The 72,089-nt window shown below is 42.9% G+C and overlaps 1 protein-coding gene across 1 annotated transcript; it reads left to right on the forward strand.

Moving 5' to 3' along the window:
• The first annotated feature begins 7,825 nt into the window (after positions 1–7,825).
• tmtopsb (teleost multiple tissue opsin b) lies at positions 7,826–49,835 on the forward strand. The gene is made up of 4 exons (XM_076291140.1): positions 7,826–8,195; positions 12,194–12,522; positions 41,788–42,021; positions 49,539–49,835. Exons 1-4 carry the CDS (start codon positions 7,826–7,828, stop codon positions 49,833–49,835), a joined length of 1,230 nt encoding a protein of 409 aa, XP_076147255.1.
• The last annotated feature ends 22,254 nt before the right edge of the window (positions 49,836–72,089 follow it).

The following is a 72,089-nucleotide window of genomic DNA, read 5'->3' on the forward strand; positions in this document are numbered from 1 at the left end:
TAATTTCGTGCAGTTTTAACCTTGTCAGCCAGAGATATTGTGATGAAAACACCTAATGTTTTGCTTTTTAATTTTTAACTAGGTGGCGCTATACATGAAATAAGTGGTAATGGGATGGGTTGACATGCCCCCTTAAGACCAACATACATAAAAAAGATGGACCTCCTAGGCCCTACGGTTCTCGAGATATTCACAGAAAACTGTCTCCGGCCACCTACAGGCCAGTTGGTGTATAGTAACATAAATTAATTTATTGTGTGGCCCCCCATGAACGGAATTCCACAAAATTTGGCGTGCATACAGAAGGTGTCATAATGATCCTACATTTCCAATTTCGTGCAGTTTTGACTATGTTAGGTCACAGATACCTTCAATTACAACACCTCATTTTTACTTTTTTGTGTTTAACTAGGTGACGCTATACATGAAATGAGTGGTTATGGAATGGGTTGACATGGCCCCTTGAGATCAACATACAAAAAAAAAATGGTCCTCCTAAACCCCACGGTTTTCGAAATATTCACAGAAAACTGTGTCTGCCCTACCCTCCTTTCGGGGGGTCCAGTCAAGCGGGGGGGTTACAGATCAAAACGAAAAACGATGGTTCCATGCTATCCATGTGGGGTTACATGCCCACCAAGTTTCGTGTACCCCGGTCTTTCAGTGTCCCGGGACTCATTGACGGAAATTTGGGCATGCGAAAAAGAAAAAAAAAAAAAAAAAATCTGACTAAACCTATATGACCGCCGCTTCGCTGCGCGGCGGTCATAATGATAACCATCCTTTGTTCCAAGTCTCACACAACTCTATTTAAAGAGTGTTGTAAAAAATATCATTAAAAACATCCAACCAATAGACATAAGGACTTTGTAATACACAAATAAATGAGTCTACTTAAGAGGAGTGAGAATAGAATATAGTTTGTTTTTCCGTTTGCAGCTATATATAGTTAAATACAGTAGTTAATATAGTCAATATATCAGGGTGTCTCCCTTATAATACAATTTGATATGTATCTAGATGCATACACTATGATACGATTAAGAAACAATATGTTTTATTACAGAACGATTCGGTGCGATTCGATACGATGGGATATGATATATGTAATAGGGCCCCAAAATGCAATACAGTTCTTAACACTTGTTTAACTTCAAATTTTATTTTCCATTCTATAGTATCTAATTATATAAATAATTATCAAATGGGTAGACTGGGGTAAAAGACTGGGGAGTTATTTATATGGCATGATTATTATGACCGCCGCGCAGCGAAGCGGCGGTCATATAGGTTTAGTCAGAATTTTTTTTTCTTTTTTTTTCGCATGCCCAAATTTCCGTCAATGATTCCCGGGACACTGAAAGACCGGGGTACACGAAACTTGGTGGGCATGTAACCCCACATGGATAGCATGGATCGTTTTGATCTGTAGCCCCCCGCTGGACTGGACCCCCCGAAAGGAGGGTAGGGCAGACACAGTTTTCTGTGAATATCTCGAAAACCGTAGGGTTTAGGAGGACCATTTTTTTGTATGTTGATCTCAAGGGGCCATGTCAACCCATTCCATAACCACTCATTTCATGTATAGCGCCACCTAGTTAAACACAAAAAAGTAAAAATGAGGTGTTGTAATTGAAGGTATCTGTGACCTAACATAGTCAAAACTGCACGGAATTGGAAGTGTAGAATCATTATGACACCCTCTGTATGCACGCCAAGTTTTGTGGAATTCCGTCCATGGGGGGCCACACAATAAATTAATTTATGTTACTATACACCAACTGGCCTGTAGGTGGCCGGAGACAGTTTTCTGTGAATATCTCGAGAACCGTAGGGCCTAGGAGGTCCACCTTTTTTATGTATGTTGGTCTTAAGGGGGCATGTCAACCCATCCCATTACCAATTATTTCATGTATAGCGCCACCTAGTTAAAAATTAAAAAGCAAAAAATTAGGTGTTTTCATCACAATATCTCTGGCTGACAAGGTCAAAACTGCACGAAATTAAAAGTGTAGGATCATTATGACACCCTCCGAATGCATGCCAAGTTTTGTGTACTTTCGTTCATGGGGGGCCTTACAATAAAATAATTTATGTGTACATTTAGTGACGTACACCAACAAGGATTCCCGGAACACTGAAAGACCAGGGTACACAAAACTTGGTGGGCATGTACCCCTACATGGATAGCATGGAACCGTCATTTTTCGTTTTGATCTGTAGCCCCCCCGCTGGACTGGACCCCCCGAAAGGAGAGTAGGGCAGACACAGTTCTCTGTGAATATCTTGAGAACTGTAGGGCCTAGGATGACCATTTTTTTCCGTATGTTTGCCACCAGGGGTCATGTTAACCCATTTCATGTGCACACATGTGCACAAACAGATACACACACACACACACATACATTCACAGTAATCAAACGTATGACACATACTCACACAGTAGACATATGTACGCTTGCATGTATAGGCACATACGCAGGCACACACACACACACACACACACACTCACACACACACACACCCACACACATAACATAACACAAACAATCAAGAATTTCTCAGAATTATGAACAGGCAAGATGGAGGTGGGGTTGTATAAAATGAATTTTACATGTGAAATCTATGAACTAATCATGTTTTGGTACTTGTTGTCTAGCAGATACCAGTGAGAATTGAGTGTGGATAATGCAATTTAGTGAGACAGTTAGAATCATATAGGCCTTTCAGCGTGATTTCTTTTTGTGGAAAAAATGTGCTGGACTGGGCGGCGGTCATATTTTGTACCGCTCTGCGGTACATCTAGTTGTTGGTTATTATGGTTATTTCACTGCATGTCATTGGGTTTATAATTTCTCCAAAAGACACAAGAAGGATTTGATTTTGAAAGTGACATAATTTGTAACATTGGGTCTTCCACTGCAGCTTTAGACCAAAGTGTCATTTTAGAACCAGGCTATAAACCCGTTCATAGTACATTTAAACCGATCCAGGAGTTCGCCTTCCTATGCACGCATGCTTCATTCCAAAGGCAGGAGATCAGTCAGTACACATCACTGCCCAGATGGATCACGTCCTCCCTCCCCCTGTTACCCAACCCTGTCATCAGAGAGACAGAGACAGAAAACAACTTCCATTCCACAATATGACAAACAAGCTGAATTAAGAAGGGGAGTGGGGGACATAAAAAACTAAATGAAAATATCCTGTTTAAAATAGCCAGTTTACAGTGTTTTTCTAAATTGGCCTCCATCAATGAACAGATCTGTCTGAATCCACTGATCTCTTACTTACCCAACACACTCCCTGAAAATGAAAAACTGACATTGCTATATGACATTGCTTAAATGATAAATCAAAGTGGTGCGGTGTGGAGTAGTACTGGTACTGTGTGTGTGTGTGTGTGTGTGTGTGTGTGTGTGTGTGCGTGTACGTGTGTGTGTTTAAGTGAGAGTAAGTGTGTGTGTTTGAATGTCCAGCAATATAAGAAAGCTAATTAGGATGGTATAAGACAAACCCTCCCAGTGATCCCAACACCTCTCCCTCTCACTTCCGCTACCTTGGCTAATCACACTTCATTATGGTGACCTTGAGCCAAATTGCTGCTCACAGGAAATTTAATGTGTCACCACCTCGGCCTCCCTAGTGATAACAAACTCATCAGCGGGGCACCGCTAGTTTTCACGTCACATCTCATTGCCTTCCGCCAGACTTTGATTTGAGGCACTTTGGTGATCTCAGAGGTGAAACATCTTTCATTTGAGTATCGTTTGGCCAAGGATGAACAAAGCCAAATAGTTGGCTGGAAAGGAAACAGCCTGCTAAATTTAGTTTGATGTTATTTTTAAGACGGTTCTGTTTGTGCTGTTCCTTCCTCTCCCGGCCTATCTGGGGATGTTTAGGTGTAGTTAATAACCTTGTTATGAAGGGCCAAGGGAACAGTGGACTGGGGACATCTCAGGGAGACAGGAAACGACTATGATGTTGATGGAAATGTGTTGCGACAGTCGCAATTCACGCATAAGCGGCAGCAAGGCGAAAGAGAAATGCTTCTTTTGTACTGCCGCCGCTTTGGCCAGAACCCAGGGGAGGCCGCTGCTGCTGCTGGAGGAGGAGAAGCAGAGAGCAGAGGAGGGGAGCGAGGGAGGAGAGGAGAGGAGAGGAGAGGAGGAGGTGGTGGTTGGTGGTGGTGGCGTCTGCCTTGCCTTCATCATCTCCCACCTGAATTTCAAGGGTCGTCAAGGTCAGCAGAGTTGAGCCAGGCCGACGTGAGAAGGAGGAGAAAAGCCATTTCCTAAGAAATGGGAGGTCAAAAGTTAATGCACACCTTGTTCCCTCGGAGTGCACACAGTTGGCTGAATGAATGGTGTCTCATGTTTGTCTCCTCCTTGAAAGAGCTCTGAGAGCTCCAGGCTTACTGTAATGCCACTGATATTTGTCTTGATGAACCAACCATGAAAAACCATGTACAAAGATCACAAAAAACAAACCCTAACTCTCCTAAATGTTCAAATATCTAACTCTGGGGAATACGGTGAATAGGCAAAAGTCCCAAAAAGTCAGCATGTTCCTTTAAATGTGTATGATATGTCACATTTAAAGGAACATGCTGACTTTTTGGGACTTTTGCCTATTCACCGTATTCCCCAGAGTTAGATAAGTTGATATTGTACCTCCAATAACCTACATTTCTCCAATAGCTTACACCTCCAAATAGTCTATAATAGTGACAAAAGAATTCCAATAATTTCCTATTTACATGCTGTGATTTGTATAGTTAAAATGTGTAAATAACAATGTCAGATGTGACACGGCCATTTTGTAAACGTATACATAACTTGGTAATATGTTCACATTCAGGCGAATGTTCTGTGTGTTCCTTTAAACAAATTAGATTTCCTATTCATTTTCACTGAGTTCCATTTAGGGGTCGAAGCATCTAAAATTTAACCAAGCAAAATATCACTTCAGAGTTGACTTGATAAGCTCTGTGACATATCAATGGGTCTTTTAAACACATGGCCCATTCCATTCTTCAGTTATCCAATATCTGATGGAATAATAAAATCAAACCTCTCCACATCATAGACATCCATTTAACAGAGCAGGACTTTGGAGGTTTGGAGCTTCATGTTGTGACCACTGTTTGACTATTTGAAGGCCATCATCTCTACATGCAAAATGAATGAATATCCACTCTCCTTCTAGTCTGAGGTCAAAGATCATGGAAAGCAATTTTCTTATTTATCTTGTTTCATCCATTATCCGAGCGGTCAGCGTTATGGAGCAGGCACCTCCCTCAGACTCACCTCTCTCCCCCCGGTGACCCTCAATGCGACCGCCCCACTTGTCCCCACACAGAAGACAGTACGGGGCTTTTCAGAAACGCCTGCGGGAGTTCCAAGGAAACTAATCAAGGGCTCTAAAGTGCATACTTGCAATCAGAGAGGTTTGGAGTGGAAGGAAATATTAAGAGAGGAAAGGTGAATGGGAACTAATTTATGAGGTTTTGCCACCATGGCGGACAGGCCTCCAAATTGGGAAATCTTTTATGAATGACACAAGTCCATATGAAGTCACCTGGTTTAACAGGATCGATTTCTAGGTTGTCTCATGACTCACTGTCAGCAGAAAAACAGGATGAATGGATAAGGAAATTGCTTTCCATGATCGTTGACCCCTCAGCTGGGAGGGGAGCTGATAATCATGCCTGAGAGGCAAACTAAGAAAAAATATTTGGTGGCGTTGAGAGCCTTTCGTGCAAAGACCCCATTAAGCCATTTAGCACAAATCACTATACTGTAGGAATAGGAATATGAATACCTCAGTTTGCTTTCGCTTGCAAGCTGCACAAAATCTGCTTTCCACTCAACAGCTGGACTGTGATAGACCTCTGACCTACAGTACAATGAAAATCTATGAAGAAATCGACAAAAAAAAAATGAACAACAATTCCTTTTAACCAGCTAATACCCTCAGTTGATCATCAACACATCCAGTAATGAGAAAAAGATTTAAGATTGCTTAGTCTGGAGTAAGTCATGACAAAAATGAAATGAAATATATTGATACACATCCAAACTGAACCAAGCTGTCAACAACAGTCATGAGCATTCGCCCTCCTAGTATGGGGTATTGATATTGACTCACACTCACATGGTGGTGAGTGCCCATTTACAGTAAAATGCAATGAATTTGCTTCACTAAAAGGGAGAGGATCTCTTTGGCATGTTTATGGCAAGCTTACAAATTACATAAAGATGGAAAACTAAAGTATTTATTCAAAGATGATCTGGAACACACTCCTTTTCAGCCTAAACCAGAGTTCTCTATGTGTAAAAATCCGCAATAAGAAGGGCATGCAAGCCTTGACTCTGAGATGTATTGGTTAAGTGACATTTTTTAATATCCTTAAGTATTACAATGGATTTTATCTGACATCCTGATTGAGTTGTAACTGTCACTACATGAGCATACTGTACACATCCTGTGAGAAGAAAAAAAGAAAAGCAAGTAATTAAAGAAATGGTCTAAATGCTCTGTGGAATGCAGAGTGGGTAACAGGTCTACTAAAATGTGGCCAAGCAGAAGAAATTAGAGGGACTAATGGGTGTAGTTTGACGGTTGAGCATGAATGCAGCCAAAACCCACGATATTGCTCTGCATCAGTCAGCGGCTCCCTGCAGCGATGTGTGTGTGTGTGTGTGTGTGTGTGTGTGTGTGTGTGTGTGTGTTATTGTGCTGAAGTTAGATTGTAAGTCTGTGTGTATCGGAGGGAGAGAGAGAGAGAGAGAGAGAGAGAGAGAGAGAGAGAGAGAGAATGTATCTGACTATACACTTAAAGTGTGTCATCAGTAAGGGGGATGTAGGATGTTTTGGCTTTGCACCACAGAGGTCACTGTGTATGGCTGGGCAAGATTTGTGTCCACACTTTGTCCACCAACAGCAAGAGAAATTAATTGGTGGTAGGCTACTGCATTCCTAAAACCAATTTCTCATCACAAAGCCATTTGGCAGTGTAAAATAGGAACCAAAAATACTACACAAGCATGCAAAATATTATGTCTCATTTTGATTGATCCTAAAGTAAAAGTGTAAAATATGTGATGGATTTTAGTGATGTGGAATATACTAATTGGGGAAATTCTTGAGCAGTAGCCTACTTAATATTACATGTTATTTTTTAGAATACAACTATTTCTCCCATTACAGTTGCACATTCCCTTAAAAGCATATCCATTACGACAAGTCACGTGCTTATTAATATAAGTAAGTTATTTTCGTCGTAATGAGATGTCACATAACTTATCACTGACTTGTGTGCACATCAGAACCACCACCTCATTCGATTTTTTTTTTTTTTTTTTTTTCAAATGGAGACAATCTCCGGGGCTTGTAATGCACACGTCAGGCGCGAGGTGGATGATATAAATTCAAGATTCCTCTCGGTCGCCGCGTGTCCCTATACAAACTGCCACACGGTGGAGCACTGGCTATTCACGGGCCATGTTTGGGGAGAACCATGTTCTTTACTAATTGCCACCGACAGTGTAATAAACTTTTGTCCTTTTCCAGCACTTGATAGCCCGAGAACACTATAATGATTTTTAATTTGGACTTAGTGCGCAGCGAAACAGATTTTCTTCCTGGTTTGAATTCCTTAAAAATGTCTCGGCACTTCATCAAACTTGTTGGGTTTGCCTAGGTGATGATGTCCGCAGCAAAGTAGGCTAAATCTTGTCATTTTTGATAATTAGAGCTAGAAAATTAATTTCCTTTACCCGAAACGCATGGAGAACCTATTCATGGAAGAAAACCCATCACCATGATCGTATCCAACGTGAGCCTAAGTTGCGCGAGGTCTGGTGGCGCGTGGTGTGCCAGCACCGGTGACGGCCACTTGGAAGGGACTTCTTCAGACCACACTCTAAGCGCAACTGGACACCTGGTTGTCGCCGTGTGTCTCGGTTTTATCGGAACATTCGGTTTCCTCAATAACTTACTCGTCCTCATCCTTTTCTATCGCTACAAGATGCTGCGCTCGCCCATTAACTGCCTGCTGGTGAGCATCTCTTTCAGTGATCTGCTGGTGTGTGTCCTGGGAACTCCGTTTAGCTTTGCAGCGAGCACGCAAGGACGCTGGCTTATCGGACCCGCAGGATGTGTGTGGTACGGTTTCGTGAATTCTTGCCTTGGTGAGTTTTTTGCGCATGAAAACTACGATAGCCAAAAGTTTACAGGCTGTGACAATTGTTTTAACTTTCATTGATGCGGTGCAGTTTTTCTGAATGTAGACTTAGTGGAAGGGCTTAGATGTCATCATTTGGGATTCTCTGTCCTTGTTGTGATTAATTTAGGAATAGTAACATATTCCAATATATCATTGGAAGTTCATTTTGCTGTAAACCTGACAAATTATATCCTATCATTCGATCTGAAACGCGGGATAGTGTTATTTGTGTTTACAGTAATTAGTATCATACTGTGATGATAAGACAGAGCCTTCTGTTGATTAGATCAAATGAAATTACAGGCTTTTGAGTCGTCGTCATTTGATCCATGTTAAAATATTTGTAACACTCAAATGTATTTAAACTGAGTCATTGTATGTTATAGGGTATGAAATCAGATGTATCGAACTGTAAAAATTCCCCAAATTGGCAAGTTACGGGTTTTATTATCTAGAATACTTTGTGGTTCAGGCATGTTGCCAGGTAATGTTAGATGCCATGATAAAGGTTATGTTACACCTGAGAACCTCAGTTGACGTATACTTGCATGGAATGTGTAAATGTGCATCTAACTTATGTGTTTCTGTCTCTCTCTGTCTCTCTGTGTTTGTGTGTGTGTGTGTGTGTGTGTGTGTGCGTGCATGCGTGCGTGTGTGCGTTAGTGCGTGCATGTGTGCACACCTGTATGTGTGTGTGTATGTGTGTGTGTGAGTATGTGCATAGTTGCACTTGCGTGTGTGTGGAATTTCTCTGTAATGTAATTTTTCAATTTCAATTTTATTTCACTTAAAGAGCGCCAAAACATTACACATGTCCATTGGCGCTTTACAGAGTGTTAAAGCATTCAAAGAGAGCCCATGAGTAACAGGGGCGAGGAAAAACTACCTAGAATTGGAGATACATATAGGAAGAAACCTTGAGCAGGTCAGTTACAGGGCAGTAAGATCTGTGCGCATGATAAAGGAAAGGTTAGTTAGGTTTAGAGAATAGAACATGGTGTTTTAAAGCCACCTGAGGTATGTTACTGTACAAAGAGGTAGGATGGTTACCGTAGATATCCAGTATGATAATGCATGAATCCTATTTAGTAATGTACTGTACAGCAGGTTGAAAGGAATGCACTCCCATTCAAGTCATAAAGGCTATGGGCATTGCTTAGATGCCATGATAAACCTTGTTTAGTCCATAATAGACAGGTGACATTGGTTCAGATAACCCTGTGCTCCTACAATGACCTAAACTTGACTTCATGTGACTCATGCTGTCTGGCTCTGATCAGCACAGTGCTAATGGATTTTTAGTCATCATGATCTGTCATAGAAATACATTTTGTTAGAGGTCATCTGAAACACATACACTTTTCATATAACCATATAGTAATCCAGTTAACAAAATAACATGAGATATGGCCAAGAGACCATGTCATCACCCAATTTCATATGTGAAAACAATATTGAAGAGACTGTAGTCAGACATGGCATCTGTCCATATTACCCCATAGTGGACTGCTGCATCATTATCAATCTTAATTAGCCTATAGTGCAAATGCAATCAGTCTAAAAGCCAAGGAGGTTCTGCTTTCCTGGGGTTTTTTTCGGCACTGCTTGATGCTCTGTATTGGGCTCATCTGATAGTGATTGATTAGCAAGCTTTACTTGTAGTGGACGTGATAAATGTTGCATTGTGAAAGGAATTGTGTGTGTGTGTGTGTGTGTGTGTGTGTGTGTGTGTGTATGTGTGTGCCATATTCTTTGTCAACTTGTTCAGTTTCTTAGTGCCACTGGCTCTGAAGACACTGTGCCAACAGATGAATGCAAATATAATTCTGCTTGCAATGACATTTTCAGATTGGTCTCAATCAAGGCAACCCTTGGAGACAGTGGCTCTTGTTAAGATGAAGTACGTCACGTCGTTTAGTTATTCGCCTTTCCACTGATTAGCCTGTACCAACACTGTGTACCTGGCTGTATGCAAGCACCATTTAAGCACCTCAGTAATGAAAAGTACCCCAACACACACACACACACACACACACACACACACACACACACAGCACAACATAGTTTATCTCAAGACGCACTTGAGGTGTCCTTGAGTGTGTGGCACTGGTAATGTGCATCAGTGTAATGCTTATTGATTTCCATCTTTAAATGTCCACATGCTATAGTGTTGCGTTCATACAAAGCATAAACAATGTCTGGGCTCAGCTGAGGCTGTGCTCGATTAGGGATGGGGTCTTTCACACAGTGTGGGTAAAATAATGAAGGAGGTGCCATAAGGGGTGGCAGGAGCGCAGTCCGCTGATGTGGTGCTATATGAATCCAGCCGCACATGCAGTTTAGTGCCGGGTTTGGAGACCTCAGCTTTTCAGGAACTTCTCTCAGAGCTCAATTATTAATGTGTTGACTTTGCACTCTGACACAATTCACTATCTCTGTGTGTGTATCTTTGTGTCTTTGTGCCTTTGTTTGTGTGTGTCTGTCAACATATTTCACAGTAAGATCTTTCTGTGCTGTTTTTTTTAAGGCTTTTCTACCTGTGGGTCTTTTTAGAAGAGCATTTTGATGCACATTGTTTGCCTGTGTGTGGTGTTTGTAAAGGATTATGCATTTATGTCTGCACCAAAGACCCCCTACATGTGTGCATGTATGACTTCCCACAGCGTGTGTGCAGTTTATGCATTCAATATAGCCATGTGTGCTGGTTGATATGCCTCTACACTGAACTCAGTGTGGTGATGGGCTTCCAGCAACAAAACAAATAGGGCTTTAAAGACTAATCTGGGGCAACAGCAGGAGCAGGAGCATTCAGCAGGAGCATTCTCTCCTCGTAACCCACTTGATTATCATCGCCAGCAGTGATTTCTCAGCTTCACTCCTCAGCATACCTAAGGCATGATTTACCACAACTCAGGAGGCGCGTTCAAATTTAATTTGCCTCTCTTACACACACACACACACATACACACACACACACACACACACACACACACACACACACACACACATTTATTACACACAGAGGAAGGCACTTTCATCCTATTTGGGATTTATTAGTGTCATTATTAAAGAATACGAGTGCGGACAGTATTCAAGCCTGATTATGAGAGGAAGCCGGCTTGGGCTCGTGGGACCGTGGTGTTCAATCAGAGTCTGTTTCTGCCGTTGTAATTGCACCATTTCTCAAAATCAAAAAAAAAAGAGGTGTTTTCAGCCTTGGCTTAACATTTCACTTAGGAGAAAATACTGCACAAAATAGAAAAACCCACTCAGATGTATTCATTCACTTGTATCTGAGCTGAAGGCATTCGATAATCGCTAAATGAAAACTTTCATTTGTTTGCAGAGTAATTTGTGCCGGTGCTTGTTCATCAGTTCATCCAGTTTGGGTTAGATTACAACAGGAAGGCTGTGATGTTCTCAGTGGGAGCTTAGCTGGGCTCAGGTGCAGATGGTGTGATTCACAGTATAGGTGGTGTGGATAGCACATGCTAACCTCCCCCCACCTACTCCATCACATGTTTCTTGAGATCCTGCATGCCTGGCGGGCCATGTTATGAGTTCATAATCCCGGCCTGCCGCTCTCCAGGAGATCACGCCGTGTTTGTCTTTTCTCTTGCTGTATTGCTGTGGAAAGATCACTGTCAGGTTGTCTCGGTGTCTGCCTCTGTTGCACTCCCTCTCTGCCGCATCTACACATACTTACTTACTCACTCACTTTCTCTAGCACACACTCACACACACACACACACACACACATACATACATACATACATACACACAGGTCATGGATGACATTATTGAATGAATGCAGTTTGAAAGCTCTCATGTTCTTTCCATTCACCCTCTCCTTCCCACAACACACACTCTCAGCACTATGAAGTGGTTTCATATATTTCATTCTGCTCATTCCTCTTCTCCCTTCTCTCTAACCCCCCCCCCCCCCCCCCCCACCCGACACAGGCATCGTGTCCCTCATCTCACTGGCGGTGCTCTCCTACGAGCGCTACTGCACCATGATGGGCGCCACCCAAGCCGACGCCACCAACTACAGGAAGGTGGCAGCGGGCATCGCCTTCGCCTGGGGCTACTCGCTGGCATGGTCGGTGCCACCGCTGTTTGGTTGGAGCCGCTACGGCCCCGAGGGGCCCGGCACCACCTGCTCTGTCAACTGGACAGCCAAGACGGCCAACAACGTGTCCTACATTGTGTGTCTGTTCTTCTTCTGTCTCATCCTCCCGTTTGCGGTCATTGTCTACAGCTATGGTAAGCTCCTGCAGGCCATCACACAGGTAGGTTCCCAAAGACAGACACTACACTACTGTATGTATATGAGTATGAGTACTGTATATGTGTATATTTATATACATGTGTATGTGCGTGTGTGCGTGTGCGTGTGTGTTTGTGCGTGTGTGTGGGCGTGTATGTGTGTGTGTGTGTTTGTGTATGTGTGTGTGTGTGTTCGTGTGTGTGTGTGTGTGTGTGTGTGTGTGTGTGTGTGTGTGTGTGTGTGTGTGAATGAAGTGTTTTACTGTCCCACCAAGTTTTTGTACTGTCCCTTCAAGAGGAGAGCTCTGTGGAAATTCAGGTTGCAAACGTATCCATTATCTTAGAGTAATGAGCAGACATATCATATAAAAATGGAAGGCGTAATGTCACTAACGCTGGAAGTTGTTAGGTTCCTTAATTATTACCCATTGCTTATTCATGCAGTACCTGGAGGTTTGTTTCCAGTCTATTATGTTTTTTATTTACAGTGGATTCTGGCAGTCCACCTGTAACAATAAATAAAACCCTAACCTAGTCCTAGGACCCTACTCAGCACACAGTGAGGTGAAGCACACACTAATCCCGGTGCAGTGAGCTGCCTGCAACAACAGCGGCGCTCGGGGAGCAGTTAGGTGCCTTGCTCAAGGGCACTTCAGCCATTCCTACTGGTCGGGGTTCGAACCGGCAACCCTCCGGTTACAAGTCCGAAGCGCTAACCAGTAGGCCACGGCTGTCCCCATGGGTGTGTTTTGGGTGTAACATCCTTTAAACCAATGAGAGTGACATTTGTCATTCCTTTAACAGCAGGCAGCGCAACTTCAAACAGCACATCAGTATTTTGACAGTCAGTGGTGAATTTGAAGGAATCTGTTTGCACACGAGACAACTGTGTATGAACACAGGGATTCCACTAAACCTTTCTTTGCTAAAACCTGTTTGTGACTAGCAGAGTATAGCCTTCCGTACATGCATCTGCACTCGCCTATTATTTGAACTCATAGGCAAAGTGAAACTAACTAACTGGTCTCATAGTAAACAACAAAACAGTTCTACACAGTTATTCACTTTCACTATTGACTGACAAGGGGTTACCATCGAAAACATAGCCTGAAAAAAACACTTAACACTTACCCCAATAATGTTCAAATGACTGAATAGAAACCCTAAGGATAGCAGAGGAGTTGTTTGGGACTGGTTGCTAAGGGCTGCTTACATCTCGTGAGGGTGCGTCTTCAGCTGTACTTTATATGTGTCTTTTGCTATAGACCAGGTTTTTCTTGGTCAGTGGCATAATGATTTTTAGATGGTATAAGATTGCGATTTTTGGATCATGCGCCAGACCACACATTATGTCTTTAATTGCCACATCCCTGGGCACAAGGTTTAATAAAAGTGGAGCACATATTAAATCAAAAGATTTTAAAAATAATTTATTGAGTGTAAGATAAGACTAAGCCTTGTGTCGCGCTTTCCGCTGGGTGTAAGATAGGGCCCCTAATCCCCCTCCAGCCCACAGACAGAATGGGGTGTGACTGGGACACATTATGACCATGTAGGCTACTGTACTGCAGGATACACATTATTTTAACTGGCATTAGGTGTGCTCTATGCAGTAATTTATAGTCACTTAATGTAATGTAGCATTCAATATAAACTGTTCCTAAGTATACTGCTAAAGAAATCACAGAGCTAAGTGAAAGCTGAGGCGGCATGTGCATGATACCACTGTGTCTGTGTGGGCATTTGTGTGTGTTTATGCATTTATTTATGATGTGCAAGGGATTTTAAAATGACCTGTAGAGTGGTTGTGAGAGTGAATGTGTGTGTGCGTGTGTGTGCGTGCGTGCGTGCGTACGTGCGTGCGTACGTGGTTAAATATGAATGTGGTGTCCTGTATAAAATAATTTACAGAGGTGTGTTTAGAATGTTTAGAAATTGCTCAGAGATATGAATAGTAATGGAACTAAGACCTGATGCGAGGATACACTTCAGCCAAACAGCCCATGTATCATAATCTATGAGGAAGAGTAAACTGGTGGACTTAAGCATTTTCTCAGCCTCAGCCTTTTATAAATGTGCTGCTGTTGTTGTCGCTGCAGTGTACACTGTACTATTATAACAAGGCACCATTGTGTACTCCCAAGGGAATACGTTTAATATGCTGTGTAGTCCCTTTAAGCTTCTCTAAATGACTCCAGTGGTCAGATGATTTATCAACTGCCCTACAAGTCAGCTCCCTGCCCTACACTACCATACTGGATGTGAAAGCAGTTCGACCCCAACTTTTTACAAGTGTCTGTGGGGCAAGAGTGATGGTATCCTCAGCTCAATGATAATGAGACACTGGGGTGCTAAAATGTTTGAATACTAATTATTTATAAACATATTTAGTATGGCAGAGGATTGTGTTCATTAAGAGTGATATCCCTGAGAAGAGAATGTTCTCATTCTAACCACCTCGAGTACTTCAGTTAATAGAGAACAGATAGGCAAACAACACCCGCATCTGTAAGCTGTTTGGTTGTTTGTTTATTTCTTGTGTTTTGCTCCCTATGGAGAGACGTGTATTGAACTCCTCCCCCTCATACAGATTATGAAATCCGTTACTGCCTCTCACCGCAAACTCGCAGACTTGAGTAAGTGTCGTTATTTTTTATTTGAGCAACACCACATGAAAGATAGCTAAAGCTGTGTGACCATTTATAATTGTCATCCTGCGAAATTGACAAAAGAGACAGAGACAAAAAGAGTCTGTTTACTTAGAACGTTTCACATAGAAAAAATATTTTTTGCTAAAAATATTTCAGAATTTTTATGCAAACTGCTATGTATTAGCCTGAGAGTGTTGGCAAAATGAGTTGTGTGTCATGGTAACAAAATGTTCCATGTAAATGAGTTTGCTGTGCACTGAAGTTTTACTATTATGTAATGCTCAAGTCAGACATTTGACCAGCAGTAGTTCTAGAGTAGATGCAAAGTCAGTCATTTTCAATCAAGTGATTCCACCCAAAGAACAAAATGTTTGGGAGATCAATATGGTGTGGGTCATTTTGTTTTCGTATGTAGTGTGAAGTGTAGTGTGTAGAATGTAGTAATTATTATTGTATGTATTATTTTTCAATTATAGAATAGGGTTTCTAATCACAATAGCATGTTTTACTTGAGGAATGTATGCAGCTAGTCTGTTAAACATTACATTTGTTAGAATTTTCTTGATTAATCAAATATCATTGCATTGGCAGAATCTCTAAAATATAAGGTCATCACCAGACTTTCCCATGTACTGTACATTCCACAGCGCATTTCTGCCCTGTGAGCTACTTTCACTCTCACTTATGTGCTCAGCCTTTTGGATGTATGTATGAAAACCTGGGATTCTCCTGTCATCTGTGCATTTGTGCATAGCACTGTGCCATTAAAAACAACCCCCAATCAATTGAAATGATGTATAAACAATGACATTTGCAGTAGTTGTTCAGTCTGTTGAACAGTGTAAAAGCAGCATTCTCCCGCTCTGAACGCTAACAACAAAGATGAACATTAAAGGCGGAAACTCCGATTTTATTTTCTGCCCGCTGTCAGAGAACAAAAGATGACCAGGTCAGACCCAAATGCTATAGGTACGCCTGCAGAAAGGCAGATAGAGCCAGAGGTCCTCTCTGGTGAAGAGCAAACATCTGCTCCAGGCAGATATGCGTTTCCCCCCCCCCCCCCCAAAAAAAAAATGTGAACAAATGTACAGCGTTGACAAATGCATGAACATTACCTTCAGCCGATAACGTCAGCGGCCAGAGTCGGTGAAAGGAACGGTGGGGCATTAAAATGCATTCAAGGTCCTTTTTCTCCAGGAGACTTGAATGGCAACTATTATGCGGCGCACTGGAAGGTGAATCTCATTTTGGCCAGAAGGTCATCTATAGATACATACACAATGAGATCTAGCAGCTGGTGCGCACTGCTAATCGGGTGACCTAGTAACCAGGCCGACTTCATCTCAGGTCCCTTTGAACACGGAAGTGTGAACACAGCAAAATGCTTTGATTTACAGTAATTGTGGTTGTTTGCGGGATTTTTAAATAGATGAAAGTGGCAACCGGGAGGCGTTGTGGCACTGCCACCCAAATGCACCATGGAGAGTGGACTAATTCCCCAGCCTCCTCACTCTCTCTCTCTCCCCTTCTCTCTGAGGAGTCAGCAGTGTTTGAATACACAGAACTTGGCCCAGCGTTGCATACTGTACACTTTGTACCAAACTGACAGGACAGAGAGAGAGAGTGGGAGGGAGAGAGAGAGGGAGGAAGGGAGGGAGGGAAAAGGAGGGATACGATGTGCAAGGAACAAAAAAGAAACTGCTCTGGACCTTGAAAGTGCAAGGATGCAGAAAGCCATTTAAAGAGGCAGTGCATGTTCAGTATCAGTATGCTATGTACGGGACATCAGTTTATACTTTTAAAGCAAGAGCACTTAACCTCGGAGGGGCCCCAGAGAGGGAGCTACCGTTGCATCTGAGGACACCCTGCTGCTTGACCGGCCTCACCCGGCTCACCTGCTTCTGTAGGAGGCAGCTTAGGCGTGACAGGCTGGGGACTCTGGAGGAACGGTGATGGGTGCCTCCAGGGTGACAGGAGAGTGGAATTAACACCCAAAGAGCTGAAGCTGTGCTTCGTTAAAAGGTCACGATGTAAAAAGCGCTACACTCAGGACATGGGGGAAAGGAGACATTGGATGTTTGCAGCCTCCCGTGTCAAGCTGTGAGACTTACCTGGTGAACTGATCAAAGAGACAGGGAGCTGAGGATGGAAATATGCAGTGATGGACTCATGCAGAGGGCAAGCCATACATACACAGACACGCCGTACACAACGTGCACACGGATAGAGGCAGATACGAAGTCTCTTAGTTCCCAGTCTGAAGAATTGGCATTTATGCCAGCATCATAAGTTTCCGCCGACAGTAGAGCACTTTCATTTTGTTGGAGTAGATTGAACTTTTTCAATAGTCTTTGTATTGTATTGTATTTGTATTTGTAAATGTATTTTGTTCTTAAACTGAGAGTGGGCTACAATTTTTGCCCACTCCTGAATAATGAGTTAATGCTCTCAATAACTGAGCCACTGGGTTTCACAGACAGATCTCTTTCTCTGGAGTGCTGTAACAAGTGCCTAAGAGTACCATTCTCTTTTTTAGCAAGCGCTTCAGAGAACCAAATTCCATAAGTGCTCATTTTATGTTCTAAAATAGACAAAAGCCTAAATCACATATGTGACAGCACCATCAAAATCCCCCCTTTCAACCCTCTTCAAGATGTATGAAGAATGGTTCAATTTCATCAACGACTGCAATTGAAGCGTCTACTCTTTCCTCGATGCTTTGACATTCCTTAATTCAAAGGAGTCCAAGGGAGAGACGCACACACTCAACATGTCTTGTCACAAATCTTTCCCAAAGCTGTCAAGCTGTAATTCTGATTATTTGAGTCGAGAACATAATGGTTTTCCCTGCACATATCTTTTGATAATTATCAGCAGGGCGCATGTAATGGAATGCCAACAATCCACCCAGTTAGTGGAGCGGTTAAGCTCATATAATGAGAAGTATTGTGCATTTTATGACTAAAGCATGACATTTTGTTCAGTGTTTCTACACACCTTGAAGTTTATTTTTAGACGGAGCCACTTCAGATCTGACCTCTGGGGCTAGATATTTGCTGTACAATATACACATCTTTGAGGAGTAAAATATTTTTACAAGTCATTCCAGAATTCTACTGTGAAGATCTAGAACTTGCATTAACTGCCATTCAAACTGGTTGATTGAGTTCATTATGACAGTTTCAAATGGAACCTTTAACTGGCAACATTCTAATCACATACAAATGTGATTTCTGTTTTCACCTTTAGGCCTATAGTTTGGCAAACTACATGAAGTGATTTTTCTGATCAATAACTATATAAAAAATACTTTGAATGGCAAATAATAATAAAAAATGAAAAAAAAAATGCATGGTTGCCTATAGTAAGACGTAGTAGTAATAGCACATGAGGCAGTACTATTGCACATTTTATTAATGTATTGAGCACTATTCCTTCATTAATATTGGAAATAATAAAGTTATAACAGATACATCTTGCCTAGTATAGATCTAGGCAAGATGTATAACCAGACAAAAGGGCTCATGCACAGATGAGAGACACACTTCTAACATTCCAAGAGGATATCGGAGATGCTCTCATGAAGGCCTGTGACCACGATCATGACAGTGATGCTATGCATTTGGTGAGAGCAGCACAAGTGGTGCGCAAAGAGATTTTTGATTCTAAGTTTCACTTTGACAGCTCATTCCATCCCAGTAGTCAGAACGATTCTGTCCCACCATCACTTTTTGCATTGATGTCTATGATCTTCGATGGAGCAAACATCAAACACCAAGCTCAACACAGACCACCATGACTACAACCATTTCAGAGAAACACCCAGCAATACTGAAAGAATTCCATGCTGGGAGGTTTGTTGTGCAAAAGACATGCAACAAGTTCTCAGCCATGGCAATAGACCAGTGTCATGAACAGAACCATGCTCTCATCAAAAGATCTGGTGGAGCAGTTGGACTAACAGAGAATCCTGGAGCACTGCGATGCTGGATGGTGGCTGGCCCTGAAATTGTCAGAATAATTACTGAATTTGAAAATGTAATGTTACCACAATCTGAAAACCATCACCATGAGCAGCACAGGAAGCATGTTAGGTCCCTGATAACAGTGAATCGATTGAGGAGATGGGGAACCCATTTCTTGAAGAGCCAAGATCTGCTAGTGCTTGATACCAAAGACATCAAACTGCATGGGAGACATGGAAATCTTTCACAGAAGCTTTCAATGAGCTCATGGAATTGAAGAATGATCAAAGTGAACTATCCATGTCACTGCTGGAGCGCTTTGTAGTACTAATGTATGATAGGACAAGTGACATCATGGAGGTGAATGAGGCCAGAAAACCTGATCACACAGAAATCTAGAGCTTTAGAGAACATCCCACCCACAAAGGCTGCACTTGAGCAACATATGAAGCGGGTCACTTATCAAGCCAGCTTCTGGTACCAAGCTTTAGTGCTTGATCCTGAGCAAAACCCTTCTGATTGGAGCTGGGTTATGGTTATGGTATTTAGCAGACGCTTTTGTCCAAAGCGACATACACATAACAACAATACAAAGTAACAGTAAACAATTTAAGACTACATTAAGGAGAATAGCAATAATAAACAACAATGTCAATTCAATCAATAGCCTAATAAAAATAAATAAATACTATAATATACAAACCATAACGCATAAGAAAGCTTTAATAAATTAAGTGCATGTTGAACAGATATTATCTTTAGATCCCTCTTGAAAGACCCAAAACCATCACAGGAACGGAGAGTACTCATTCCACCAATGAGGAACCACTGAGGAAAAGAGTCTTGAATTTGACCTAGCGTTTATGGCTGGTCGACACAACAGACGCTCATCAGAAGACCACATGCACTGTAAAAAATAATATGCCGATTTACCTTAAAAAGGTGTGTTACCCTGCTGCCTTACGTTTTTGAGTTAATTTGACAATAACATTTATTTTAAATTAACTTCCCTTACTTAGTCAAGTCAACAAAAGTTTACCTAAACTCTTGTCAAAAAAGGTATGAAAGTTAAATTGATTAATTTACATGTTGTTTCAAAATATGATCGTTAGTTGAAATAAATTTGTTGACTTGAACCAATTACCGAAAGTTTGTTCCCAGAATGCCACAGCCCGAGTCTTAAAGAGATCACATATCAATCCTTAAATTTAATCTTAAAATAAAATACATAACTAACCTGTTGAGGAGTGAATTCTTTAAGACAATGCCATTCTCCAGAGAGTGAATTATTTTCCTGGCTCCTTCTAGAATTCTACGCGAACGTTCTATAGTTTCAGTGTTCTTAAAATTGTTTAATGGCAGAAAAGTCCCTGAGGGTATTTGTTGAGTCATGTTATAGAACCTTTTCGAAAACGTTCTAATCACATATTTGTGATCGTACTCCCAGGGGCCCAGTTGCATCTGATCACATATTTGTGACCGTACTGGACCTCAACAGGCTAAGAGACACTGACGCTAAAGGCTATACTGCTGTTGTCATGTTGTCGTGTAATTATTTGTTGGTGCCACAAACCATCAAGTAGATGACCATCCACATCAGCTTAATCCTGTGCATAGGGCATAAAGTACTGATTGTGCTAGAGTCAGGAACAGATGTACATACATTTAATTGTGCAGTGTTGACATCATGAATATAAACTTTCTTTTTACAACTATCAATCCAGTTGCTACAGCTTTCATATCCATTACATGCATAGTAAACAAGGTCCAAGAACCACCACTATATAAGATGAATATCCAATCCATCCCAGGAGGAAGTACACAGACACATAATGCAAGTAAGCATTGAGTGCACAACTTTGTGACACCTCCAAGTGGACAGGTCAAAGCTAATTGAGAAAGTAATCAATTTTGCATTGAACCCGGAAAGGAGATACTGTATGTCTACTCTCAACTCTATTCTATATATTTTAATAATGGTCTTCTTCTTAATGGTAATCCTGACAATACTCTGAAACTCTTATACAGTAATTTTGCTTATTAGTTGTTCTACCTCATACAAATTCAAAAAAGCCACAATAAACAGTAATGAGAAAAAAGAAACATTATAAACAGGAAAGTAGCATTTACCCTCAATCCGTAACTGCTTTGTATCAACTGTGCCACTAGTTTATGGGACAATAACACCGATTGCTAAGTTATTTGAACAATAGTGGTGAATCATACTCAACTTGACAAAAGAACAGAAGTTAAGATAACACCAAGAAAAATACTTTTTTACAGTGCAGTGAGTGGTTAGGGATAGAATATCTTGATCATTGAATTAAGATAGCAGGGAGCAGATCCAGTCAGTGTCCTATAGGCCAAAGTATGGGTGAAGGATGAGACAGGATGGCAGCATTCTATACCACTCTTCTAGAGGCCTCCCAACGCTGTTATGAACTGATCCATTGTGGCTGCAAAAAAGGGTGTACTATGTGTTGCAGGTGCAAACAGGCTGCCCTCAGGTGCACTGATCTTTGCTCTTGCTCAGGAGACTGTTAGCCTGGACATACACAGCCAATAGAGACATGACATTAAAAAAGGAAAACATTGTTGAGACAAATACTATTCTTTTGAAAGGGGTTCCTTATTAAATTGCTCTTTATCATATTATTTACTATCTACCATTCCACTATGTATTTATCTATCTATAGGCATAGCAGTAATAGGCCTAAAAGGCCTCATTGGATCCCAGCACATAGTGAAACAAATTATACCATCCTTAGGTCCCTTTCAATTTTTAGACTGTGTAAAACCTGTTGCAAAGAATCTTGGTGTCTGGTTTGACAGTAATTTAAGCTTTGAACGTCACATCACAAAGCTCATACAGTCTTGTTTCTATCACCTCAGAAATATTTCCAAGATTAGTTCCATCTTAACTTTTAAAGACACTGAGACCATTATACATGCATTTATTTCTTCACGCCTGGATTACTGCAATAGTCTTTTTTCTTGTCTGAACCAAAAATCTATAAAGAGACTTCAAACTGTTCAGAATTCAGCTGCCTGGCTTCTTACTAAGACAAAGTACTGTAATCACATTACTCCTGTTTTAGCCTCACTGCACTGGCTCCCAGTAAGCTTTAGAATTGATTTTAAGATTCTTCTGATTACTTTTAAAGCTCTACATGGCCTGTCTCCCAACTACATATCTGATCTCCTAGTACCTTATACAGTACACCTGTGCGTACTTTAAGATCATCTGGTAGTGGTTTCCTAACTATTCCTAAGGTCAATCTCAAAACTAAAGGGGAGAGAGCATTTAGTGTCAGGGCACCTAGGCTCTGGAATGACCTGCCTGATGAAATCAGGTCAGCCAAGTCAGTATGCTCTTTTAAATGCCTCCTTAAAACTCATCTTCACAAGCAAGCCTTCCTTAGTTTTGTTTAAGTAATATACTTCATTTTTTGTTAAGTTTATTAAGTTTTATTTCAGTGTCAAGTTTTATTTCAGTATCCTAAGTTTTATTTCAGTGTCAAGTTTTATTTCAGTGTCAAGTTTTATTTCAGTAAGTTTTATTTCAGTGTAAGTTTATTTTCCTTTTTCAAATTTATGTTAAGTTCTAATTGAATTAGTATATATTATTTGATTGTTATATTATTATGTCTTATTTGCATTTTCATTTATGTTGATATTGTACAGCACTTTGTAACTTTGTTTTGAAAAGTGCTATATAAATAAAGATTATTATTATATTATTATTATAAAGTTGAAAAAATAAATCACATTTGTATGATAAGAATGTTGCCAGTTAAAGGTTCCATTTGATACTGTCATAATGAACTCAATCAACCAGTTTGAATGGCAGTTAATGTAAGTTCTAGATCTTCACAGTAGAATTCTGGAATGACTTGTAAAAATATTTTACTCCTCAAAGATGTGTATATTATACAGCAAATATCTAGCCCCAGAGGTCAGATCTGAAGTGGCTCCACGTCTGAAATGAAACCTTAGGGGGTGAAGATTATATGGTAAAACTTAAATGCTTTAGTCATAAAATGCACAATTGTTATGCTTATCAGCCTAACTAAGTCTGTTGTTGGGAACAGTCGAGGGACAGGGCCTTTGAGGTGCAAATCTCCTGTCAGTTAGTGGCTAGAGCACATTTCCTGCAGTTCCATTTCCACTGCCCAAGGGACTTACTGGCCACCTCGTGTCTTTTCATCTGTAACTTTGTGAGTTAAGAAAGCAATATTCCCTTTTTACCGGTTTTCCCAGCCTCCCCTTGGAGTTCCGTTATCCCTTAAAAGGCCCTCCGCCTGGGACGTGCGTGTCCTGGAGCTGGTGGATCTGGAAAAGACTCACAGTTGGAGCTTCTGTCAAACTGGGATATAAATGATTTGGTCACGGATCCCCGGAACACCTGCACGCACAAGCATGCATGTGCATGCACATGTGTTATACAAACATACAAAGTCATAAATTACAGCCATATTCACACCGAGCAGAAAAACACACATGCAGAACCAAGACATACACATACGCACAAACGCACGCATACACACACACACACACACACACACACACGCACATCGGATCAGACTGCACAACAGGTCCGTTGTCAAATCCATCTAAAATGGCACACAGCTGGGGTCTGGCCCTTTCCCGGACAGCTATCCTCCTTTTATAAAGACACTACCTGTCCTATTGTGTGATGTCAAACTGAGCTTGAAATAGAGTATCCCAGTGAGACGGGACCGGACAGATGGGTGCAAAAAAACAGAGTCAAGGCTCTTAAGTGACAGTGCTGTCACGGGAGGGAGAGAGAGGTGAGAAGGGCCAGAGAGGAGTGGAGAGAGTCTGTTGGGGCTCGAGCCAGTGTACATAAAGACCAAATGGAGGAATGGCTGATATTTTCACAACTGCTGTCTCTACCTGTCAAGTTCTTGACACATCTCACATTTGGATCCTCACATTTTTTTTTTCCAAAACGTGGAACTTTCACTTTTGTGTTTGATATGGCTGACAACATCAAATGAATGAGCCCATTTTAATGTTGAATTGCTGATGCTGCTCTGAGATTCAGAGAGGAAATTGTAGGTCTTGTTTGCTTCAAACACTGGAGTCAACGGGGATGAACACGTAAGCTTTCAAAGGGGTTGTCCTATCTGGTACCTGGATGTTGTTGTATCAGGGTGTTTTAAGTGAGGCAGTCTAATTAACTTTCTTTTAAAACTGCAATCCCCTGTAATCACTGGCTTTCAGAGAGACAAAGAGTGTCAGCAACAGCCCCAGTAATTTACTGGCAGAGCAGCCATTTCAGGTGACTGGAATTTCTTTCAATGCACGCACACGACTCTTTCAAGGCCTGGGGAACTAGTGAGGGTCCAGTGAATCTTTCACATAGTGGGTAGACAAACATATCCCCACCCTGCTTAATCTTTATAAAAATAAAAATACACACACACACACACACACACAGAGAGAGAGACCCCTCCCATGAGTTGTCATTTCCCATGTGTCAAATACTGAGTGTTATGTGCGAAATCCTTTCATCGTGACAGCATTTCGTTCCCTCAGAGCATTACAGGCGATAGCTAGACAGTGGAGTTTTGGTGGATCACGCACAACAGTGGAGTTTGTATCTTGAATACGGTCATTGATAAGCTGGATGTGGGTGTAGCTCACAGTCCAATTCTCCTGTGTTTCTGCCGTGAGAAGTTGAAGAGCTAATAACGTCGACTGTCAGCTAGAGATGGCTGTCTGAGTCAGGGGCTGTGGGCTCAGCTCCCCTCGTCGGGGCTTAGAGACAGGCCTCACTCAATGTCAACTAGCAGGACTGGACGTTGATCTTCCTGAGCTCTTCCTCGCTTTATCCCTTTTTATAGTAAAGTTGAATTGAACTCAAAGCAGGCTTTGAAGTCCTGCCACCTCAACCTTGATAAATCACAGTACCCACAAAAGGCCCCAAAGAAAACAAAATCACCCGCCAGCGGACTAATGCCCACTGACAGCGAAAGTCACAAACTCCTGGAGCTTCTTGTGGAAGAGAGAAGGGAGCGTTGCTGGACTGCTTCTGCTTCTCCATGGGGGGCTTGGAGGTTATAGGTGATACAGGGAGGGGCATCTCCAGCCTGGAAAATGTTCATTTTGCCTTTTTCTGCCCTTGTTGTGTCACAAAGCTCATAGCCTGTCACGGCAGGGGGCAGCCGGGTAGTGGCAACACACCTGCATGTGGTTCCAGCGGGGTCGCCATGGGACTGGTGATGTAGGCGTAATTAGTGCCTGCAGCAGGTGAACCTTTGTTTTTGCTTTCTGCCGATGGGGAAGGCATGAATGGAGAGATATTATGTTCCTTGACTCTGTGTTGGGTATCAAGGTGTGGAGAAACCTAATCTGCTTTTGTTGTAAACAAAACACACACACACACACACACGTCAATGTTTTAGTGATACGTCCCTACTAAACCAGTTTGGTTACCATTGTGGTGAATAAGTATTTATTTACAGCCAGATACTCAAATCTCAATGTGACCCTTTTGACTGTGAAGTCACACAAAGTGTACCACAGGCTGAAGGTGCAACCTGAGAGTTATTTGTGCAGCCAAGCCATGGCAGCTCATCCTGCCTGTGTGCACACCAACTCCAGTAGATATGGATCCCCTCGCTCTAATGAATGGCCCTCTCATAAATATTCATGTGTGTACTCGTTATTCGTAATTCTGTTTGGATGACAGTGCTGGAGACTCCTATATCTGATTGTGTCCTGCAGGTGTGTGGAGGATACAAATCTCACTCCAGAGATTCTGCCATGAGCCATTCTCACGTTTCCAAGTGTCCTCACGGCTCCGATGTCAAGGCTTAGACTCTGATGAGTCTCTATATCGTTATTTATGCTTGTGGCCCTTAAATCCTGCAGGCGATTTTCAATTATGCGTTTACGATTTTTCTGGGGGCATCAAAACGATTTTGTGTGCATGTAATGAAGCTGTATTTTATGTCCTGGTATTGGCTGCCTGGCTGAGCTGGCTGTCCCATTAGAAACGAAACAAGCCTGTATGCTCTTATGGAGTCCTCAGCAGACTGTGTGCTTTTGGAAGCCGAGAAGCCCCTCTCTTCCTTGACGTTCCACGTTTGTGACCACAGCCTCGCCTGGTGCTTTTCTGCCCGGCTAGAGAGAGCAGCAAGCAGGGCTGTCCCCGATGCTGGCCAGAATCTGCGTGCCCGCGGGATGATGGATGGCTCCATCAGGGAGATGATTCGAGTCCTGAGTGAGGGGATCCATTCTCTCAGGCGCAGCACAGACTCTGTCTTTGTTTTATAATATACCTGTAGTGGAGAGAGAGCCCTGCTCAAGCGTGAAGTGCACGCAGAGCAAGTGGAATCGCAAGAATCACCCAGAAAGTCACTCATTTGTCATGCACTCAATGTACACCTGTCTAACAAGGACGGGTTCAGTGATGAATTGTTTGAGACGGCAAAAGGGGTAAAAAGAAACGTATCTCTTTAGAAATGGCCTTTTCCCTCCTTTTTAGTGAAAATGGCTACAAAGAAAGTGCCAGAGCTGTCCCATCAAAGAAAACATTTGTGTCATCCATAATTCTATTTCTCTAATGGTTTGCTTTTATGGTGTAATAGATCAAACATTTATAATCCACATTAATATGTGCCTTGGAATTTTTTTGATTCCTTCAATTTTATGGCCCTATCATCTGGGTAAGTACACAGTAACAATTGATTGTTATGGGCAACTAGCATTCATAACTGTAAGGATGACAAAGTGAATTTAATGATTGTCTGTAAATGAGATCAGAGACAGAGACGTGGAAAGGGAAATGGGATGTGATCTTTATATGAGATGTTCAGGCAGTGAGATACCCCTACATACCCAACAAACCCTCCTCCACAACAGCCTGCAGACACACACACACACAGACACACACACACACACACACACACAGGCTACCCAATTCTGAGCTCATTTGGAACGGGGAGGAGATGACAGAGCTGTACCAAGCTCATTTGTTGCTGCAGCCCAGCGCGTAATACTTAAAGGTGCGATTTGTAGGATTGTTACCGAACGTTCTGTAGGCCAAAATCAAAACACTGGTGAACGTTCTCAAGACTACCAGACGCGAGCCTCTTCTGGGTTGCCAGATGTAATGAAGACTTAGCAAACGTTAGTTGACCTGCAGCTGCTTTAACGTTTCTCCAACCATGACCCAGCTACACATTACGGAAACAGTGAAAACAAAACATACCTCTCTAACCAACGTAACATATTTAGCTGAAGTTAGCGATGCAGATGAAGTTTAGCCTAGGCTACCTGTTGTGGAGAAATATGGCCAGCTCTGCGCGTCAGATTTGATATTCTTCGTTTGACGAAGATATCACCATCTCAGGAAGCTCCTCCGATGTCCACTTAATTTGTTTCTTGTTTTAATTTTGGAAATTTGCCTGCCTCTCGTAGGCGTTCATGACTACAACTGACAGCTGTTGACAGTTGGCCTTTGCTAATTTGGCAACCCAAATAGGAGGACGCGCTAGCCCATTATTAATATGCTATTCTAGAATTAATCGTTCAAAACATAAACGAAAATTCCAAGAGATTCCGCCCCGTAACTCATTTTTGTTCATGGGTTTTACGGGTTAGAGTAATGTTGTCAAATAAGCCATTACTTCAATTCATCGTGTTTCCTTACTCTCTGACAACATATGGTGATCATTTTTGGAATGGTTACAGTTTATTTTCCATTATTTCCTACATACTGGACCTTTAATGAACCCAAAGACTATGTACCCTTAAAAATGTGTGTGTGTGTGTCAAGCCCCTCCTCCCCACATACACCACCACCACCACAAGTTTGAAACAGGGTGTGTACTTGATACTGTTCTAGGGAGAGAGAGAAAGAGAGAGAGAAATATTGTGTGGCACTTCTCTCTAGATTAGGCGTAGCAGTTGGACTTTGGGGAGGTGTGGGAAATGAAGCAGGCTCTCATGGGATCTCCTTAAGTAGTGGCACTGCCAAGCCTCGGCACCCACCTGTCACGGGGGGCTGCAGAATGACAGATCCCCCCCGACTAGCTCAGCAAAGGGGCGGAGATGCATTGTGTCCTCGCTCAGAATAAATCAAGATTAAGATCGTCAGTGTCCAGGTTCCCTTCGGTTCCTCCCTCTGCTGTTGTAAGTAGGTCGGCCCAGGAGCTGGTAGAGGCCTGGAAATATACTGGGATTCTCTCCTCTCCTTTCATCCAACCCCTCTTCTTCATCCTCGTCCTCTTCTTGCACTCATTGTACTCTCTGTTTTCTTCGCTCTCTCGCTCCTTCGCAGCTGCCTGTATTTGGTTGTAATGGAAGCAGAAACCAGGCACCTCAGGCCATCTGTCTTAGGGTGTGTGTCCATAGTGATTTTTTTTCCAAGCACCAGCATCTATTTTCAGTTTTTCCCGATGAGGAGAAAGCATACGCAGCTGCCTTGACAAAAACAATTGCTCCCAGTACTCTGGGTTTTATTGTACGCCTGCTCTAAGTGATTCTATTTGAAAATCTCTGAACTTTTCTGAAAGGTGCTGGTGTTGTAACCATGGGCCGATCAAAGTCTTTCATAAATTAAACAAGATTGTGGACCAAACCCTTTAAAGGGCCATGTTTGTATTTAATTTGTTTGCTTTTTTTTACTTTTTAAAAAGATACCAAGTACATGCCATCCTGCCAACTATCTAACATTAGTGCATTAGCAAAGTAAAAGTTGGTGATGAGTTGTTTATTTCAATATTAATTGTTGTCATAGCAACAAGACAAATGCTATGTGTACACACTTGCCCTTACCGTGCCTGCCTCTTTCCTGCCTTGTCCAAGCTGCTGTGGCATCCTCACAGTTGCTGGGTCAGTGCCACCTGCCTGGCATCCCCCTTTTAGCATGCCCACTCTCACAGCTGGTATCTATCTCAGGGACCATGCTTTATAGGCCACATTAGTTCCTAGCCCTAATGCGTTTGACAGAATATCAATAACAGCTGATGCTGTCAAATAGTGATGCTGATATTGACATTTAGTTATGTAACGGATTGATGTTTGGATTGCGTCATTTTTGATCATCCAATATTTAAGGTCACCCCTATAAAAAAATGTGTTCCTTTTATAATATGCAATTAATAATTATGTAAAATTAAAACGAGCAAGGCAGTCTGCCAGCACTGCAGCCACAGGCTTGAAATGATCTTCTTCAGTGGATTTCTGTTCCTCTGAAAGGCACCCCAGTGCTCAGAGGCACACAGCACCAGCGATTTTACTGTTTCTTTAAGATCACACTCCTGGGGGAAGGCAGGCCCCTATTGTCTTGCTTACTGTCCAGTGGTGTGACATGCTTGTCAGGAGAGATTACTCTGCAGCTCCTTATGCTGAGCTGAGCACGCTGGACTGCTTATGGGACCTGACAGCTCCACAGAGTCTTATTTATGTGGTGTAGACGTGTTTCTCTCCCTTTTTAAATTCTCTCTCTCTCTTCCTCTCTCTCTCCACTGCCATCACAATGTGTGCACACACGTGTGTGTGGGTAGGTGTGTTTAGTTTGTGTTTGTTGCTGTGTGGTGTGCACTCTTTTGTGTCTCTGTGTTTGTTTTTCTGGCAAGTGCAAGTTGTGTAGCTCGCTCACTCGATCCATCTCTGTCAAACTTCATCAACACTGCATGAGGCCCCAACGGGAGATCTCGCAGCTTAATCAACTTTCCCAAATTACAGCAAGATAAGTGAGCGCTCCTTCAAAGAGTCCCATGTTCCCTACCCCACCCTCCGCTGATGTATGGATCATCGAGCGCCAGTGAGAGCTCTTGCAGCAGGCTCACACGCACACACACACACACACACACACACACACACACACACACGCAGACACTGAAGTGCTTGTTGCAAGATGGACGAGAAAAGAAAAGCAGATGCGGGAGAATCTCAGCGAGCGTCTCTCTCTGTTGGGGCAGCCGTGGCCTACTGGTTAGCGCTTCTGACTTGTAACTGGAGGGTTTCCGGTTCGAACCCTGACCAGTAGGAATGGCTGAAGTTCCCCCTGAGCAAGGCACCTAACCCCTCACTGCTCCCCGAGCGCCGCTGTTGTAGCAGGCAGCTCACTGCGCGGGATTAGTGTGTGCTTCACCTCACTGTGTGCTGAGTGTGTTTCACTAATTCACGGATTGGGATAAATGCAGAGACCAAATTTCCTTCACGGGATCGAAAGAGTATATACATATATATATACTCTTTCATGTTCCATTTGTGCTAAGTCTACCTGGCAACAGCATGGGCTCCAGCGTTATGCGCTCCAGCTCTACAGCTTGCGGGCCTCCTATCTGGAGCCGTCCTGCAGGGTTGACCTTCATCACGGCTGCTTGTGAGTGTCCCCGACGGCCGTGGCTGTGGGGACGGCGTGGGGTGGGGTGGGTTGTGGTGGCGTGTGGAGAGGCGGCCCCCACTGTGAGATCTCCTCACTGCGTGCCAGATTACCTTGGACCCTCCAGAGCAGGAGCTCATTATGTCAGCATTCCCAGGTGGAGGGCCAAAAGTGCCATGTGCTTTTACATGTAATGTGTGTGTGTGTGTGTGTGTGTGTGTGTGTGTGTGTGGTGCCCCTTCTCACATATACCACCACTGCCCACCACCACACACTTACATCAACATGCGTACATACGCACACAACACACGGACACAGAAACACACACACACACACACACAGCATGCTCACAGCTGGCCTCTTTGAGCTGAGATGCAGTGCGTGTCTCATTATATGTTGGCTGCTTGTTTGCTGAGGGTCTGTCAGTGTCTGCGAAGTTAGAGACAACATTAAAGGGACCTCCCCTGAGACCAGTTAGTATGTGCACAGCACACAACTCAACTGAACCCAAATCAAATGTGTCTCACAGGTGGTCTCCAAGGGAAATGAAGAGCCTCAGAAGCTATGGGATTAGATTAGTTTGAACTATGAGCTGATAACAGTAATACTTTGTGTCATGATGACACACTATCATCACAGTGGTGTAAGTAAATAAAGCTGATTAAGAAAGCTGTTACAATCTCATATTTGTTGACATTTATTAAAAGATTAAGTAAACCTGACAGTATCAGCACCATAATCTAAAATTCCAGTTGGAATGGCAGAAAAAGAGAACAGCACTCTAAGAACATACGATATATATAGATATGTTGTGACAACATTTGTATCCCAATGACTATATGCCTGCAGAATTTTGTGAAAACATATCCTGCTGACTAATGAACTGGGCAATGAGACGGAAATAGTTGGACAACGCCTAAAACAGTGCTGGCCATATGGCAGCGATTGAGCATAGAAGGTTTCCTTTAAACTTCCAATGCCCTATGAAGCTGCATGAAGGCCCGGTTAAGACACTATGAAGTATTTGGACTGGATGTAGATGGATTGCTGCGGTGTGCTGGCTGTTGTGTAACGCTTTGCACAGTCGGATTCTTTTAACCCAGTTTTACATGTTTCCCATTTCACGGCTGGTGTCTGTAATCCATTTAGCTCTCGAATCATTGCTTTTAATTGCATTTCATCAGCAAACAACTTGTCTTAATAGGCTGTTCAGAGATTTAATTACAGAAACACAAGTGTGGCGCCAGACACACAGTTGCCTTGACACACACACACACACACAGACATTTGGTTATGCAGAGCTGCAATCATGTCCAGAGAAAAACATTTCTCTGAAAATGACGCTTGTCCTTGAGCCCTGGCTTCTGTTGGTGCTTTGTCCAACCTTTGCTGTCATATCCGCATCCTTCAGGCTCCCTCACACACTGGCACACCCTGTGCACTGTCTTTCTGTCTCTCATCAACATCCATACACACACACACACACACAAACACACGCACACACACACACACACTCACACACACAGACTCCTGTGTGCCCCAGGCCCCAGCTCCGGCCCACCCGGTTGGTGCTTTATTTGGTCGGTCGGTCGGCGTGTCCACAGACAGCAGCAGCTGGTGGGTAATGCGCGTCACATGGGCTTTCCATTCCAAATTCCCGTCACGCCTCGCAGGCAAATCACACTATGTATTTAGTTGATCCCCCTCCCACAAAAATAAACACAAACACGCACCAGTGTGGTGGATTTGCAAGCAGACTTCCTAGACTCACCACCTACTGCCGTAAAACAAACACACAGAGTACAACACACCCGGATTTGATTTAAAACATTTGTGTATATAATATATATATATATATATATATATTATGGCATGCCATTTAGGAATTAATGTCAATATGGAATGAAAGTCTGAATATATATATCAGAATCTGAATATATAGATCAAAAACCTGAATATATATATCAAAATCTGAATATATATATCAACGCCCTGAATATATAGGTCAAAACCTGAGAATATATATCAAAATCTGAGAATATATATCAAAGTCTGAATATATCAAAACCTGAGAATATATATCAAAATCTGAATATATATATCAAGACCCTGAATTTATACATCAGAATCCGAGATTATAGACTGAAAGGATGAATATAGCCTATAGGTCAAAATCTAATATATCAAAACCGTGAATATATAAAACATGAGAATATATGTCAAAATCGGGACTCATAAATTTTGGGGCATCTCGCCCGGAGGGCATAACAAGTTATGCCTTTTACAACAAGCTTTTTGATGGAAAAGTGGTGTTTAACTTCCATAATCTTTGTTTAGTGAACGCATAAAACCATCAATTTGTAAGCGAAATCAAGAATTATGATCTTTGAGTTTGTTTATCGTTACCTAGCAACCGAGGCTTGAAGTGTTAAAATTTATTGCAATCTCGTTATGTACAAGAAATGCGGTAGCGCAGTGGTTAGAGGAGCGATATTTGACCCCAAGGATTGTTAATGTATAAATTCAGGGTCTTGATATATACAGTATATTCAGATTTTGATATATATTCTCAGGTTTTGATATATATATTCAGATTAGGGCTGTCAAAATAACTGATTAATTTCGATTAATTAATTTGAGAAAAAATAACTGATTAAAAAAATTAGTGCAGATTAATCGATTCCGTATGACCTTTGACCCCGAGCCGTTCTAGACGGTAAAAATTAGACTGTAAAATGAAGGAGAGAGAAGAAAACGTGCTGCCTGGATCATTGATTGGAACATTTACTTTTAAAAAACCGCCTGATGGTGTTGATAAAAATAAAGTGTTGAAAATAAAGTCCTCTGCGATGTCTACAGCAAGGAATTTGCATATCACCGGAGTTCATCAACTCTATAGTCGCACATCAATGCAAAGAAATATGTGTTGACATTGAGGGGAGTGTTAATTTATTTTCATTGTGTCCCCTAGGTTATATCTGTGGCCTGAAATGCCTTGTATGTGAAAAAAAAACTTCCCGAAGCACTTTTGAATTTATTTCCTCAGCATATTAGGTCATATCATAGATTATTATGGCAATTATTTGAACAGTGAAATAATAAAAAGATAATAATAAAAGAGTTTTTGAACTTTAATGTCACTAATGCTGATTATTCAATGATTCATTTGAATTTAAATATTTAAAATACTTTCACAGCAAAAATTATATATGCGATTAATTTAGATTAATTAATCACAGAGTATGTAATTAATTACATACATTTTTTTAATCGATTGACAGCCCTAATTCAGATATATATATATATATATATATATATATATGCCTAACCTTCATTACTACTTATCTCAATTCACGATCAAAATGGATATGCTACCCAGCAAGTCATCTAAGCTCATGAACACAGATGTATAACTATGACCAGAAAAGGACAGAACTGTATTCATTAGTTCAGTGACACCTATTTAAGTACACACATTACACACGTCACATTATACTTTGACCAACATGACCCTATTAAGATGTAATTAATCATTATATCTTGCTCTGATGTGGTCTCTCATGCATCATGAAGTACATGCTTTATCATTATAATATTTAAATCATTAAATTACACTTTTATGTTTATTCTTATCATCCATGCACTCTTGTGTCAACTAAGGTACGATAACATTCTGCATTGCATCAGAATTGAACAGCACAGCTTGTGCAGATTTTATTGTGTATGTTCCCTGAATTTCCCCTACTAGTGCAACCTTGGTCTGCATTTGTATTGTCCCATACTGTACCTCGGTACATCTAGAAAGGCAGCAGCAGAAGGTCAGGCATGAGAAGACAGTCTCTAATATATGCTGTTGTAGTTGCTACTGTACGGAACCCTGGAGGGGTCATTGCAAGATATTTTTTGGTCTATTTGGTGTGTGCTCATTTGACTAAATCGTGCGCACGTTTTACTAATAGTGTGCTCATATACAATATACAATGTGTGCAAAATATAGTAAAATCTTTGCACAATCTACTACATTGAGCGCACAATCTAATAAAATGAGACCACAATGTAGTAAAATTAGACCACAATGTAGTAAAATGTGCACACAATATACTTAATTGTGCACACAATCTAGTAAAATGAGACCACAATTTAGTTAAATGAGTGCACATTCTTTCGATATAAAAAACAATTCTTGCAATGACACGTCCCGGGCTCTGTACTGTCCCACTACAGAAAAGGTTTAACACAGCTTACTTTCTCTATTTGCCTAAACATTATTGTATTTTGGTTATTTTCTAAAAATCAGAGAGAGACCAATAAAAGCAGCAAGAATCAGGCCTGTTGTCCTCACTTCACTTTTACCACATTGAAAGCAAAATGGAGAGAGAGAGAGAGAGAGAGAGAGACAGACAGAGAGAAAGATGTTATATCCACAGACAAATAAAAATAAAACACTTGAATGAGCAAAGACTCAGGATGAAATAGCCTCAGATCATCACCCAAGGGACTAAAAAACGTAAAACCTAACGGTTAAAATTGGACTTCTTATTGTGCGAGAAGGCATTGCATGCATTGCATTTCCTTGTTGTAAATACTCCAATGACATTTATGGTGTTACATTTACGTTAAGCTATCTTTTTTATAGGCTCCTCTGTCTTTTGGCTAGAGATATAACAATGAAAAGCACATGGTTTATTTATTTTCAATTTCATTACATCAACCCTTCAACATTAAAGGTTGTATCAGCGATTGCGGTTAACGTCACTTCTGTTGACGTTCAAACAAAATAGAGCTAGCTCGCTCCTCCCTCCCCCTCCCTCCTGTGCAATTGAAACTCTCCTAAACACGCATCTTGTCTGTGATTGGTTGGAACGCTATTTATTTTGGTTTTCAGTAATTGATAACACCAATTGTTTTTGTGTACAGATCTTGGAGCCTAGGCTGCCTACAGAGACGTGTTTTTTGACGGCCTGCTTATAGGGTACCCTGGGAATCCAGAGTTCTCGTGGAAGTATTTGCTCATGAGAGACTCAATGACTGGCAATGAGTAATGATGCACGTAACTTTTGCCCCTTTCATCGCAGGGAACCAATCACATCTGTGTATCTGATATAGGCGGGCCAGAGGCGAGCTAAACAGATGATAGTTGTAGTGTTATCCAACTGCGTTGAAGTCCGGAATCAGTCAGTTAACATTGGTCACGTAATGTTAACCAATTGCGTGCAGTGAGCTTTTAAAATGCATGCTTGGTGCCGCCCCTCGAGTTGGGTCATTACATTATTCGTGGCAAGACCCTTAATCTTTCAGATTTGGGTCTGGAATCTCCAGGCTACTTATTGGGCAGGCAGCTAGCGGATTGTGAGGAAAGATTAGATGAACGTGATCATTTATGTTTGGGCCTACAATCGCTGATACAACCTTTAAAGGACAAGTTCGGTATTTTACACTTAAAGCCCTGTTTTCAGATAGTTTATGATTAAATAGAACGTTTAAGATTGAAATTTGGACACATGCTGCTGTCCTGAGAATTTTCGATTTCTGTGGTAGCGCCCCCCCTCCTCCAGAACGCTGCATAGGTGCACTGGAACAATCCTTCCTAAAACGCATTAAACTTTTGTTTACAAAGACGTGAAACTCACCGAGTGGTCAGGGGTGTTCACTGATATACTCACACAAAAATCGCTGCAAAAGATTCTTTCCAACAGGTTTTATCGTAGTTTTTGTCCAACTCCATTGAGTTGTATTGGATGTGCAGTGAGGTACGGTATTACTCCGCTGCCGGAAACGGATATGGGGTTGTTTGTATTCTTTCTGTAGTCTTATGCAGTCGCGGTATCGTAGGCTGCTACACTATCCAAATTATTGTCACGTCCAACCATGGCTAATGCTAAAATGTCTTGGAACTTGCACGATGTGAATGATAGCCTACGTGAATCATTACGTTTTCATCATGAAAGTTCCACAGCCAAAAAAATAGTAAACGTACAAAATCATGTAGCCAAATTATTCATGTAGGCTAGGGTTAGTGTTAGGCTTATGATGTGAACATGACAGGTTATGGACATAACAAATAAGTTCTTACCCCAAATTCTTGCAACTCTGTCGTCCCAGGAGGTAATGTGGGAACCGCTGTATTTCTCAGGTGAAAGAGCTTTTTGGGCGATTTCTTTCGACCTCCAGCGAAGTTCAGTAAAATGCAGACCGCAGAGACACGGTGATCAGCTTTCTGCAGATTCTCAACAGGTGTGCTCACATCCAACCCCAGAAATTCCAGCCACAACTTTAGCCTTTCTGGATCGTTGAAAGGAAGTCTGTGACAACTTTTTTTGCTACGAATTTTCCTGCAATTCGGAACTGCACAAAATCGCCTCATTTTTAGCTGTCTGTTGCAAAATACTTCAAGACAGCGATCTTCTGCTTCTTCTGTGTATTCAATGAAATGCCAGTGGTTTGCTTGTAATTGGCAAGACGGTGTAAGGTGCATTATCGCCACCAACTGGGTTGGAGTGTCTATTATTCAAGCTCTCAACGGAAGAATGTACGGCTGTGAGGCGTTTGGAAAAATAGCTCCACAGTTTTACAACGCATGGTAAACACCTGTTGGAAAGCATCTTTTGCAGCGATTTTTGTGTGAGCATATCAGCGAACACCCCTGACCACTCGGTGAGTTTCACGTCTTTGTAAACAAAAGTTTAATGCGTTTTAGGAAGGATTGTTCCAGTGCACCTATGCAGCGTTCTGGAGGAGGGGGGGCGCTACCACAGAAACCGAAAATTCTCAGGACAGCAGCGTGTGTCCAAATTTCAATCTTAAACGTTCTATTTAATCATAAACAAAATGTGTAAAAAACCCGAACTTGTCCTTTAATGTCTGAATGTGTTCTCACACCCGTATTGTGTGGGTGTCGTCTTTCTTCTTATTTTCCCTCTTTTATCTCCCCCTCCTTTTCCCTCCCCTCATTCTGCTGCATCTTCTTTTATTGCTAAAAAGGATTTTATTTGCTTTTATTTGCCAATAGACCTCTCCGGAATAAGTCCCGCCTCTGAAACATCCGGATCCACCCAACTTCCGGGCGTCGAATGTCTATGGAAAATAACATTCCGTTTCGAAATATCACACCTGTCAAACATCTGTAGGTGGCGAAGTAGAAAACAATGGTGGGCCGATTGGCCTACACACTTCTGCTATGTAGTTTCCACTGGATTTTTTGATTGTCGGTGCCGTTAAAGTAGAAATATATCAGTTAGAAGCACTAAGCTAACCCACGCTTCGGACGCCGCGACTCCCCGAGTCAAGGTTGCAGAGCAACGGCAATGTTTCATAGTTTGTCTTCACCGAAATGGAGTTTGTGGCACCAGAGCCTGTCTACGGAGGTGGCACTAACCCTGCGTGAAATCGTCATTTTTGATAGGTTGTTAATACATTCTGAAAATGTTACTGTTCTGATCAAGGTCATGCAAAATAAAGATGTTTTTCGTGAAAAAAAAAATCGTAAATCTGTTTTTCGTGAAAAAAATCATAAATCTGTTTTTCGTGAAAAAAAAAATCTTGTCTCGTCATGTCTTTAGTGTCTTTGTCGACGATTTCTTTCTTTTTCAAATATCTCAATAACAGCCAACAAACTCTCAGCACAGTCAAACCAAAGTTAAGTTGTGTTGAAAAGAGGCTGAACCTTAGCCTGGCGGGCCATCCTATATCATTGAAATGTATAGTCTGGAATCGAAACATTCACCTCGCTTAATCCAAGGGGGCGGGCAGAGAATTGTCTTTCAAACAGCCTAGGCATGCAATAGGCCAGCGCTACGACCATATCCGTATCCGGTCTGCAAAACGGCAAATACATCCTTCTTCGAAAGGAATGACTTAAGTGCATTGTGTTGCTCAACTTTCAAAGAAAAGCACAAGTCCAACTCCTCCAAAGTTGACGCCAACGCTGATTCAAACAACCGCTTTTCGTTCGCCATAGCCACCTTCCTTGTTGTTCACCGTCGCAGGACTGTTGTTATCCTGTTAAGCCCGCCTTAAGATTCTCTAACAAAATAGAGCGCTGTGATTGGATGACGTCCACGGCGTCAGCCAATAGAAATCCCTATGGTTTGATACTAGACGTACAGGCTGAGCAAATTAATTTGCCGCCGCTAGGGTGTGTCTAGATTTCTAGGCTAGCTGAACCTTGCAAACGATTTACTTTTAAAGACCACTGAAATTACGCGTGAATCACATGTGAAAATGACCATCACGTTAGGTTGTGACTGGTTGTGAGCGAGATCTAACTCCCTCCTCCGCCCGCGTACATCGGAACTAGCTCCCGGTTAGCATTATAATCGTTTACTACTTTAATGGCACCGACAATCAAAAAATCCAGTGGAAACCAGATGGCAGAAGTATGTAGGCCTATCGGCCCACCAGCTTTTTCTACTTTGCCACCTACAGAGTTTGACAGGTACGATTTTTCGAAACGCCATGTTATTTCCCATAGACATTCGACAACAGGAAGTTGGGTGGATCCGGATGTTTCGGAGGCGGGACTTATTCCGTAGAGTACATGTGTACTGTGTGATTGTTCTGTTGGCTTGGTGCATGCACCCCGCTTTCACTTTGACTCCCTGCATTGTGACAAAAACTGTCAGTCAGACAGTGAATTTTGGTTTACCAAATTAGCATAATGCGGTAACAATTATCATTTCAATTCTATCTGAAATCTGCTCACTGCAGACGTTACAATGCAGACAAGCAGCAGCATAGCCTTGAAAGACGTACACTTTGAATTTGATCAGAGCGGCTCTGGTTCTTCACTTGATGTGATTGGCTGGATGACCGTTCAATCAAATCAACAGACCTATTTGTGTCTCTGTGTGTGCGTTATAGATATGGTTCCAACTCTTTACGGGAGCGTTTATTTCCATATTTTACTTTCAATTTAATCTGACAAAAAGTGTGGGGGATAGAATCGTGTTCCAGCAAAACTGTGTACGTTATAACACCCACATCCCCCACGCTTGCTACGCGCCTGGTGTGTGTGCGTGTCTGCACGCAGGTGTCTCCCTCTCCCTCCCGTGTCATAGGCCTATGTAATGTGTCCAGAAAACCCACAAAACGCAACAGTGATAGAGCAATCATAGTATCATGATATGATTGCCATCTGGTGGTAGTGGTTTGTGGGCCTATTGGGGTCAAGTAGGAAGCCCAGCAAGTTCCAAAAGTAGAAAAAAAGTTTTGCGAGATCTCGCAAAAGTTTTGCGAGATCCCGCAATGAGATCCCGCAAAAGTGTATCGTTTTTTTTTTCTTCTTCATGTTTTTTTCCCCATTACTTTTTTTTTTTTTTTTTTTTAACCCATGTTTTTTTTCCCCATGTCACCCGGAGGGCTCCGTACCAATGAGCTGTACAGGAGATGCTGGGTGAAAGAATATTGTACATCCAGAACCTTTTGGTTTTGAAGAAACATGTAGCCTACTAGATTGGATCTACTATTTTGTTACCTACCTCTGTTCTCTGTTCTGTAGGTCACTGTTTAGTTTACAAGGTGAAAATAGTCACTCATAAGAGATCATGCTGAGTAGTGATTGGAATTTGTTAATTGTACCACGGTGAACATAGCTGCAGCATTGCTTGACCTTCTGACACATCCATGTGATTCATACACACACACATAAACACCTTTCCCTGTCCTCTACTGATGCCTTCTCGGCAGTTACCTGTAAATAATAGCTAACGCCTATGCATGGATCAACAGGGAGCCAATTAAAAGCCTGTCAATCAGCGTGTTTGTGAAAATTGTGAATTCAGGCTGTAATCCCTGATGCGTGCTGCTGGGAACTCTGATGCGTACTCCGTGAAGAGCTCTCTGATTGCCTTATTTATTACTTACCTCTAAAATTAAAAAACAATGACCTTATAGAGAACCACTGGTGCTGCAAATGATTTGGTCTACAGGCAATTATGCTTGAAAAAAAAAACATTACAAATCTGAAACAGGTGAGAAAACAGTTATTTCAAATCTAGCGAGGTAAATCAAGAAGTTATTACAGTATTTACAATCACAATTTACTGTACTGCAGGAGAGACAAGGTGTATTTCATTCCAGGGTCATCAGTCACATGCAGGGTGGGGTTTTCTCTGAGCTTTCCTGTCAGAAAGAGGACAAGCCTCATTAACCTCAATTAGTCTCCAGCAGGCCCGACTCACTCACAAAAATAAAGCGCTCGGTGACAAGCAGACCTAAAAGACACGGGACACGGCACGGGAGAAGTCTCTGAGGCAGCTAATGTGATTTCGCCCCAGCAATCACCTGTGATACAATGGGAAGGTTCAATCATTTGACTGGTTGGGCCCCGCTGGCCAAATAGAGATGCATATTCATGCTGCTAAATCAAGGCAGACAGCGAGAGACAGCTGGAGACCGCTGGAGACCAGCTGGACCATGAAACCGAGGCACTGAATATCAGCCGCAGTGCCAGCCAGCATGGAGTATAGGAGGAAGAGAAATAAAAACAGAGAGAGAGATTTGAGAGAGAGAGAGGGAAGGAGAGACAGCAAAGCTGACACTAGAGCTGTGGCGAACATGCCACATGACAGCAGAACACGTGTCCTTGCAATTGAGCTGAATCGCGATACAAATGAATTCCACCGCAGGGAAAATCAGCGTGCATTACATACAGTATGTCTTGCTGTGTCTACAATACCTACCAGCTGGAGAAGAGAGTGCTAGTGCCAGTTCTGCTATCCAAAAGTTGGCACTGGCTTTCCACGACAACTGGCAGGGATGATTGACTTCAGCTGACAGCATTAATCCAGTCTCTAGCTCTTTATGAAGCAAGGATGTGAGCAGTCTTGAAGAACAAAGGCGCCGTAGATTTTTTATGCAGTGCGGGTGCAGTCTCCACCATTGCACTTATTAAGATTGCAGGAGTTCCAGAACAACAGCAGAAGTCTGGTCAGACTACTCTGAATGGACGCTCTTTACTCCAATTTGGTTTGGAACTCTGCTGCACAGATTTGCTCAGTGCTGCTGTTGAGACATTGGTTACACCATTGTTGGAATAATTAATATAATTGGTAGCAGAGGCCATTTTTAAGAATGTGCTACCATCTGGTACTTGGCTGTTTATCTGAGATGCTACTTTATCTAGGTTATGCAATTTTCACAAATAGACTTTTTAATGTTTCCTTCTCGATCTTGCTCATGTCCCTCCTGCCACCCCCCCCCCCCCCACCCCACCCCCTCTCATCCTCTCCCTTTCCCCTTCTCTCCCTTTCCCCTTCTCTCCCTCTCCTCCTCTCCTCTCCTATGGCCGCTTCCCCTGTGGTCCTGAAGGTGAGTCGCATCAACACGGCTGTGAGCCGTAAGCGGGAGCAGCGTGTGCTGCTGATGGTCATCACCATGGTGGTGGCCTACCTACTGTGCTGGCTGCCCTATGGAGTCATGGCCCTGGTGGCCACGTTCGGGGGGCCAGGCCTGGTGACCCCGGAGGCCAGCATCATCCCCTCCATCCTGGCCAAGTTCAGCACAGTCATCAACCCCATCATCTACATCTTCATGAACAATCAGGTGAGTGGTCAATGATAGAGACTGAAACAGATGAAGAACAGTAAAAGTCAATGAGATTGTAAAGGAAGTAATGTTGAGCAGGCACACAACACAGCTACGTGTGTTTGTGGGCCGTGAATTTGTTTGAGTTTGATATATACAGTGTTTGTGTTAGAGGTACCTGCATGATTTCACATATAACATCAAAGGTAAAAGGACATAAATGTCTTTATGAGATAATAAGATAATATAACAAAATCCAAAAAAACAAATGAGGGTAATATAAGTAGCATCTCATGCAACAGCTTTACCTTAACTGCCACACATTTCCTACGAAGTCAAAAGCATACTGTGGAGATGTTTTTCACTCTTTTTGAAGAATAACCTGGGAGGAATTTAATGAAACAGTGAAAACAAGGTATGTAATAGTTAGGAATTGGGTTAGCCTCCATGAAGACGGCACAGTTATCCAGAGCCGGTCAAGTGTTTGACTTAACTCTGTGAAGCTGCAAATCGACAATGAGTAATTTGATAGAAGAGAACGTCGGGAAACAAAGGTCAGTGGTGGACAGTAACTAAGTACATTTACTTGATTTCTGTACTTAAGTACATTTACTCGATTACTGTACTTGAGTATGATTTTCAGGTATCTGCATTTTACTTGAGAATTTTTGAAAGACTTTTACTCCATTACATGAAAGCCAAATATTGTACTTTTGACTCCGCTACATTTGAAATATGAGCATGAAGTACTTATTACTTTTAAGCATATTTGAAGCGATTCAGCCAATCATAATCAAGGACCCGAACTATCCGTTTTAGATTAATTTTTTCAACTTGGCTGTGGTAATGATATTGACAGCAGATTATTCACCATATCCTCCATGATCATGGTGAATTTGAAATGAAATTAGACAATCAGCTGACATTCACCACATAGCTAGATCTTTACATTATTAAATGGTAAATGAACTACTCATAATTGAGTTATCCTGTTTTGTATTCAGCAGTGAAAATGTTTTAGATTTTTGAACAGAATGAAATGAGAATGAAAAACAATTTAAAGTGAATTACTGCATCCTTTAGAACAGTTACAAAGTTATGAAAGTAGGCAAAATGATGCTGGATGCAAGGAACTAAAGGTCTGTTTAAGTCCTTGTGACCAACCAAAGGATGTACATCATATTGTTGACAAAATAAACGTTACATTACAACACGTTAAAAAGGACTTGTACAACACAATAGAAAGGACTTGTACTTGTACCTGCAAAAGTACTTGTACTTTTGAATACTTAAGTATTTTTAACAGCAAGTACTTCTGTACTTCAACTCAAGTAAATTGTTGGCATAGTAACTTTCACTTGTATTGGAGTAATATTTGACCAGGTGTGTCTATACTTTGACTTAAGTAAAGGAATTGTGTACTTTGTCCACCTCTGACAAAGGTGCAGTAGATCAAAAAGACAGCTATGACGTTGGACCTCATGATCACTTGACAATGAGAAGAAAGCTCCAAAGAAAGAGTGGTTGTAACCTAATTCATTACATATGTAATGAATTATATGCTATGCTATGCAGAAGGTAGGAAAGGAGATCCTGTAGCTTGGGCTGGTCGCAATGAAGATCATGTGGGGTGGGTTTAAAGTAGAAAAGTAAAGAAGTAAATTCTATAGAAATCATCTCACTCTGTTGAAAGAAGTGATGTTCAGATGTTGACCAATTGAATGTAGTGTAACTGTAGTAAGAAAAGTAAGATAAAGTGATTTTAATGCTAGCATGGGTCTTTAGCATTGCTGGAATGTTGTCATCTATCCAGCAAACCTGATACTATACTGAAAAGCTGATACAGTGTGTCAGAGGGGAATATGGTTTCTGCAACTCCAGAAAATAGATGTTTCAAATTATTTTATTCTCTGTCTTTTATCATTTATTTATCACTTTGTTCCTTTGTTCTCCTTTTCCTTGCTTATCCTTTGCTTACCTTACTATCTAAGACCCCTTCTCTCTCTGTAATTCTCTCTCTCTCTCTGTGTGTCTGTGTGTGTGTGCGTGCGTGCGTGCATGCATGCGTGCGTGCATTTTGAGACCATCCTGTCAGACTGGTTGACGGCCTTGGTGGCTGGTTTGTATTCTCCTCTTTTCTCTAGGCCACACCAACACAATGAAACTCTTTTTTACTTCCCCGAGATGCTGAGATGCTCAGGACCTCCACACTTATTATGTCCATTATGTTGTCTGTAAAGGGGTGAGGAGAACATCCAGCTATAAAACAAACACTTCCACTGCATGCCAATCTTGTTTTGTCCCACTGGCTGTACTGTACAGGAAATTGAAAAGTTTCTTTATGTCTGACTTTTTTCCCCTCAGATGCCCGCTTATTATTTTCTCTGCATAACCAGTGTTTTCATGACAACTTTAAACCCTGTCCTTTTTATTTCATAACTCTATAATGTCTGCCTGAGATGCTTTGATGAATTGTACCACAAATGACAACAGGGATGTGTATTTGCTCCATAAATGAATGGTGCTTATTAGTCTATGCAGAAGAGGCCCTGGCAAGGAAAATTTGGCCCTTCAGTTGCTCAAGAAGACACCATTGCCCTGTATGTCATTTTCAGTCTTCAATTCCTCCCAGCCCGTAACCATGGAAACTGTGAGTTGAGGCGAGTTGAAGACTTAAAGTGCTGTACAGATTCAAGTATCGATCGTCGTCGAAGAAAATCAGAAGAGGAAAGCCCTCCAGAAAAAAAAGGAGGAAATACGTTGATAGACAAAACCATTGAGTGTGAGTGTTTGTCTCTCTCTGTCTCTTTGATTGTGTTTAAGTGTGTGCATGTGTGTGTGTATGTGTGTTTGTGTGTAAGTGAGTAAGTGTGTGACTGAAGAGAGAGCAAGAGAGAGAGAGAGAGAGAGAGGGAGAAAAGGCTTCAAAAGCTGGGAGTTGGTGACTAAATAGGGATGCTTCTCATTTGGCTGGGCTCTCTTGGGCCACCGCAGTGTGAGATAATTACATTTACAGATTTCTTCCTCCCTCCTCAGGGAGCCTTAGAGTCCCCACGCCTCACGCCATTAACATGCACACAAGGTGCACTATATGGCTTAAGCCTTAGGGTATCTCACAACACAGTTTAGTTATTGGTCTCCGGACGAGCACACATAAACACAGGGCGTGAGGGACAGGCGGAAAAGGAAGAGGGTGGTCACAGGGAGGGACAGTGTTGATGTATGGTGACGCTGAGATTTGGGACATCTAGTCTACTCTCACTATTCCATGTTTTCCCCCCCACTTTTTTTCACTTGAGGATTCACGAGAGTTTGCTGGTTCTGGCTCGGAATTGAAACAGGTCATTTGTAGTCAAGCTTGGCCTTGTTCCCGCTCTTTTTCCCACTCACACCTGTAACACTGGGGGAAGATAATTGGGTGTGGAAATACAGCTACCTCCCCTTGCACGCACGCCCACACACACATACACACACACACACAGACACATACTGTAGACACACACAGACATACACACACACACACACATATCCTCCATGGGCCAATCATTTCTCTGCCAGAACTTGCACAGCTCATTAGTCTGACAGCGCTCCAGCAAACCCAGGGGCTGAGGAGGAGAATACACTATTCAGTTAAATATTAAGCCATACACTACGGATGTCTGAACCAGTTGTCATCTCAGTGTCATTTGGATCTGCCATGTTAACAAAAGAAGGTAAAGTGGGACAGGAGTGGGGAAACTGTTATAATGGTTTTATCATATTATGTTTTTCACTGAGTTTGAAAAGGTAGAAGTTAAAGGTAGCCTATACTATGCTGGTTTAGGTATTTTTGGCGAGTTTAGAGCTCCCTCTAGAGTTGTGATGTATTTATATGTTACTCTGCTATTGTAAATAGCAAACTTCTTGCGACTTACCCCCCGGTGTACACAATGCAAATGCTTTTGTTGTGGAGGTGAAGGATTAACAACAGGCAAAAACTATCTCCAAAGAGCTATATCTACTGACAAGTTAATGTTTCACGATTCTCGCAAGTTTTGGCGGGGCGCCGCTCTTGGAAGTTGCATGGCTGGTTTTCTCAGTAGGGACCTCGCACGATTTGCCTATTAGTTTGTTTACCATCAAATTGGCTTCGTAAAGGTGAAAATCCTGCGTAGTGTGCCTTTAAAATAACGTTCATCTTTAGGTTATTGCTTATTAATAACAGACTGAGTAGGCTTTTATTAACTGACCATTATCTGGTCAAATGACAACTGCTTGCAGTCAGAAAAAGCTAAATATTTGCAACACCTAGTAAACATCTGCATGTAGTGCTTAAAGAAAGAATATTTTGCCTTAAAGGTGCTCTAAGCGATGCTGGGCAACGTCACTTCTGTTGACTTTCAAACAAAACAGAGAGCTAGCTCGCTACTTCCTCCCCCTCCCTCCCGTGCTGCTCCCGTGCAATTGAAACTCTCCTAAACGCGCATCTCGTCTGTGATTTGCTAGAACAGTTTGTTATGTTTTCATGGGCTAGGTTTGCCCAGGTTGTTTTTGTTGCCGGTTTTTGGAGCCTGGGCTGTCCACAAAGATTGCATTTTTTTTACAGTGTATTCAGGACACAGACAGCTAGCGGTTGGTTAGGTGCTGTTTGCAGTAAGTGACATAAAATGTGCTAGCTTAAAAAACCCGTGGCATCGCTTAGAGAACCTTTAAAGGAGTAATTTATACAGCTCCATGATGTGCACTGAAAATATGGATACAACCATTAAGGATAATATTTCCATTTAATTGTGCCATTAAGGGGGATTTTATGCAGCATTGAACACTTTCTCCGTGTTAAAAATATGGAAAGCCAGTGCAGTTTCAATTATTCAGCACTAAACACAAGTATGAATCCTCAGTGGTTTTACATTCAGCGCATTGATGCATCAGAGCTGTAAATGGGTGGTGATCATCCATTGACTCATCTCTAAGGCATCAGAGCAGCCCTACTCGGGCGTTTGAGCCGATATCAAGCTCTAACCACAGGGTCACTGCTTAAAACAGATTCACCTACTGTAGAAGTGCGGGAAGGCCCGCTGGGGTCTATCTGTGGTGATGCCGGCGGAGGTGATTCTGTCTCCCAGAGCCCCACTTCAATTAGGCTCACTGCTTGGCTATCACCTTTGGAAGCTCTGGGAGGCTCTCGGCCACCCCGCGGCTTCCTGTAATGAGCCCGAGCGTCTGAGTCCATTTATAACCTCCCATCCCGCCCCCGTCCTGCGTCGGCCAATGAGCTCATCCGATCACCCTCTGAGCTCTTGTGAAGGTAGAGCATCTGTCAAGGAGGCGGGGAGTTGACACTCCAGGCTGTGGACACAGCGGCTCTCTCTGGTGAGGTCACATGCTGTTAGCATGACGCTAATGTAGGCCACAGTTTTGCAAGCAGAGCTACTAATGTCCGCAATCTGTTCTGCCAAATGAGAATCCGTGACTTTATATCTGTTTATCAGTATGGGTTTAAAGTATGTTGGCAGACTTTTAACTCGGAAGATAATGGCAAAATTGACGTGTGACTTTTTTTGGCTTTACCTGCTGGCCTAAGGCCCCAAATTTCCTTGCATTCCATTTGGTTGGAAGAGCACGGGAGTGGCCAGTGCTGGCTGCCGAAGGTGGATTAGGCTTGCTGCCACCTCCAGTGTATCCTGACTCTCTTGGCCATTCCAGCTGTCCACACTGATCTCCACAATGGCTCCAAGAGGTGGCCTGGCTGTCCTCGCTCAGGTCTCCAGACACAAAGCGGTTTGGCTGTTTGTAAAAACGGGATATTTACACTGTATTTCATACAAAAAAAAAACTGGAGGAATAGGATAATATTGGTTAGGGTAAGGTTTCTTGGGCATTATATGACGTTAATATAGATTTACTAAAAAGTAACGTAATAGACTCATGGAACCTGCACAAAATTTTTGTGTTTTATCATGATTCCGCCAGCATTTGTGTGAATGATTATGAAGTAAACAAATGTCTCCCATGTCTGTGCTATTCTGGTTGTTTGATGTGTGTAGATTGCAAAAAGGGAGTCAGTTCCCACAGCAGATGTCATCAGCATGTGTTTTATATTGTTTGTTATTCCTGTTTGGCATCACATGGAGAAAAGCCCAAAGCAAATGACAACACAAGGGCATATGTCTGCATTTCCTGTGAAAATGTAGTTGACTATACGTATACATGAGGAACTGAGGAGTATACTAAGTACACTACATTTTCTCAAGGGATGTGATTTGTCAGTATGACTGTGAGCATGGGTTTGCGCATAAGAGGTTGAAAGAGCTCTTCCTTGTTGGTAGTGAACAACAGTGTTTTAAACCTTTGTTTTCTTTTTTCTTCTGCAAGAAAACCTGCAAGCTGATTTTGTTGAAATGGTGTCAGTGCATTTGTTAAAAATGGCAAAAAACTGTCAAGAAAGCAATAATGTGGTACTGAGAAAGGATATTCTCAAAGGGATGAGTCAAGGGTGTGTGTTAACTGCCATGACGTGCCCCCCCCCACCAGGGAAATGAATTCTGCCCCGGTGGCAGTCTTAGTTTAATTATGATAACTTTATCTATAATGAAGTAAGTGGCCTGGGAAACAATAGCCCAGCCCAGACCACAATGCAGCTCCCCAGACTTCTCATTTGCTGGCATCTCAAGCATTGTGCAGCTTACATGGCATTTTCAATTCAGTTCACTCTGTGTTTGGAAGGAGGAGGTAGCGCGGTCAATTGAAATCTCTTCACAATGGTTTCATTTGACTCGCTCCGCTGATTAGTGGTGCAATCAGAGAGGCGTCCGCCTCTGAAATCTGCCCGAGGTGGCCAGAGACATCAGCCATCCGCCGCCACCGAGGCATCCAACTCCGAGGAAAAGAGGCAAGATGCCTCCCCCACTGAAGCGTCCCTGTCCCCCTCTGATAATCACTGTCCCCCCCCCCCCCCCCCCCCCCTCAGCGAGGTCTCTCACAAGTTAATGAATTTCTCCAAACGGGAAAGGCTTTCAATTTGCAAAAAATGTATTCAGGACCTATTGGAGACAACAGAGTCCAGCTCTGTGAATAATATAATTATGTGTGTTTTTTTCTGCCGCACCTCCAGTCTATTGTTGGGCCCTGCATGAGACTCTGCGCATACAGCACAAATGTGACATCAAGCAGCACTTATTAATGGGGAAACAAAAAGGGGAGTTATTGCCCTGCTGCTATTAGTGCTTTACAGCGCAGGCGGTGGTGCAGAACCGAGCTAAGACAAGGTCAGGCTTTGCATTCCCCGTGAGGGCCCTTAAGGGGACACTCTGGAATGTAAACGTACCCGTTTTCTGTAGTGTGTAGCTTTCCTTTAATGTCGGAAAGTTGTGTGCAAGTAATCGATAAAGACGTGAGGTTTTGAAGGCTTTATTTTGATAGACAATTGTGTGTGTGTGTGTGTGTGTGTTTGTCTGTGCATGTGTGTGATTCTGTGTTTCTGTGATGTGTGCTTGCCTGCGTGTGTGAGTGTATTTGTGTGCCTGCGTGTCCAACCCCCCACCCCCGGTGGTCAGTTCTACAGGTGTTTCCAGGCCATGCTGAAGTGCACCGCCCCAGAGCGTGGCTCCAGCGTCAAGGCCTCATCGCGTGCCACCAAGACCCTGCGCATGGTGCGCCGTGCCGCCAACGGCCACAACGTCAACATTACCTTCGGCGTGCCGTCCGTCGGCTTCAACACCACCTACGCCCCTGAGACCAACAGACAGTCGCTGGAGGCGAAGGACACCACCTCCGCTCCCCCAGCACTGGTTCCCCCTGCGCCTGTGCCAGTCAAGCCCACTCTCTCTCTAGTAGCCCACTACAATGGCTGAGCAGGACGGACCTGTGTATGTGTGTTTGTGTGTTTGTGTGTGTTTATGGGGGGCACACAGGCCACTACACCGATGTCCGTGAGGCTGGAAGCAAACTGCTGACTGTGACAGGAAGGGTGGTTGTCAGTGGCGATAGGGCGACGGGGAGGCGAGAGGAGACGTATCTAACATGACGTGAGGGAGAGAAAGGACCGGAACGAGGAGTCAGTGGAGTCAACGGTGAAGGCTCCATGCAAATGCTTCAGCTCCTGAATGCATGCTTCCCCCGCAATGTAATGGCATGAAAATGTGTGGACAAATAGGGAGGATGGGAATGATCTGCTGAGGCTGAGGAGAATGAGAGTGAGATCTCCTCACAGGAGTGGACGGAAGGGGCGATTATGTTCTTTACACAACATAAGCCACATAATGACGGGCTGCAACGCTTTTCAGGCAGTAGGTCAACAGGGAGAACAGCTTGGAAAACAGTATTTCAACATAAATGCAAATTTCAGTCTTAATTTCAGTTAATAGGTCATGCTAATTCCAATGAAACCACTTCTTTATAATGACCAAGGACATGCTGCCTGTCACTCTATTCACATGGGGTTTTTTGTCCTGGAGCGATTTTATAATTGCAGGAGCACCTCTTGGTGAAATATTTCAGCAGCAGCTTGCGTTTCTGTATAATGCTGTAGCACAAGTCTATTTACTATGTTATGTAGCACAAGTCTATTCACTATATACTAAAGACCACATGGTGCCCTTGATGATAAAGATGGCCTTGCAGAAAATCTGTTGTTCTCTCTTAAGAATATGTTTTTCCTGTACAGTTATTTATGAAATAGAAGCGGATGTTGCCATGGGGCCATGCAGTTTGGGTTTTGTGTATCTGAAAGATATGGCCCACTATTGGTGTCAGTTTTTTGTTGAGCTTTTAGCCTTTATTTGGACAGGACAGTGAAGACAGACAGGAAGTGAGTGGGAGAGGGACATGACTGCAGGTCAGACTCGAACCTGGGTCCCCGTAGGTGCTCGGACCCGTTCATGGTGCCCCCACTATTGGTGTCAGTTTTGAAGAAGCTGAAAGATTTTGCACACAAAGAAGCATTTGGGGCTGTATTTTGGGTCACCAGCGCATGGCGTAATACTCGTTATTCACCCGCGGAAAGTTGAATTCGGTATTTTGCACGTTTATTTTTTAAGCATTGCGCCCAGGGGTGTGGCAATTAACAACCTAGGGAGGGGACTCGCGCATTGTCTAAAAATCGCTATCATACACCACCTAAACCTGGTCAGAAGTCAATGGCAAGTTGTTCATATGCTATTTTAAGAGCGCATGTCAACAGTCATATTGGCAGGTGCACGCACCATCCTTCTATCATCCATGAACGCACACCAGCGCACGTCCATGCAAAGCATTAAATTGCACACACAATGGGAAACATAATTAGAATAAAGATATTACGAAATACTGTACATCTCATGATGAGTAGTTATTCACCATCATTTGCAAATTGGTAATGACGGTTAAAAGTGATTAGGGGAGAGGCGAGAGACACGTATGGAGCACAGTCACAAGATATAAGCAACTCCTCTGCAGGATAAATGTTGTTTTATTCAGTCATTTGAGCAACATTAGGGTAAGTGTTGCTTTTTCCAGCCTATGTTTTCGATGGTAACCCATTGTCAGTCAATAGTGAAAGTAACTGCATATAACTGTCTTGTCGTTGACTGACTCCTTGGTGAAGTTAGTTTCACTTTGCCAATGAGTTCAAATAATAGACTAGTGCAAATGCGTGAAGGCTATGCTAGGTTTTAGTAAAGCATGGTTTAAGAATGACTATTCCATACGGTCTCGCAAGCAGCCTCCTTCAAATGCGCCGTTGAATGCCAAAATACCGATGCATTTATTTGACATATCGCGCCTTGCGCCGTTAAAGGGAATGACAGATGTCATTCTCATTGGTTTAAAATGATGTTACGCCCCAAACACACCCATATGACTGATTAAAAGACCTAGGAACACCTTGTTACAGCCATGCGCTCCACTTTTGAGAACGAAACCCCTCCCAATGTGAACTGGACATCCTACTAAATTTGAATAGACTTTTGACGAGTGACGATGCACTTTAGAATGTCATGATAGGGCCCTTGATCTGTTCTGGGTTAAGACTATAGAAAATTATGACTTTACATAAATATGTACAGATTGATTGTGTACATTCATGTTAGCATCAAGTGAAGCCTAACCATGTAAGTTGTTTCTAACCATGTGCATTTTGTAGTCTTGTTAAAGTGCATTCTAGTGCAAGTTCTTGCGCATAATGGGGAAAAAAGAGGCAGTCTGCTGACACATGACACTTTTACTTGAATCATGATGGAGGACGAGCGCAGGCCTTAACTGCTATCCAGCTGCACCTTTCAGGATGGACTGAAAGAGTGTTTATGCTGCAATGCTTGGACATTTTCCATAATGAATGCAGACAAGAATGTGTCTCTATTACTTTCACACAAGCACATACACACATACTGTACAATCACACACAAACAGAAAAAGTGATTTTTCTTATTGAAGTTTCCTAATAAGTCAACTTTGAGAACTTTGCCACGTGTTTACAGCTGACTTCCGAAAAAAAAAGTAGAAGCATACATAAAAAATAATCTATTTTTTATGATTCATTTCATTGATTCATTGCATACTTTGATGGTTGTGAAAAGGAAATGTTGTGATACATCTAAAACTGTACAGATAAATAAAGCCAGTTTTTCTACTTGATGCATCATATGTTATCTTCACATAGAGGTGGAGTATGCGAGAGCCGGAAATGAAGTGTTGACATGCTCTCAGCCCACCAGTGCATCCAGTGGATGTCACCCATCAGCTAATGGTTGTATTGGTTGGTAATATAGGAGATGACTTAAGTAAGGTCTTCACGTCTGTATTATGATCAAGGTTAATGGATAATGACTTATCAAACCTCAAACCCAATCTCATTTGCCCTCACACAACACATTTAAGTCACTTCTGATTTAGTCCACATAGTTGTAATATATATATTTATTTCCCTGCAAACTGATGTTCATTTTAGAGGCTGTGCATGATAGTACTGTCTTAAATTTTGTGTGTGTTAGCATTTATTAAATATTCAGCATGTTCTATCCCCATGATGGAAATACTAGCCCAAAAAGAGCCTTTAATTTGGATTGATTTGCTGTAGATGGCTTGCATAATGTACTTATGTTAGGGCATCTAAAAATGATTCTGTTTAAACACAAGTGTGATTAGACTGTCTTGGCTCAGAAACTGTTCTTCATCTTATATGCAAATAGGTTTGTGCTATAGATGTATGCTTGCACATGACAGGATAATCTGTGAAGAGGGATGAGGGACTGATTTTATTTTGATCCATTATGTATGCCTCCAATATATTTGATTGAAACTCATTTGAAAATGCAAATCTGCATTAATTTGATTAATTTGAATTCATGCTGTCAATTCAAGTGTTGTTTGTAGTCACACATTCACAGTAACATAGAATCAGATTGGTAATAAATATCAAATATGTTTAATGTTAAAAATTTAAATGAAATCATGGCTGGATTAGAGGTTTATCAGTATGTTGACAGTATAAACCCTCTCAGTCAGAAATGCTCTTCTGAAACATTAATATCGTTTTTGAGTTTATGAAACATTGCACTGATAGCTGCAGTTGGTATTTTCCTCATATCGACTTTTGTTTTGTGTCATTCGCTGGGACCAGTTTGTAGGCATGCGGGAGTAGGTCTCAGGGGAGGCAAATCATTTGGCAACTCACTTATGCAGGGAAACTGGAGGTATGTGCTTGCGCTATCTCTTACCAAAGCTGAATTACAGTATCTATAGATTTTTAAGACATTGCCCCTCATTAAAATGCAACTTGACAAAGAAAAACATTGTGCTTCACTAATGAATGTGGAATTCTTTGATGTCAATGTGTCAAATTAAAGATGTATTCCAATGTGCTTTCATTGTAGAGTTATAATTGAAAATATAACAGTAAGTATATATTATGTTTGTCCAGGTTTTTTGTGCTTGTTTTCAGGCAGTGCATAAATAATTACAACTTTGTAAATGACACTACATACAAGACAAAAAGTTTGTGTTTTCTGTATTTTATAAGTTATGTTTTTGCTGGCATAACATTTGAGTGTGATAGAGAGGTGTTGAAAAGCAAGTTGGTACACAGACTTCTCAGGGGGGTGTTTAGGGCATGATTACACTTTGGCACTTGAAAACAGATGTTTTGCCCTCCCACCTACTCAGTCCGGGGTGGAAAAAAGGCCCTCCATTTCCTCAAAGCTTCGACAGTCAGACGTGAAGAGGGTGCCGAGACAGATGATGAAGCCTAAGATTACGAGGGGGAAGCTGTGTCTACTGGAGAGACATCCCGAATATCGATTCCTTTGCTTTTATGTTCGATTCCTTTCCAGGCATTATATATGTGAAAATCCATACAGCCAATTACACCAGTCAGGTCTTAACCATGACTCCAGTATTACTGCACAGTTTTCGATGCAGACAAAAGACTCCATTAGCAGATGTGTTGGTGATGAAAGGAAGGAAGTGAAGTGCTCTGCCTGAGCTGTACAGGCAGAGCACTTCACTTCACTACAGTGAGGGCACATAAAGAAGATGAGAGAAGCGTAAAGAATTACAAAACAAAGACTGAACTATTTGGCCACAATTCCCAATGGAAGAAACCAGACACTGGGCTGCACTGACGTTTGTCCTTCTTTACGCTTCTCTCATCTCAAAAAAACTCTAGATCTCATTCATAGTGATTATTGGGTCCTTGGTGACCAAGGCCCTTCGTCCTGGATTACTCAGTCAGGCTGAGCGGCCAGATCTAGGAAGGCTGTTGGTTGTTCAAAACTTTTCCATTTGAGAATGATGGAGGCTACCGTGCTCTTGGGCATTTCCAATGCTGCAGAAATGTTCCTGTACCCTTCCCCAGATCTGTGTCTTCACACAACCCTGTCTCGCAAGTCCTGGCTTAGTTTTCACTCTGACATACACCATCAGCTGTGAGACCTTATATAAAGAGATGTGTGCCTCTCTTAATAATGTCCAGTGAATTCATTTAGGCACAGGTGGACTCCAATCAAGTTGTAGAAGCATCTCAAGGACCATTGATAGAAGTGGGATGCACCAGAGCTCAATGGCAAGTGTCATAACAAAAGGTGTGAATACTTACAGTATGGAAATGGTGTGTGTGTGTGTGTGTGTGTGTGTGTGTGTGTGTGTGTGTGTGTGTACAAACCTGTACAAAATGGAAGTCTATTCAGAGCTTAAGAACAACGTATCAAAGTGGTCTCTATTTTACAGTGACAGTATATGTGTGCATTTGTCCATTACCGTCAGGTTGGGCTAGCAGCTTTCAATCAGGTGTCCTTCCTGTCAAAACTGACTGACCTGAGGAAGATGTGAACGGAGGAAAAATCCAAGACTGATAGAGAGAGAGAAAAGTGTGATTCCTCTGCTGATAGCTCCCAGTTATTTATGGAAGCAGGGCAGTGATGTATGGCCCAAATGTTGCTCCCCCTCCCATTCACACACATACACACACACACACACACACACACACACACACACACACAGACACACACACACACACCTGGGAATAGTTGTGGTGCCAAGGGTCTGGGGGATAATGACAGGAGCTGTTAATTACAGTGGGTATGTATGATCACACATTCTCAGTGTATTTGTCTCACTCTCGTTTAAACCTGAACTCTGGCCAGGCATTTGGGGAGGTAGTGGCGCTATAAAGCGCTTTCCAGGACACGTTTCCATAAATGAGGATCAAAATTGGTTGTTGGTCGACGGCATCTATCCGCTACAGGGGTGCAGGAGATATTTTAAAAGTGAGGGGGACCAAATTGTGAACACAAACCCATAGTGAAAAATGGTCAAAACTGTGAGATGAGCACAACGCCAGATCTGCCCTCAGACCAGCTTCTTGCTATGTGCAATTCTACTTTTATTTATTTATTTTAGATTTATTTCACATTATTTGGGCCAATGGTAGAATACTCTAAAAGCAACATGGGATGTTGATATTTTATGAAGCCATGAATGAATCATCATGCCTATGATCCAAACATAGACTACATGATCAAATAGCCTAGTTAGGCATATACCTAAATTGTCTGGTATAAACCAAATCAACTCTCCACTATGTGTTTGCAGTTAATATTTATGCAACGTTACATGTTGGCTTAAAAAGTTACCAGTCCAGAACACACAGCATCTAAACAAAGCATTTATAAAATAAAAACAAAAAAATACTGTTACTGCTCCCCACGTCTGTGACAGGCAGACGTGACACCTCTAAATTTCTTAGCTTGTTTATACCCCTCACTGAACGCGTAATAACGCTATAGATAGATAGATAGATAGATAGATAGATACTTTATGGATCCCTAGGGGAAATTCAAGGAATAGGCCCATCACTCTGGAGTGTGGTAGCCTGCTCTCTGGGATGTATGCACCAAGGTAACTGACGTATCCAATTTGTGTCTTGAAATTATGTTTGAAACTAGACTGCATTTCCGGCGGGAACTGCGAAAGTGTGCTTGCCCTGGTCCGGTCAGCAACGTGAGCGGACAGTGGCATACGCTATGCTGAACCTGGCTTGATCCAGGCATTGTAACAGTGCCTTTCAATGTTGGAGCAGTGGCAATATCTCAAAAGCTCTAGAAGAGGGCTATTCAACTATTGGCTTGCGGGTTGAATGCGATTCGTTGGATTTTACCTTTGGCTTGCCTTCGAATTTAGCTTCTATGACTGAGATCAAATCAATAAAATAAAATGACAGCAGTGATTGGCTGCAAAAAATAAATAATGTCACGCGTCTTGCGCCTCTCAAACTGGGCTATCAGGTAACCTACAGAGGAATTGAAATTAGGAAATATGACCAAGGCATTAAAAAGCTGCTTGTTTGTCAGGATACTTTTTTACTGATTTATTTAAAAAATATATGAGCTATGAGTGTGAATGTTATATATTCCATCCCACAAATTGTTTTACTGGTTTATTTGACAAATAATCTATATAGATTTGCTCTATAAAGACCTTATGTCTGTTTGGGATTGTTTTGAGAGCCTATCTCAGAATAAAGGAATACTTCATATTAATCTAAACCACCGTCTGTAAATCAACTGTATACTACTGTCTACACTGCACTATATTTCTTGACCTGTCTCTGTATGTTTCATCACCTTTCTATATGTAACCCAGGTTACTATTTGAGGTAAAAAGACCAGACTACGCCACTTAAGGCCCCGCCCCTTAAGACTTGTAATTAGTGTAGAGAACTCCCACACAGGTACAGTTGTATGAAACAGAAAGACAAAGACTGATATTCCAGTGACTGGGCAATGTTTATTTAGAAAAAAACAGGATTATATTAAAACACTTCAGCAAGATAAATTCATCAATAGCAATCACTTTATTCCAGTATGAAAAGATAAAAGCAAGGTCTCACAACAATAAGCAGCAAGCAATAGTAAAGGCTGAAGTACTGGCGGTCTCATATAATAAGCAACGCTAAGCAACAATTAGTTTAACAGCCAACGAGAGTGGTTACCTGGATGTAGGGAGAATAGGGGAAGTTCAACACAGCAACCACGCCACGTGCTCCAATATCTGAAATGTGTCACACACACACATAGGCTACACAGCAAACTACAAAATAGAATGGGGGTGCTCATTAGCTCTATGCCTAGTTCACCTCATGCAGTGCAGGAAAAGGAACAACCCAGCATCCCAACACCAGTACCACGTTCACAGGCTCTGTTAACACAAAGAGAGAGAGAATAGAGATGACACTAGCCTAATGCAACCAAGAATTTGGACCGCCAGTACCCAAGCTGAGTGCAGATGGAATCCTATGCAGAGAACCAGCAATCATTGCCCAATCATTGTCTTAGCATCACAGGTAAAGACGCACATCCATAACTGACAAAGAAACAAAATAAAATGAAACAAACAGAAACAGGCAAAACAGCAATGGCAACTCCTGAAACACACAGCCAAACAGATTAGTACAGCACAGCCTCAATACATCAGAATCAACATGTTAATCATGTATAGTGCATGCCACTCAAGAACCAGTTCGCCATACTTGCATTTCCGTAACTACATTTAACATCCGCACAGCACACGCACATATGTAGCCCCTCTCAGAATAACAGCAAGTCGTTATCAATGTCCGTGAACGCTCACGCAGAAGCTGAACACCGCAGAGGATACCCGCAACTGTAGGGAAGTACAATGCAGTTAGGTTACGTTATAAAAAGGTAATCTTAACACACAAACAGACCAACCTTGCCGGGATCTCCATTAAATCCCCACAGCTCGGAGTAAAGTGGAAAGACAGAACACGCAGCCCTGTTACGGCTGCTTCCTGGTTTTATTGTGTGTGGCTGCAATTATGGTTATGGTTATGGTTATGGATTTAGCAGACGCCTTTGTCCAAAGCGACATATAAATACAAAACAACATAATAATATTTAAAAATGAACAGGGAACAGATTAAAATCTAGGTCAAATATAGTAAGGAGAATAGTTGTAGTACACAATAATATCAATTCAATCAATAGCCTAATAAAAAAGCAATGTAAAAAAGGGGAAAGGCAATAATAAAACAATAATGTCAATTCAATCAATAATATAAAACAATAACATGCTAAGACTACATTAAGGAGAATATCAATAATAAACAATAATGTCAAATTAATTAACAGCCCAATTAAAATAAAACAACATTATATAAACCATAACACATAAGCGCTTAAACAACTAAGTATATGTTGAATAGGAATGTCTTTAGACCCCTCTTAAACGACCTAAAACTACCACAGGAACGGAGACCACTGGGCAGTTCATTCCACCAACATGGAACCACTGAAGAAAAGAGTCTGGAATTAGACCCAGTTTTTATGACTGGTCGACACAACATACGCTCACCAGAAGACCGCAGTGGGCGGTTGGGGATGTAAGGCTTGATTATTGAATTAAAATAACTAGGAGCAGATCTAGTTAGTGTCCTATAGGCCAAAGTGAGAGATTTAAATTTAATTCTGGCTACTATAGGGAGCCAATGGAGAGTAACTAGGAGAGGAGTTACATGTGTCCTCTTTGGCTGATTGAAGACCAGGCGTGCTCCAGCATTTTGAATCAGCTGTAATGATCTTGTTACACAAGCGGGTAAGCCAGCTAACAGTGAATTACAATAGTCCAGCTTAGAGATGACCATGGTCTGAACAAGAAGTTGTGTGGAATCTTGTGTCAGATAAGGTCTGATCTTCCTAATGTTGTAAAGCATAAACCGGCATGATTTTGCAATAGAAGCTATATGCTCAGAGAAGTTAAGTCGGTCATCAATTACAACGCCCAAGTTTCGTGCCGATCTAGTTGGGGTCAGTGAAGTTGAGTCAAGCTGGATGTTAATCTGTTGGGGAATAGCTGTTTTAGCTGGAAACACCAAAAACTCTGTTTTTGAGAGATTAAGCTGAAGGTGCCGATCTTTCATCCAGGCTGAAATATCCTTAAGGCATGCAGAAATCCGGTGGGAAACACTAGAGTCATCAGGTGGGAAAGACAGGTAAAGTTGAGTGTCGTCTGCATAACAGTGATGGTCAAATCCATGGGAGCGAATAGTATCACCTAATGAAGTGGTGTAAATAGAGAAAAGCAAGGGTCCTAATACTGATCCCTGAGGCACACCTGTGGTGAGGGCATGAGACTTAGATACTTGTCCCTGCCAAGACACGTTGAAAGAACGCCCTTTAAGGTAAGATTCAAATTCAATTACTCTAATCAGTGTAAGTGTCGTCAGGTGTGTGTAGCAGGAAGCTTAGGTCTTACTAGGCCAAAATGTAAACACGGGCGCCCCGGAAGTAAATAAAGTTAAGGTTATGGCAACTTGACCAGTGAGTGACGTAAACCACATCACTCACAGGTTACATTCTGGGAACTGACTGTGGCCGTAACAGACGGAACTTCAGTTACTCCAGCCGGCAAGCTGACTACGTGTGCATGCTGTAAAGTGCCTAGCAAGGTGCGTGGGAAGAGAAGGACATCTGCGGTACTCACATTAACCACTGGGATAGAGGCGGTACCACCAACTACCCTAACTAGTGCAGGCGACGCCAATAATCCAGCTGGTAGACCAGACTCTGGAGGCTCAAACAGCACCATGCCATGGGCATATATGCTCGAACAGGTAGACGGAATAAGCTTCATAGTTCCCCCGGGGACTCTAAATGCTCGCCCACCACGAACTTTGACAGGACTCAGCTGGCCAGATGGCAACTCAACCTCTACTCGATGACATTGTTGCAAGGCCTCAACCACGAGGGTGGGAGCCTGCAACACCGAGGTAGCTTTAAACAAGGCGGGGCCATGCTGACCGAACAACTCACGATAACACCTACCAAGCACATTCATTCCAAGCACCCCAGGTACCCTGGAGCCCATGGGGCCAGGAGGATCTTTCACAATCAAGATACCACAACCTGGGATAGTCTTACCACACAGTTCTACCTCCAACTCTAGGTAGCCGACATAAGGGATAGACAGTCCGTTGGCTGCACGGAGCTGCAGCCATTGGCAGGACCGCATCTGGTCCTGACCCTGTGGCTCAAAGTGTCTTAAAAAGAATGTCTCTGTAACTGTCGATACCATAGAACCTGTATCTATCAAGCAAGGAACCAATACACCTCCAATGCACACATCTAAATGAGGGCAAGTAGACATTAGGCTAGATAATGTACCCAAACTACCACTCACTCTCTCGGAGTCAACAATGTCCCCACCTAAGCTGTGACTCTGCAGCCCAGGGGGAACTAGTTTCCCGACTGTGAGGGAGGCTGAGGCCTACCACTAGTTGAGGGGACTGCTGAGGAGGGGGAATATGAGCGGTGAAGGGCCCTTTCCCCATCACACTCACGGGCAAAATGCCCTGGGCGGTGGCATCTCCGGCAGATGATAGGCTGGTCACGCAGGGGACGACGAGGCTGCTGGACGTCGCGCAACTGTGCAATGCTCTGAGTCATCTGGTCTAACTGCCGTTGTTGCTGCTTTAAGATCTGTTTTAACTCGTCTAGCTCTGACTGCTGGGGCCCGCTACCAGCTGGAGCTTGTGTGGTTCCTTGAACTGCATACTGAATACCGTAGGTGGAAGGAAGAGAATGGCTACGGCTCCTAGCGCCTCCTGGTAAACCCTCCCGTTCCCACCTAATAGCCTCAGCCCTGAGTTCTATCAGTGTCAGTAGTGGCTGGCGGCGTATCAACTGCTTCAACTCTCTCCGCAGAGCTCCGTCCAAAACGTGCTCTGCAAATTGGTCGCGCAATAAGACATCAGCATTGAGTACTGCATGGGGAGCCTGCCTCTTAACTTTATCCATTAAACTCAGCAGTGCCAGAGAAAACTCCTGCAAGGTTTCTCCCTCCTGCTGTTTACGGGAGAAGAATGCCTCCTGAAGGGATATATATGACTGAGAACACCCATACAACTCTGTTAGGATGCTAATAATCTTATCAGGATCTCTACGGTCTTCAAGAGGGCGATATTTTATCTCCTCCCTCGCTTCTCCCACAAGGTGGTCGAACAAGAAGTCAGCCTGATCAACGGTGGAGAGGCGCCGGACGCGCATACAGGCTTGTGCTTCCTCTACCCACTCTGTTACGCTAATGCCTGACTTAGCACTGAAACTTGGACATTTGCGGTCACGGGGGACAAAGACCAACCTCTCAGAGCCAAGGGCCTGACCACCATCATTCACTCGGGATCCTGTCGCATTAGGACCCTCAGCTGGAGTGGCTGCTAGAGGGTCTGCCGGAGGCGGGGGGTCACTAGAGCGGCCTGAGTCAGGCTGGGGAGTTGCTGTTCGTTCAAGCCTCAGCCGCTCATTCTCAGCTTTAAGCTGTGCCACCAGGTCCCTGAGTTCCTGTAAGTCTTCCTCCATGACCAAAAAGTAAGGGATTTAACTTACGCTCACTGCAGCTAGAAGCGGTCCTGCAAACCTTGTACTGGAGGAGCCGCCCTCTAGACGGCGAACTTCAATTCTGGGAAAGGCCAGCTTCGAGGCCCTGAAGGGTAAGTTAACCACCACCCCTGTCTTGGCCTATGCTGACTTCTCCCTTCCGTTCATCTTAGAGGTGGACGCCAGCTACGGGGGGCTGGGAGCTGTTCTTTCCCAGGAGCAAGGGGGCAGGGTGCGACCAATAGCATATGCAAGTCGTGGTCTACGGCCCACTGAGCGCAACACCATCAACTATAGTTCCATGAAGTTGGAATTTTTGGCGCTCAAGTGGGCCATGACTGAGAAGTTTCGAGAATACTTGCTGGGGAATAAGTGCCTTGTTTTTACAGACAACAACCCCCTTAGCCACCTGACCTCCGCGAAGCTCGGAGCCACTGAACAGCGTTGGGCAGCCCAACTGGCCCTGTTTGATTTTCAGCTTCGGTATCGCTCAGGAAAGAGTAACACCAATGCTGATGCACTGTCACGACAGTACCAGCCAGATGTAGATCCTGACTCTCTGGCCCCAGGACTTTCTCTTCCAGCCTCCTTGTTGCAGGCTATTGAACAAGGGCCGTCAGTGGCTGTCAGTCAAAATCTGGTCGTTGCCTTCCCGGGGCACACCCTAGCTGACTTGTCCTCCCTGCAACAGGCAGACCCAGTTTTGGGGAAGGTCTTGGGCTTCTGGAGGCAGAAAAAAACGCCCCAGTGCTGACCAGCGTCGCACACTCTCCAAGTCAGTCCTGACCCTGCTACAACAATGGGACCGCCTGGTGGAGCAAGGGGGTGTGCTCTACCGTCGTATTTTCCGCCCAGATGGCGGTGAGGAGGTATTGCAGCTGGTTCTGCCCAGTGCCTTGAAGCAAGAGGTGCTCACCCAGTTACACCAAGATCATGGTCACCAAGGCGTTGAGAGAACATCTGAGCTGCTCCGCTCACGCTGCTATTGGCCAGGTATGACTACAGACGTGGTGCGTTGGTGTCAGGAGTGTGACCGGTGCCAACTGGCCAAGGACACGCAACGGCCTGCCCGCACTTTCATGGGCCATTTGCTGGCAGCTCACCCGAATGAAGTCTTAGCTATTGATTTCACAACACTGGAACCCTCTGCTTCAGGGGTGGAGCATGTGCTGGTAATGACCGACGTGTTTACTAAGTACACTGTGGCCATCCCCACAAGGGATCAGCGGGCTAACACTGTAGCCCAAGTTCTAGTGTTAGAATGGTTTTATAGGTTTGGGGTGCCGGCCCGGATCCATTCGGACCAGGGTCGGAGTTTTGAGTCTTTACTCCTTCATCAGCTCTGTGACCTCTATGGGGTCCGGAAGTCCCGCACCACCCCTTATCACCCAGAGGGTAATGGCCAGTGCGAGCGGTTCAACCGCACTTTGCATGGCCTCCTGCGCACTCTGCCTGTGACTAAGAAACGGGATTGGGTGTCCTGTCTTCCTCAGCTGTTATTCTGTTATAACACCACCCCCCATCAAGCCACAGGGGAGAGTCCTCACTTCCTTATGTTTGGGCAAGAGCCGCGCCTCCCGATCGACTTCCTACTGGGTCGGGTGCAGGAACCAGGAGTTGGAAGAGTGCATGATTGGATCCTTGAACACCAGTCCCGTCTCCAGGTAGGCTTTGAGGGAGCCCAGGAGCGATTGCGGATAGCTGCTGATCGCCGGAAGGCCCACCATGACCAATATGTCCATGGCACACCACTGGTGCAGGGTCAACAGGTGTATCTCCGCAATGTGAGTGTGAGAGGGAGACATAAAATCCAGGACCTGTGGAGCCCAGTAGTGTACCAGGTGGTTAGGGCACCGGCAGCAGGGGGTGCAGTGTACACTATAGCCCCAGTAGAGGACCCATCGCAGCAGAGGCAAGTTCACCGCACTCTCTTGAAGGCAAGGGTGGAAAGGGGCCACCCTGAACTAAGCCCATGTACCAGGACATCATTGATAGCTACACCCTCCTCACCTCCCCATGAGGTTTGCGAGGGTGATTTGTTTGTGCTGGTCCCAGAACAGTCACGAGCATCCACATCTCAGTTGGAAGCGAACCCTGATCCACCTGAAACAATCCCCGGTGCAGCGATGGTGGCTGTCTCTGAGGAGCAGCAACCGTCTGCCTCAGGGTGGCAAATGGCCTCTGACCTACCGGATCAAACCTCCAGGGGAGTGATTTCTAGTAGCGACGGAGAACAAGGGCAAGGTAACCCTGCCCTGACAGTAGTCACTAACTCTGACGAAGGCTGTGAGTCAGCGCCACGCCGTACTCCTAGAGGTAATGCGGGGCAACACTCCAATCCACACCGGCTGCCACAGTCAACACAAGGGATTCTGTAATTGCCGTGTTCCGCCTCAACCCTTTGTGTTGAATTTACTATCGTCGGGCCGACGACACAAAAAGGGGGGGTGGATTGTAGCAGGGTAGCTTGTGCTTTCCCTGTTTCCCTCTGGCAGCTGCCAGATTGGAGGTGGGTACGTTAATGAAGGGGGCGGCCCCTACATTAAGTATATTTATACGGCTAGATATCAGCTGACCATGCGTCTTCCGTTCTCCCATTGACGCTGGAGGAGCTAGCTTCCGTGTTTGGGTGGCTTGCGGGCAGTTTGGTTTGGCCTTACTGGAGCTAGGTTTACTGCTTGGGTCTCTTGCATCGTTCTACTACAAGAGCGCATCCTCGCTTGGCAGTGGACTGTTTGCACGTCCAGCCTTGAGCGTTTATTCACTGGAATCGTGCCATTAAGCACTGTGCGGTAGCCCTTCCTGTCATGTTCTTGGATTAGCTGTGCTTCCAGACGGTGAAGTTTAACTGAAGCCTGTGCGGTGCTCCAGATTGTGGCTGCACATAAGCCTCGCCACTGCTGCTTTGTTTCCACATAAATTCTACCGTAGGCTAACCTTTGCTGTCCAGTCAGGTAGCTTCCCCCCTGGCCGTGCCACCTGGGAAGCCGCTTGCTGTACAGTATACTGTGTATTCTATGTGTTATGACTGCATGTTCTAACGTGTCCAAATGATACTGGGCTAGACTGTACTCGCCTCTATCACCACCGCCTGTTGCTATATGGTTTAGCCTTACTTTTGTGTCCATTGTCTTCACGCTGTGTGTTTGTTTTTGTTTGTTTATTTTCTTTTTTTCATTTCACTCTCCTAAATAGGAGAGTTGACTGTATGTGCTTGTGTGTGTGTGCGCGTGTGTTTGTGGCTGTGGTTGGGGTGCATGTGCTTGTGAGTGTGTGAGTGTGTGTGTGCGTCTGCGGTTGAGGTGCATGCTTGTGTGTGTTCGTCTGCGGTTGAGGTGCATGCTTGTGTGTGTTCGTCTGCGGTTTAGGGTGCATGTGCATGTGCATGTGTGTGTGTGCGTGGGCCTTGGAATCTTGTGATTGTGTCTTGCAGTGGACCATTGGGGCAGTATGCAGGGACCTCCCGCCTAGTACTAAGTGGAAGGCCCAGGGCTCTGTGTGCATAAAAGCTAAGTGTCCTACACATTGTTGTATGCTATGTCCAACTAGCCATTTTGTGACCTTCCTGCCCTCACTAAACATTGTTGCCCTTCTCTTTCTCTCTCCCTTGGTGTGTGTGGAAGACAGGAGCTGTTTGACCTCGAGCAGTGGGTCGGTGGTGGAGCCCTTTCCTCACTGGTCTTCTATTTTGTGCACATCCAGGGTTTTGCTTTTTTTCTTTTGTATTTTGATCTTGCTGTGTTCACGTGTGGTGTGGTTTTGGACCCGTCCCCCTCCTCTTCAGTCTACCCCTGCCGTGGTAAGCTACAGCCCTGTTTCTCCCCACACTATCCAGTTGAGTAGTCTCTCCGGGCCCTGCGCCCCCATGGTCCACACATCTTATAACATCTTATAACTGCTCATATCCGCTTGTGTTTTAAGGAGTGATCACTCTGTTAGTACTTTGTCAAACTCTTAATAAAAAGACTTTGTATTTTTTTGTAAATCACGTCTCCAGTCTCTTGATGTACATGCGAACCTGTGTCATTGGTTGAGAGTAACCACCCTTTAAAACTAAACTTCTTGGGGCGCAATCCCCTAGATGGCGTAGTCGTCTAGAATCAATAACCCCTCAGCTCTGCCACACATGCAATACACATTAAGGGTGACTTCAATTGTTTATACAAAGGGCCTGAGGCACCGAAGTAGTTTAGTAATTACATATTACAATTTCAAATAAAAACACACGACTACATAGGCCTAGGATGCATTACATGTGAAAACATTAAAAATAATTTTATTAACAGCCTGCAGGCCATGGTAATCTAATATTACTGCATTAACATCAACTCGCATGGAATTATGGGAACACTCAATGCGCTCAATGCACTTCTTCAACCCTCTGCTGAAACTGCAAGCATTGCTTGCTTAAAAACTCGCACTGCTCAGAAACAAAACTTAATGTAGCCTAACTTATTTAACCGTGCAGAAACCAAATAAAATCATTCATATGCATACAATCCCCAATATGCGTGAATTAGGCCATTAGAAGAAGGCCATCTTACGAGCCTTTCGTTGAATCGTTAACGATGTTCCCAATATTTAATGCTCTTGCTCTCGTATTTTCAATGGACAGGATAGCTAACCCACTGAGCCTCTCCTGCCCCATGCTGCTCCTTAATAGGTTTGAGTTTGGAAAAAGATCGCTCAGCTGTTGCCACAGTCACAGGCAGTCAGAAACAACATGAGAGCAGTACACACTTACCCGAATGTGGAAGCACACTTAATAAATGTATTAGAACAAAAACGTTGGGTATAGACTTGTATTTTATAGTTAGGCTAGTAGTGAAAACAAGTTGATCAGTAGGCTAGTTGAGTTTGTTATCAATAAACATAACAGCTAATGTCATGTTGAACAGGAGACTATCTACCAAAGATTCTAGAACAGAGCTCTGTTCTAGAATCTTTGCTATCTACCATAAATCCTCAAATTATGCCCGGGATTGATTGGCAGGGACATGCACAGGGGGGTTGCTCAGGTTGCCCGGGCAACTGCCCATATGGCCTTCTCGACTCACGTTGCCCTTCGAGGGGAAAATAAATAAATAAATAAATCGTACAATGGATGCAGAATTTCACGTAGGCCTAGATAAAAAAATCGCAAAGCCTCATTCACTTCCATTCGGGCACCGAGGGCTGTATTTTGGGTCACCAGCGCATGGCGTAATACTCGTTATTCACCCACGGAATGTTGAATTCGGTATTTTGCACATTTATTTTTTAAACATTGCGCCCAGGGGTGTGGCAATTAACAACCTAGGGAGGGGACTCGCGCATTGTCTAAAAATCGCTATCATACACCACCTAAACCTGGTCAGAAGTCAATGGCGATTTGTTCATATGCTATTTTAAGAGCGCATGTCAACAGTCATATTGGCAGGTGCACGCACCATCCTTCTATCATTCATGAACGCACACCAGCGCAAGTCCATGCAAAGCAGCTGAAGACGCACTGTCACGAGATATAAGCAACTCCTCTGCAGGATAAATGTTGTTTTATTCAGTCATTTGAGCAACATTAGGGTAAGTGTTGCTTTTTCCAGCCTATGTTTTCGATGGTAACCCATTGTCAGTCGATAGTGAAAGTAAATGCATATAACTGTCTTGTCGTTGACTGACTCCTTGGTGAAGTTAGTTTCACTTTGCCAATGAGTTCAAATAATAGACGAGTGCAAATGCGTGAAGGCTATGCTAGGTTTTAGTAAAGCATGGTTTAAGAATGACTATTCCATACGGTCTCGCAAGCAGCCTCCTTCAAATGCGCCGTTGAATGCCAAAATACCGATGCATTTATTTGACATATCGCGCGTTGCGCCTTTAAAGGGAATGACAGATGTCATTCTCATTGGTTTAAAATGATGTTACGCCCCAAACACACCCATATGACTGATTAAAAGACCTAGGAACACCTTGTTACGCCATGCGCTCCACTTTTGAGAACGAAACCCCTCCCAATGTGAACTGGACATCCTACTAAATTTGAATAGACTTTTGACGAGTGACGATGCACTTTAGAATGTCATGATAGGGCCCCGAAAGTGAAAGTCAGTAGGGAAGGGCAAACTCTGTTTACGTGGCTTCAGCGCTGCACGCGACCGGCACCTGAGCTGAGCCTGCATGAGCGGCCTTGAAGATTGTCGCGAAACCACGTTGTCGGAATAAGTGAGTTTGTGATGTATAACAAACGAACGATCATCATCAAGTTTTATGAAATGAATTCAAATCTTCCTAAATCCAGGCTGAGTTTGCCATGTTTAGCCTAAATAATCAGACAGATAGCTCGCAGACAAGCAGCCCGTTACCACATATATAGCCAATTTTGGTAGGCATTAGGCCAGGGCAAACTGCGGCCCGCGCACCAAGCACTTTCATCCGGCCCGCCGAGCATTTAATTTGGTTATCAGGCTGCTCGCTATTTTTTTCCTGTGACAGAGACGACATTTAATAATAATGTACGCGTTGTACGCGTTGTTCTTTGTACAAGCACTTTGTTGACAACGTGGTTTCGCGACAATCTCCTTCTAAGGCCGCTCATGCAGGCTCAGCTCAGGTGCCGGTCGCGTGCACTTAATGCACTAAATAAACTCCCTTGTAACCTTGTAACTTGTAACTTGACATTGGTTAGCTTTACCGCAAACTGCTTTTCACTCTTAGAGAACGTTTACAATGTCAAAACATGTTAAATAGAGATGATACTCTAGGCCTACTCTTAGTTATCTCCTTTGCAGCAGAACTAACTTGAACATCATGCTACTAGCCTACTGTGCGGCCTGCCGGTTAATTTTCAAAACCCAATGTGGCCCTTGAGCCAAAATGTTTGCCCACCCCTGCATTAGGCAAACTAAAGCTAGCCTACATGTATGCTGATAGTTAGTTTCTCACATTTTGTTTTAGCACTTAGAATGAATGATGGAAGTAATGCATCACATTAATTATTTTATTCAAAATGGTTAAATGCTTAAATCCTATCCACTATTTTGGCTATTGTTTGAAGCCAAGATGCCCACTGAAAAGAGGCGGATTCAGGAGAGGGAGAGACAATTCAGGGAGGCAGCAAAGGGCAGCACATCACTGCAGGGTTGGCTGCGAAAAAGCCAACCAGCAGGTGAGACAGAAACTTTCTGTGATAAAGATGACATGACACTGTGTAAGCGAATTGATTAATTAATCAGACTCATATTTTAGCCTACTAATGGCAATTTTTCATAATTACATTACATTTAAGATGAGGAGCAGTCACAAGCCTCCAGAACATGTGAGGAAAATGTGGACCAGGAGGAGGCACATAGGGCAGGTAGGCCTAAGTGATAATCACCAAATATGAGGTGAGAGGACCATGCTAGAAAGTACAGGGTTAAAGAGCTGCATGCTAAATAATTGTAATCTAAAAAAACATAGGCTATGATTTCAAAGATCTTTCCTGAGCAGAACATAAATACCACTAGTGATAATGGCAATAACAATAATATGTAATTGGTCAGATGATGAGCCCACATTTGGAGAAACCTATCAGTGACTTGATAGGATATTGATAGGGATATTGATGTTGGTGATTTTCATGACTCAAGTCATGTTTTTCTGTGTTATTAGTTAAGGTGATTGAGTGCTGTATTTCAGTGTTTTACTTCTATATATATAGAAGTGTATATATATTTTAATAAAGACCCTGTTATTCTCAGTCCTTCATATAGCTCGTGAGTTTTTTTTTTTTTTTTTTTGGGGGGGGGGTTCCCCTTTTTTCAGGTCAGAGCAACTGCCTCTCAAAATTCCTGTGCACGTCCCTGTTAATTGGGTAACAATTTTCTATACCAACAATTGCCATCAGTCCACCAGCACTAGAAGACATTGTTTCGATTTAAGTCAATGAAATAACACCTCTTCTTAATATTTTATTATATTGTTGGTTGGATTAATAGCCTACGGTTGGCAAAGAAAAGTCGTTTTCCTGCCATGTGTCTCCAACACACGTTCTCAAGCTCACTCTCTTGCCGCCCCTTTCGAGGTAATTGCCAGGCTGAAGCCTAGGCTTAGCCTGGCGGGCCATCCTATATCATTGAAATGTATAGTCTGGAATCGAACCATTCACCTCGCTTAATCCAAGGGGCGGGCAGAGAATTGTCTTTCAAACTGCTTAGGCATGCAATAGGCCAGCGCTACGACCATATCCGTATCCAGTCGGCAAAACGGCATATACAGTACATCCTTCTTCGAAAGGAATGACTTAGGGACCGTTCGTTATTTATAAACGGGGTCACCGGAGGAAAATAGGGGAGGGTCATGTCTTTTTATTCTTTGTTGAGGGGAGGGTCACCTAACTTTTTTTTGTCTAGGAGGGAGGGTCACCCATCTTTTGTATTAATGAAAACAGCAAAAATAAGTGGCTTGTTTGATTGTTGACTTCTGTCGCCATATAACGTTCTCTTTCGTTCCATAGCTCTGTCAACATTGAACAATGAAAATAAGGGAGATTTCCCGGGTTTCTCACGCAAAATACCAAATGTCAACATTCGTCCCCATTAACGTTGGAAGGGTTGGAGCAACAAAGCAGCCTACTTTATTCACGCCTAACAGCCTATATCCATTTGGTCAACTTTATCCAGCCCTAAAAAAGCTAAATTTAACTTTGATTTATTTAGTTTACCGTAGGCCTATAGCCTAACTTTAAACAGTGTGCATGCTTAACACAAAGCATACTTGCTTCATCCATCCACACATCCAGCTTCACTCTGAGTTCGCATTCAAGCAAGCAAAACGATGATTTGAATACATCTGTTTCACTGGAAGGGCAAGGGGTAACAACAGGACAACACAGAGACAGGCCAGAATGCAGGACTAATGTTGAGTATTACAGTAATATGGGATATTCAATGGGAAAATATTAAAACGGCAAGACAGCAGGGAAACGTTAAAATGATAAACCCGGAAAAAGTTGGCATGTTAGGTATTTTTCGGTCCCTGTGATTATTTGCGAAATTGTGCAAACGGCCTTTTCAAGTCATTTGAGAAGGAAGGAGTGTAGCAAGCTCCCAAATTGACGCTCGTCTGAGAAATTGAGTTTTGGATAATGTTCAGCTTCGGCAGCTTTACAATGACTGAGGAAGCCTAGAGACGAGTCCATACAAGTTCATGTGTTTAATTAGTTATTACCCAGTGTGCTTTGTTGAATGGTCTCAATACTTTATTGTTTTATTTCATGTGAATACTTACTAGAGGAGTAACTTTTTAAGTAGGCTAATGCAGTTGCAGGAAGTGTGCATTTAGTTTCCATGCTTATTACAACAATGTTAGGGAGTAAATCTACTGAAATGGCCACCATCTTGGTGAAGTGTGATGTGTAAGATCAGAAAGCAGAGGTTGATTTTAGGACAGTAGCATATGTTGATGTGTTACCATAGCATAGCGAGTAAGAGCGTGGGTGGAACACGTTGACAATTGGCCAGGGAGGGTCATGTCATTGTCATGTCTGCTGGAGGGTCGTTGAAAATTATATTGCAGGTAGGGGAGGGTCATGCAACTTTTGATTGAAGCACTCAAAATCCCTCCGGTGATCCCGTTTATAAATAACGAACGGTCCCTTAAGTGCATTGTGTTGCTTAACTTTCAAAGAAAAGCACAAGTCCAACTCCTCCAAAGTTGACGGCAACGCCGATTCAAACAACCGCTTTTCGCCATAACCACCTTCCTTGTTGTTCACCGTTGCAGGACTGTCGTTATCCTGTTAAGCCCGCCTTAAGACTCTCTAACAAAATAGAGCGCTGTGATTGGATGATGTCCACGGCGTCAGCCAATAGAAATCCCTATGGTTTGATACTAGACGTACAGGCTGAGCAAATTAATTTGCCGCCGCTAGGGTGCGTCTAGATTTCTAGGCTAGCCTAGGCTATACATTTAAACACAATTGTTGCGCGACTCAAGGCATTCCAGCCTACAAATTTAATAAAAAGTACTAAATCATGCATAATTAAACAATAACTGAATTTAGGCTACTTGGCTACGCAAAAAGGTTTCTATTAGGCTACAGTCTTGTCTCGCAATAATCAGCGGCACTTGTTTCACTTCAGTGTCACAATCCCGACACTTTTTCAACTGCATGAAACATAACAGTGAACCATCAAATATTTCCCAGATTTCAGTGCCCATCAGTCTTAACATTTAGCAATATAATCAAACAGTCCAAAAGTAAATTAAATCCCAAACCAAACC

This window comes from Alosa pseudoharengus, unplaced genomic scaffold (assembly GCF_046254945.1).
Source record: "Alosa pseudoharengus isolate Yale_2024_CS ecotype anadromous, Long Island Sound unplaced genomic scaffold, YU_APseudo_1.1 YU_APseudo_1.1_scf_18, whole genome shotgun sequence".
NCBI lineage: Eukaryota > Metazoa > Chordata > Actinopteri > Clupeiformes > Clupeidae > Alosa > Alosa pseudoharengus.

Excerpts from the sequence above, each read along its gene's own strand:
- tmtopsb (XM_076291140.1), top strand. The coding sequence starts at position 7,826 with ATGATCGTATCCAACGTGAGCCTAAGTTGCGCGAGGTCTGGTGGCGCG. Across the intron at positions 12,523-41,787 it reads TCCTGCAGGCCATCACACAG|GTGAGTCGCATCAACACGGC; the intron begins GTAGGTTCCCAA and ends GTGGTCCTGAAG. Across the intron at positions 42,022-49,538 it reads ACATCTTCATGAACAATCAG|TTCTACAGGTGTTTCCAGGC; the intron begins GTGAGTGGTCAA and ends CCCGGTGGTCAG.